The sequence below is a fragment of the Pelophylax lessonae genome (assembly GCF_965119305.1).
Source record: "Pelophylax lessonae genome assembly, chromosome: 8".
Taxonomy (NCBI): domain Eukaryota; kingdom Metazoa; phylum Chordata; class Amphibia; order Anura; family Ranidae; genus Pelophylax; species Pelophylax lessonae.
This window is the reverse complement of record NC_138775.1, coordinates 47,421,172-47,493,260: the sequence shown is the minus strand read 5'-3', so window position 1 is coordinate 47,493,260 and position 72,089 is coordinate 47,421,172.

Below are 72,089 nucleotides of genomic sequence, written 5' to 3'. Positions count from 1 at the left end.
CGTGGGTCCTGGGATCCTGAAGTCACTCCTGGCGGTGATGCGGGATGCTATGGCGACGCGTTATCGGAGCATGCACTCCTTCCTCAGGCTCACGCGCATGCTCCGATAACGCGTCGCCGTAGCATCTCCCTTCTCCCCCCTCCCCCGGGTCCCCAGGACCAGACTTTTTTTTTTTTTTTTTGAGACCTCTTCTTGCGCCAATTCACCGCCAAACCTATGTTAATATCACCTGTCCTGTGTAGTTGTTTTTGCACAGAGCAGTCCAGAGCCTCCTCTTCTCAGGTCCCTCTTCGGTGCTCCTGGCCCCTTCCTCCTGTTGGTGCCCCCACAGCATGCAGCTTGCTATGGGGGCACCCGAGCCGAGCCACAGATTTGTGTGTCCATTCAGACACGGAGCTGTGGAGCCGCCCCACCACCTTTCTCTTCTCATTTGCTGACTGACTTTGATTGACAGCAGTGGGAGCCAATGGCGCTGCACTGCTGTCCCAGCCAATGAGGAGGGGAGTCCCAGACAGCATCTGCAATATCGCTGGATCTAGATGGGTATAAGGTTTACCCATAATCCCATGTTTTTCTCACACAGTTAGGAGGGGGAATCTGCTGCTGCTGCTGAAAAGGTAATTTTTTAATCAAGCAAAATAATATATTATTATGCGATATGTTATAACATAATAATTTATTATTTATCTATTTACTGGGAAATTACTGGTTTGGAGTTATAACTTCAAAACGTTAGTAATTTGTCCGTTAAGCCACCTGTTCGAGTACAGTTTTTGAAAATATAGTAAATTACCTTAAAAACAATATATAATTAATTTGTAATAAAACAATAATTATGTGTGTCCTAATATTAAAAGTCAGCAGCTACAGTATGTGTAGCTGCTGACTTTTAATGTTTGGAGGGGAGGGCCGGAACACCGCTTTAAAGTTATCATAATTGCCCTATACAGCCATAATGGCCTAGGAGTATGGTGTTAAATGTCCTTTTTTTGAGGACTCTTAATTTTATATGTTTTTATACATATGTGGACTTTTTATATATTGTGATGAATTGAACTTGTGTAAAATTTTCTTTATGGTGATTAAATTACTGTTTGGGGTGACTTCAAAATATCCGTTACTTTTGGTAACATCCATCCTATTTCTGTGTATTTTAGGATGTGGCACCACCTTATGTGAACCCTTTTGGGTGATTTATTATCAATATTATCACTATCATTATTATTTATAATTAAGTTTTTTTTTTGGATGAGTAACGAATCTTTTTTCATTGGCCTTGTTTATGTGGCCTATACAATCCAGTACTGGGTAAACAAACAGATATCCATACACAAACTACACAATCCACAGTAGTTTCACCTCCTCATTATTGAAAAAGTTTATTTGCACCTTGATGGGAACTTTTTTCTTTGCCCTTGTTTTGTAGGCCTAACTTTTCAGTATTACAAGAATATATTGAAAACGGATGTTTAATAAAAAAAAAAAAAAATCTGCATCAGTTGTTGCTTGTTTGTTTAGTTCTAGTTTCCAACAAATGTCTGCGAAAGTATTTTCATGTTCACTAACCAAGCATTTCCCCATAAGCTTTGGAGTTGTCTAACAAACTAAGCCAATAGATTATTTTAATTTATCCAAAAAGGAGGGAAGTGTTTGGCGCTGCCAATATGTGTGTAATAAATAGAGTGGTTATTAAATTTTTATACCTGGTGTGTTGTTTATGTTGTAAAAGTGCAATAGTGTAACATAATATCACATAAAACTCATAATCATAAAAACAGCATTAAATAAATATAAATTATATATGATGCTATAACATGTATAAAACACTGTAAAATTAGTAAAACTTGGTGCCTCTCAAGTGCAGGTGAGAAAAGTGATATTGTGATACGTACAGTGTGAGTGGTAAGCTCCACCCAAACTTAAAAGGAGAAAGAAAATGTGCCCACAATGATTGAAGTATACAAATGTATATAAAGTGAGCAAGAATAAATAAATAAATAAATATGGTGTAGAAAATCACTATACCATGAAGCAAGAAGAAAATATAATAAATCCTCCAAGAGTATAATCAATATAATAAATGTGACAAAAGATATTGGAACCCGGCTTTGTGAATAAAGTGAACAGTGCCAGGAAGTGATCAACAAAAAGTATCAGCCTTGAAAGGTTCCGAAAGAACGTAATAAAAGTGATCAAAAAATGTAGTGAACCAATAAAAAGATGGTGGAAAAAATACAAATTCAAAGTGTATATATATATAAATATAAATGCCTTCAAAGGAGTATATTGCCAATAAAAGTATAATTCCTCAAAGCCAAATATAGTAAAAACAGTCCAAAATAGTAGTAATAAGTGCCATAAAATTCTGGTGCCGCGGGGTGGATAGTAGTGGTGTAAATTAGTCAGGTGCTCCCCTATGCCGTGGGTCCGGTGCTCCCCTTTCTAGTAAATACCGAGCTTACCAGAAAGATTTCCCCACACAGGGGTAGAATGCAGGTCAATATTTTTAGGGATCGCTCCCAAGGAAGGGGGGTCCGGTCGCCTGGTTCGCTTAACACCTGGTCCACTTTGCTCAATTCCGTCACCCGTGTCCAGAATGAGTAGTATATATGTTATGGATGTCCCAAACTTATTGCTCCATAATGGCCATCCCAGGACATATGCAAAGAAAATGCATCCAATAGTGAAGTAACGTTTTAACAATCTTTATTCTATCCAAGTAAAAACAGGTACTCACATAAGTGGCAGCAGAAATATGCAATCATATGCTATAGGAGCCGCAAGGTCCTCTTTAGCGGTGTAGCGATGATCGGCGTTTGCTCCACCGATCGGATCTGCGTCCCAAGCCGGTACAATGAACAAAAAGCGGAAGTGATGCGGTGTGCACTCTACATGTTTTGGGTGGAGCTTACCACTCACACTGTACGTATCACAATATCACTTTTCTCACCTGCACTTGAGAGGCACCAAGTTTTCTAATTTTACAGTGTTTTATACATGTTATAGCATCATATATAATTTATATTTATTTAATGCTGTTTTTATGATTATGAGTTTTATGTGATATTATGTTACACTATTGCACTTTTACAACATAAACAGCACACCAGGTATAACAATTTAATAACCACTCTGGTTATTACACACATATTGGCAGCACCAAACACTTCCCTCCTTTTGTGCATATTCAGTGTATAATCCTTTGGGATTATATTCCGAAGTGTGCTGCAGCAGATTGACCTTTTTTAGTGCCCTTACCCTACTACCCTCCTCTATCCTAAGCGCGGATCTTTCCATAATACTTCATATTTTAATTTATCGTACAACCTCTACTAAAAATTGTTAGTTCAGCTTTAAAAGCAGTTAAAATAACTTTGTATAGCAGAATTGGTCTCTCTTGGACATGCATCTCAGCGAATGCAACATACAGGGAAATACTACAACTTACAAACAGTACATACTCATGGCACCCATTAATCTATTTACCCATTTACAGTAAATGGGTAAATAGATTAATGGGTGTCATGAGTATGTACTGTTTGTAAGTTGTAGCATAATTGAAAAAATGATGCAAGCTTCACTCTGAAGAAGTCCGATTATGAATTTAACACATCAGTTGGAGCTATAATAGTGTCACACTTAGTGACGGAGTGTACCATTGTTTGCTTGGGCTGAGATTTTTTAGGTTTCATTTTTATATCTTTATGTTTGAAGCCTGAAATGGGGCAAAAGGTCAAAAAGTTCAAGGGGGCCGAATACTTTCACAATGCACTCTATCTATCTATCTATCTATCTATCTATCTATCTATCTATCTATCTATCTATCTATCTATCTATCTATCTATCTATCTATCTATCTATCTATCTATCTATCTATCTATCTATCTATCTATCTGTCTATCTGTCTATCTGTCTATCTGTCTATCTGTCTATCTGTCTATCTGTCTATCTGTCTATCTGTCTATCTGTCTATCTGTCTATCTGTCTATCTGTCTATCTATCTATCTATCTATCTATCTATCTATCTATCTATCTATCTATCTATCTATCTATCTATCTATCTATCTATCTATCTATCTATCTATCTATCTATCTATCTATCTATCTATCTATCTATCTATCTATCAAGTTTATATAATTATAATTACATTTTTATTTCTTATTATGAACCATTTTTAGCTTCTAAACTGATAAACTGATCCTATATGAGGATGAATTGGTAAAAAGGAGTCACAAAGCACTTCGGAGAATAAAACCCTTTGTGTAGAAGCCTCTTTGAACCTGGGCATTAAGAAGCTCTGCAGACAAATTGTTAGCTCCTAAAGTATTCACTATAAAATCTGAGGAAGAATCATGTATAGTAGAAATTGAATCTAATGTTTATGTATTTTCCACTTAACAGCGATTGTAATTAAATTACACATAATAAATAATTTTTTACAGTTATTGTTAGGTAATTGCTCTTCAGATCTAGGTACGGTATCTTGAAAAGCAGTGCATGTTAGCCTGCCTCGTGATCTACATATTTGATAAACTGTGATGCGCAGGAACTTCAACCTATAATACCAGAAAAAAAAACTATTTTTTGGAGTCAAGGAGCACTTTTACAGCAACAACTAAGTGAGGTAGTGCTAAACTTCAAATGATAGTTTGTATATGGAATATTACTTAAATAGTTGTTTAGGAAAAAAAATGACTTAGGGTATGCACTGAATACATGCTATAGCAGCAATTTCATTGCTGGGCCAATTAGTCTCCTGCACATCTAAGCACTGATAAGGGCTGAGTTTGTCACCCCTTTGTTTGGTGCTGCTTTTCTTCTTAACCTCAAAATGTACCCAGGGACTCCTTGTGAGTAAAGGGATCTTTTGTTTTGGGGTTGTCTAAGTGCTATACTGACACAGCTTATTCTGCAGCTTTTCACATTTTCCGCACCTAAGAAGTTTTACAGATCCAGCTTCATTCTAATCAAGTCCTTCTATTAATACAATGCTAGCATTTTAGTCCGTTATCTTGACAAGCTCAGCATGTACTTTCACCTAAGAAAGCCACTCTTCTATGTCCCAGATGTTCACTTACCTGCATTCCATGGCAACAACCTTCCACAGTCTTTACACTCTAAAATCTACTTTCTACCCACCACCCCTATGCAGTCATTCCCTGTAGAATTCTAAGTAAGGGTTGTAAATGTGCACAAATCTTTTCATTTGGTTATGATTTCACCTTCACAATTGTCTTAACTACAGAGTAAGCTCTTTACAACCATAACATAGAACAGTGATGGCGAACGTTGGCACCCCAGATGTTTTGGAACTACATTTCCCATGATGCTCATGCACTCTGCAGTGTAGTTGAGCATCATGGAAAATGTAGTTCCAAAACATCTGGGGTGCCAAGGTTCGCCATCACTGACATAGAAACTTTACCGATATATGAGATAAGTCTTGAGATCGAACTTTCCTAAAAACCTTATATGTTAAAAAAAGGGAAGTGCATACCACCCTAAATCTTTTCCTTTGCAGCATTTCACTTTCAGGATTTTACTTCACAAAGTGGACCCATGGGCAATAAAAAGGGCAGTCTGTCAAAATTTCCTGTAACATAGTTTTATTACTAATTTATTCTGCTGGTAAGTCTGTTATTTTCCAACCTTCTTTAACAGGTCAATCTGTTGAGCAAAAGCAGCAATTAGAAGGCTGGGTCAAACCACTGACCACCTTTTGGGGAGCTTAGAATGGTTGGCTTTTATACATTTAGTTAAAACCTTTATCCCAAAAGGATAAAAAAAAACTGGCTACCTAAAAAAGTGTTAGGAGCTAGGCTTTAATTTCTTAGTCAATGATGTTCTTTTAAAGTTACTAGTCCATCTAACATCACCCTCTCCAAAAGTGGACAATGCTGCTGTCCAAGAGGGGCTTAAGAGAGACGGAGGACATATCACTCTGCTGGGGATTGACTGAAGTGCTAACAGCAGGAACTTTACGCTGAGTTTCAGAAAACACTATTGCTGGATTACTCCGCAGACCAACCGCAGGTCAAGTCCCTGACTTCCCATCTGCCATTGCTGCTAATTTCTTTTTGCTACGACTTGAGAAAAAATATTAATGCAGACTGACATGGTGACGATAAAGTTATTTGTGGATGAAAAGTATTTGTTGAATTCAGCTATCTGATGAAGATTAAACATGAGCAATTCATTTCAGTCCGAATATAAATTAGGAGGAATTTTTGGTTATTCGGAGATTCGGATGAATCCAAATCTCTGAATAAAATAGTAGCTCACTTAATTGAAATTTGTTAAAATTCATTTTGTATATTATTTTCCAAACTTTTGGAACAGTTTGATTTCAGATCAGTTGAAAAATGGTCCACTGATTCTAATTCTGTGTGAAGAATAGCTGGTTGTTAAGGAGTGGGCTTGAGAAGCCGGCTGCCACGCCTTTAACAACTGATGACCCATCAGTAGGGTTGAGCGGACACCTAGATGTCCGTGTTCGACGGGTTCGGCCGAACTTTAAAAAAAAGTCCGGGTCCGTGTCCCAGACTTTTACCGAACTTTTCCCGGACACCGAACCCCATTGAAGTCAATGGGGACCCGAACTTTAAGGCACTAAAATGGCTCTAAAACACCAAAGGAAAGGGCTAGAGTGCTGCAAATGGCAGCAAAACGTAATTAAGAGCATGGCAAGTGCTCTGCAAACAAATGTGGATAGGGAAATAACTTAAAACAACAAAAAAAAACAGAAAAATAAAACAATGTTCTTCTTCATCTCTGAAGGACGAGGCCCATATGGAGTAGGAGGGAGGTTGAGGTGGTTGTGGATGTGGCGGTGACATAGGCATGCGCACAGGGTGTGCCGGGTGTGCCTGGGCACACCCTAATCACCTAGGGCACATAGCATTGCCAGTGAGGAGATTGGAAAGATCTCCCTCGGACCTGCTCTGCTCTATTTCTCTTTGCCTACAGGTACATGGCCCCGATACATTACTCTCCCTGCTGGCAAACACATGCATGTGTATTTCAACTTTGGGGTACACACCTTAATGCAATAGGCTGCGCACACCTATGGGCGGTGTAGGTGGAAGTGGCGGTGGAGGAGGACCAGGGCCGGATTAAGAGCATCATGGGCTTGGTGCTGAGGATTTTGAAGGGCCTTAAGGGCCGTGCCTTGCCATGCACCCAGAGGAGGAAGGGTGCAGCCATGCATGCCTAATTCAACATGGGATGCTGTCTCTGAAGCCCATAAACACATCCATGCATCGGCAACTGTCCCTCCTTGTCCGGCCTTCGCGCTGTGTGGGGAGGTTCTGAGGGTGCTGCCTGGGGAAGCGAGCATAGAAGCCAGACTTCTGTGTTTACAAGTGACAGAAGAGCGGTAACAGTGAATATGGCCAACCCGGGGCCTATATAAAAGGTAGGGGCCTGGAGCTGCAGCTCCAATAGCCCCTACGTTAATCTGGCCCTGAGGAGGAGGACGAGGTAGCCAACACTGCTTCTTTTCACAAATTTTAAATGAGGGTACACCCCAAAAGAGTGAGAAAGAGCAAAAATGGAACAATGGCTGGGTAAGGTCGGTATCCATTGCTATTCTGCATAAGGTACGGAAAAGTCCAGTGGGATCCATGCCTGGTTCATTTTAATGAACGTGAGCTTGTCCACATTGTCTCTGGACAGGCGGCTGCGCTTGTCTGTTATAACGCCCCCAGCCGTGCTAAATACCCGTTCAGATAATACACTGGCTGCAGGGCACGCCAGCACCTCCAAGGCGTAAAGGGCAAGCTCAGGCCATGTGCCCAATTTGGAGACCCAGAAGTTGAAGGGGGCAGACCCCTCATTCACTACATGTAGACGTGTGCACACATACTGCTCCACCATGTTGGTAAAATGCTGCCTCCTGCTAAGACGTTCCATCTGAGCTGCTGGTGCTGCTGTTTGTTGTGGCGTGCTGACAAAGCTTTTCCACATTTCGGCCATGCTAACCCTGCCTTCTGAGGTGCTGGCGGTGCCCTGGTTGCGTTGGCGACCTCCTCCTCCTCCTCCTCCTCCTCTGCCTTGTGCTTCCACTGCGGCCCCGCTGTCAGATGGGAATGCCAGCAGCATGGCGTCTACCAGCGTGCGCTTGTACTCGCCCATCTTGCGATCGCGCTCCAGTGAGTGAATTAAGGACGGTACGTTGTCCTTGTAACGGGGATCCAGCAGCGTGGCCACCCAGTAATCAGCACAAGTTAGAATGTGGGCAACTCGGCGGTCATTGTGGAGACACTGCAGCATGTAATCGCTCATGTGTGCCAGGCTGCCCAGAGGCAACGAAAGGCTGTCCTCTGTGGGAGGTGTATCGTCCGTGTCCTCTGTATCCCCCCAGCCACGCACCAGTGATGGCCATGAGCTGGCCTGGGTGCCACCCTGCTGTGAACATGGTTCCATCTCCTCCTCCAGCTCCTCCTCCTCCTCATCCTCCTCATCCTCCAGAACTGTGCCCCTGCTGGACAATTGTGTCCCTGGCGTTTGTGTGTGCAGGAACCCACCCTCGGAGCCCCTTGCGAATGACTGCCCTGAAAGCCTTGGAAATGTTACCTCTTCATCCTCCTCCTCATCCTGTGCCACATCCTCTTCCATCATCGCCCGAATAGTTTTTTCAAGGAGGCATAGAAGTGGGATAGTTAAGCTGAGAACGGCGTCATTGCCACTGGCCATGTTAGTGGAGTACTCAAAACAGCGCAACAAGGCACACAGGTCTCGCATGGAGGCCCAGTTATTGGTGGTGAAGTGGTGCTGTTCCGCAGAACGACTCACGCGTGCGTGCTGCAGCTGAAACTCCACTATGGCCTGCTGCTGCTCGCACAGTCTTTCCAGCATGTGCAAGGTGGAGTTCCACCTTGTGGGCACGTCACATATGAGGCGGTGAGCGGGAAGGCCGAAGTTACACTGCAGCGCTGCCAGGCGAGCAGCAGCAGGGTGAGAACGCCGAAAGTGCGCACAAACGGCCCGCACTTTCTGCAGCAGCTCTGACATATCGGGGTAGTTTTTAAGGAACCTCTGCACCACCAAATTCAGCACATGCGCCAGGCAAGGGATGTGCGTCAAACCGGCTAGGCCCAGAGCTGCTATGAGATTTCGCCCAGGCCGGGCTTGAGGCTCGCTGGCAGCAACCACTCATTTGTCTGCTGTTCCATGCTCCTCCACAACTCCTGCGCGGTGTGTGGTTTGTCCCCCAAACAGGCAAGTTGTAAAACTGCCTGCTGTCGTTTACCCCTGGCCGTGCTGAAGTTGGTGGTGAAGGTGTTACGCTGTCCGGATGAGGAGGTGGTAGAGGATGAGGAAGCGGAGTAGGAGGAGTTAGGAACAGGAGGCAAACTGAAGCGCCCTGCAATCCTCGGTGGTGGAAGGACATGCGCCAAATTGCTATCCGCCTCAGGCCCATCCGCCACTGCATTTACCCAGTGTGCCGTTAGGGAGATATAACGCCCCTGACCGTGCTTACTGGTCCACGTATCGGTAGTTAGGTGGACCTTGGCACAGATGGCGTTGCGCAGTGCACACCTGATTTTTTCCCCCACTTGGTTGTGCAGGGAAGGGATGGCTTGCCTGGAAAAGTAGTGGCGGCTGGGCACGACGTACTGTGGGACAGCCACCGACATAAGGTTTTTAAAACTGTGCGTCTCCACCAGACGGAATGACAGCATTTCAAAGGCCAATAATTTTGAAATGCTGGCATTCAGGGCCAGGGATCGCGGGTGGGTAGGGGGGTACTTCCTCTTCCTCTCAAGTGTTTGGGAGATGGAAAGCTGAACGCTTCCACGGGACATTGTGGAGATGGTTGTTGGTGACCCAGGTGGTGGTGTTGCTGACAGATCGTCTGTTTGCGGGGTGGCAGGTGCCGGTATCACTACAGATGTTGCTGGAGCGGCCGAGACTGCAGCAGAAGAGGAAGCAGGATGAGCTAGAGACGTTTCTTGGTTTTGAAGGTGTGTACTCCACTGCAGCTCGTGCTTTGCACTTAGATGCCTGATGCCTGAAGGTTTATGCCTCGCTTCAAGCTCTGATTGCACAGGGTGCAAACCACTCGTGTCCTGTCATCAGCACATTTTCTAAAGAACTTCCACGCTAGAGAACTCCTTTGAGCTGACTTTGGTGCGCTCGTTCCCTTGCTGCGTTGGGCAGTAGCGGGCGTAGTGTCTAGGGCACGGCCGCTCCTCTTCTGCACCCTGCTCCCTCTTCTGCTGTGCTGGTGGCTCTGTGCGACCACCGCCTCTTCCTCCAAACTACTCAGGTCACCTGCATGACGTTCATTCCATGTGGGGTCGAGGACCTCATTGTCCTCCACATCATCTTCCACCCAGTCTTCACCCCTGCCCTCCTTGTCGGTCTCCACAATGCTGAACGCCGCAGCAGTTGGCACCTGCGTTTCGTCATCATCGGAGATGTGCTGCGATGATCCTTGCATGTACTCATCTTGAGAAATAAGTGGTTGGGCATCGCTGCACTCAATCTCTTCCACTTCTGGGGCAGGGCTAGGTGGATGGCCCTGGGAAACCCTGCTGACAGAGTCATCAAAAAGAAGAAGAGACTGCTGTATGGCTTGGGGCTCAGACTGCTTGCCTGATTTGCAAGGGGGGGAGGTGAAAGACGGTTGGACATCGGCTGCAGGTGCCAACTGTGACCTTTCTGCAGTAGACTGGGTGGGAGACAATGTGAAGGAACTGGAGGCACTGTCAGCAGCAAACCAATCTACTATCGCCTCCACTTGTTCTGGCCTCATCACTTCTAGGGGCGTATGATGCCCTACCAAATACTGATGCAGGTTCTGTCGCCTACTCACACTTGAGGAAGGTGTTTCACTTGTGCGTGTAGCTGGCACAGATCGACCACGTCCTCTCCTTGCAACAGGAGCTCTACCAGCAGCACCACGACCCAGGCCACGGCCCCTATTTGACGGTCTCCTCATATTTCTGTAATTTAAGATCTTGCCCTAGAAAGGTTTTAATTGAATAGCGGAAAAGGAAATATGATCCAAAAAATGTATGTATCTCGCACGTACAAAACCACACTAGGCCCCAATTACTATTGTTTCTACCCCTAAAAGGATGGATGAGGAGTAGGAGGAGTATGGAACAGACAGCACCCTCAAATCTTCAGAAGTATGAGATGAACCTCAAAAACTTGGAAAGGTGGATCTCACACGTACCGACACAGACTATCCCGCAATTCAATTGATCCTCAAAGGTTTTTATTGAATAGCGGAATAGAAAATATGATCAAAAAGAAAGTGTATGTATCTCACACGTACACCACCACACTAGGCCCCAATTACTATTGTTTGTACCCCTAAAAGGATGGTTGAGCAGTAGGAGGAGGAGTATGGAACAGGCAGCACCCTCAAATCTTCAGAAGTATGAGATGAACCCCAAAAACTTGGAAAGGTGGATCTCACACGTACCGACACAGACTATCACGCAATTTAATTGATCCCCAAAGGTTTTAATTGAATAGCGGAATAGAAAATATGATCAAAAAGAAAGTGTATGTATCTCACACGTACACCACCACACTAGGCCCCAATTACTATTGTTTGTACCCCTAAAAGGATGGTTGAGCAGTAGGAGGAGGAGTATGGAACAGGCAGCACCCTCAAATCTTCAGAAGTATGAGATGAACCCCAAAAACTTGGAAAGGTGGATCTCACACGTACCGACACAGACTATCACGCAATTTAATTGATCCCCAAAGGTTTTAATTGAATAGCGGAATAGAAAATATGATCAAAAAGAAAGTGTATGTATCTCACACGTACACCATCACACTAGGCCCCAATTACTATTGTTTGTACCCCTAAAAGGATGGTTGAGCAGTAGGAGGAGGAGTATGGAACAGGCAGCACCCTCAAATCTTCAGAAGTATGAGATGAACCCCAAAAACTTGGAAAGGTGGATCTCACACGTACCGACACAGACTATCACGCAATTAAATTGATCCCCAAAGGTTTTAATTGAATAGCGGAATAGAAAATATGATCAAAAAGAAAGTGTATGTATCTCACACGTACACCACCACACTAGGCCCCAATTACTATTGTTTGTACCCCTAAAAGGATGGTTGAGGAGTAGGAGGAGGAGTATGGAACAGGCAGCACCCTCAAATCTTCAGAAGTATGAGATGAACCCCAAAAACTTGGAAAGGTGGATCTCACACGTACCGACACAGACTATCACGCAATTTAATTAATCCCCAAAGGTTTTAATTGAATAGCGGAATAGAAAATATGATCAAAAAGAAAGTGTATGTATCTCACATGTACACCACCACACTAGGCCCCAATTACTATTGTTTGTACCCCTAAAAGGATGGTTGAGCAGTAGGAGGAGGAGTATGGAACAGGCAGCACCCTCAAATCTTCAGAAGTATGAGATGAACCCCAAAAACTTGGAAAGGTGGATCTCACACGTACCGACACAGACTATCACGCAATTTAATTGATCCCCAAAGGTTTTAATTGAATAGCGGAATAGAAAATATGATCAAAAAGAAAGTGTATGTATCTCACACGTACACCACCACACTAGGCCCCAATTACTATTGTTTGTACCCCTAAAAGGATGGTTGAGCAGTAGGAGGAGGAGTATGGAACAGGCAGCACCCTCAAATCTTCAGAAGTATGAGATGAACCCCAAAAACTTGGAAAGGTGGATCTCACACGTACTGACACAGACTATCACGCAATTTAATTGATCCCCAAAGGTTTTAATTGAATAGCGGAATAGAAAATATGATCAAAAAGAAAGTGTATGTATCTCACACGTACACCACCACACTAGGCCCCAATTATTATTGTTTGTACCCCTAAAAGGATGGTTGAGCAGTAGGAGGAGGAGTATGGAACAGGCAGCACCCTCAAATCTTCAGAAGTATGAGATGAACCCCAAAAACTTGGAAAGGTGGATCTCACACGTACCGACACAGACTATCACGCAATTAAATTGATCCCCAAAGGTTTTAATTGAATAGCGGAATAGAAAATATGATCAAAAAGAAAGTGTATGTATCTCACACGTACACCACCACACTAGGCCCCAATTACTATTGTTTGTACCCCTAAAAGGATGGTTGAGCAGTAGGAGGAGGAGTATGGAACAGGCAGCACCCTCAAATCTTCAGAAGTATGAGATGAACCCCAAAAACTTGGAAAGGTGGATCTCACACGTACCGACACAGACTATCACGCAATTTAATTGATCCCCAAAGGTTTTAATTGAATAGCGGAATAGAAAATATGATCAAAAAGAAAGTGTATGTATCTCACACGTACACCACCACACTAGGCCCCAATTACTATTGTTTGTACCCCTAAAAGGATGGTTGAGCAGTAGGAGGAGGAGTATGGAACAGGCAGCACCCTCAAATCTTCAGAAGTATGAGATGAACCCCAAAAACTTGGAAAGGTGGATCTCACACGTACCGACACAGACTATCACGCAATTTAATTGATCCCCAAAGGTTTTAATTGAATAGCGGAATAGAAAATATGATCAAAAAGAAAGTGTATGTATCTCACACGTACACCACCACACTAGGCCCCAATTACTATTGTTTGTACCCCTAAAAGGATGGTTGAGGAGTAGGAGGAGGAGTATGGAACAGGCAGCACCCTCAAATCTTCAGAAGTATGAGATGAACCCCAAAAACTTGGAAAGGTGGATCTCACACGTACCGACACAGACTATCACGCAATTTAATTGATCCCCAAAGGTTTTAATTTAATAGCGGAATAGAAAATATGATCAAAAAGAAAGTGTATGTATCTCACATGTACACCACCACACTAGGCCCCAATTACTATTGTTTGTACCCCTAAAAGGATGGTTGAGCAGTAGGAGGAGGAGTATGGAACAGGCAGCACCCTCAAATCTTCAGAAGTATGAGATGAACCCCAAAAACTTGGAAAGGTGGATCTCACACGTACCGACACAGACTATCACGCAATTTAATTGATCCCCAAAGGATTTAATTGAATAGCGGAATAGAAAATATGATCAAAAAGAAAGTGTATGTATCTCACACGTACACCACCACACTAGGCCCCAATTACTATTGTTTGTACCCCTAAAAGGATGGTTGAGCAGTAGGAGGAGGAGTATGGAACAGGCAGCACCCTCAAATCTTCAGAAGTATGAGATGAACCCCAAAAACTTGGAAAGGTGGATCTCACACGTACCGACACAGACTATCACGCAATTTAATTGATCCCCAAAGGTTTTAATTGAATAGCGGAATAGAAAATATGATCAAAAAGAAAGTGTATGTATCTCACACGTACACCACCACACTAGGCCCCAATTACTATTGTTTGTACCCCTAAAAGGATGGTTGAGCAGTAGGAGGAGGAGTATGGAACAGGCAGCACCCTCAAATCTTCAGAAGTATGAGATTGTGTTCACTGTACCCCACAAAGATTGTGTTCACTGCACCCCACAAAGATTGTGTTCACTGCACCCCACAAAGGATTTTGTTCACTGCACCCCAAAAAGATTGTGTTCACTGCACCCCACAAAGATTGTGTTCACTGCACCCCACAAAGGATTTTGTTCACTGCACCCCAAAAAGATTGTGTTCACTGTACCCCCCAAAGATTGTGTTCACTGCACCCCACAAAGATTCTGTTCACTGTACCCCACAAAGATTGTGTTCACTGCACCCTAAAAGGATTTTGTTCACTGCACCCCAAAAAGGATGTTGTTCACTGCACCCCAAAAAGGATTTTGTTCACTGCACCCCAAAAAGGATGTTGTTCACTGCACCCCAAAAAGGATTTTGTTCACTGCACCCCAAAAAGATTGTGTTCACTGCACCCCACAAAGATTGTGTTCACTGCACCCCACAAAGGATTTTGTTCACTGCACCCCAAAAAGATTGTGTTCACTGCACCCCAAAAAGGATTTTGTTCACTGCACCCCAAAAAGGATGTTGTTCACTGCACCCCAAAAAGATTGTGTTCACTGCACCCCACAAAGATTGTGTTCACTGCACCCCACAAAGGATTTTGTTCACTGCACCCCAAAAATATTGTGTTCACTGCACCCCAAAAAGGATGTTGTTCACTGCACCCCAAAAAGGATTTTGTTCACTGCACCCCAAAAAGATTTTGTTCACTGCACCCCAAAAAGGACGTTGTTCACTGCACCCCAAAAAGATTGTGTTCACTGCAGCCCAAAAAGATTGAGTTCACTGCAGCTCACACACAGAAAAATGGATGTGGATCACTGACACCTGCCTATCTCCTATCCCACACCACACAGCAATATCGATTGTAGTTTGTAGAACACAGTTTCCCTAAAATTCAGCAGCAGCAGCCTCTCCCTAACAGGATTGAGAAGAGATCGTAGATCAGGATTGAGTGCAGAGTCACCCCACCCCCCACACAGCAATATCGATTGTACTTTGTAGAAGACACTGACCCTATAATTCAGCAGACTCTATCCCTAAAATGCCTACAACTCGCCCTGCCTAAACACTCCGACCTGTCCCTCAATTCTATCCGGACACAAATGGTTTTTTTCCTGCCTGTCTTTCCCTAATCAGCAGCCAGCACGTTGATGTGTGCTCTGTCCCTGATCTAAGCAGCAGAATGAAGATGCTGCGGCTGCCTGGAACTTATAAAGACTTGGTTACATGATTCAGACGGCCAATCACAGCTACTGAGACATTTGCAGGCATGGCTGGGATGGCTTAAGGCACACCAGTTAAACGATTGTTGATTGGCTGTTGAAAGCCCGCCATGAAAAGAGCGCCAAAGCATGCAAAACCCGGAAATAAAATGACCAAACACGGATTTTTACCCGAACATACAGTAAAGTGTCCGTGTCCGTGTTCGGGTACAAAAAATCCAATTATTCGGTACGAACACGAATAATACAGTCCGTGTTCGCTCAACACTACCCATCAGCTGTCAACAGGCTTTCCTACTGAAGAGAGCTGAAATGTAAACAAAATAATGCAACAGAACATTCAGAAAACAGATCCAACATTTAAAAAAAATAAAAAATACGGCGTGGGGTTCCCCCAAAATCCATACCAGACCCTTTTCCAAGCATGCAGCCTAGCAGGCCAGGAAATCCCCCCATCTTCTTGTGACATCATCGACCTAGGTATGCTGGGTAGTTGACGTCACAAGGGGGTGAGGTCACCAGATGATAATTCCAAAAATTTGGAATTCGCTGGAAAATTTATAAACTAAATGAAATTTGACAAAACGAGTCGAAGCTAAACAAATTCCAAAATGAATCAACGAAAAAAAATTAGTAGCATAACGAATCTATCCGAAACAAAACACATTTTTCAGTTCTGCACGTCTAATGAAGATTGTCTGCAGTGATTGTCTATATCTGGTCTTGGCATAGAGGTCTCAGAAAGGGATAAGTCACTATTGCAACAGTTGGAATCAGGATATTATTTGCATTACTGTTTATCAAATCTATATTTTCAGTAAGGAAACGTGTTTTGACAGTGTCGCTTTCTGTGTAGAGGCTATATGTATGTAGCCACTTGATCATTAACCACCACCTAAATATGATATAGAAAGTGCTGCGCAGTATGTGAAAAAATATTAATGATCTATGTTGTTAAATATATAAATTGATTAAATAAATTCATACATAATTAGTGTTCATAAAACGAGGAAAAAATATATAAATGTAAATAAACAGACGATATACAATTTCAATACAGTGATAAGTCACTGAAAAAAAATGTAAAAACTGGAAAAAAGCAAAATGAAAAAAAAAAAAATTCCCAAAATATGGTACTCAAACAGTCCCAATCACCAGTGATTAAAATGGGAAATATATATTATATAACGGCTTGTCAGGTGCGTCACCTCCACTCTCGTGACACCCCCAATGGGTGGTTGCTCACCTCATTGTATGTGACCTTGAAGTTAAGCTTGGTCTGTATATGCAGGGAAACCCTCACAGGGTTATGAAGTGTGGTCTCCCTTTTCCTTATTCGAACCGGGCTCCCAATATTGGATGTATACCATCGGCCGTTCTTTCATATGAGAAAAAAGCAAATATCCATAGTGCAGGTATCGTGTGATAAAATCAGCTTTTTTTAAAAAAAATAGTAAATTCCACTCACATGCTGTGGGTGCTAAAGTGCACCACTCTTTCCAAGCAGGATAAATATATTCCTAATGCATAAGATGATGGCTGGCCGAGCATACACCTAATGCAGTGTGAACCGATGCAGCATAACCTCCCCGCGCAGATTTGCTGCGGCAGGGCGGCTCGGCTGCGCATAATCGCGTGGATCTACATGATTATGTGCACGTGGCCTCGGCGGCACGCGCGCCCTGCCGGAGCCATGCTCTCACTGTGATTAGACACACCGGGAACCAGACCGTGGGAGGAGTGGGCTCGATCACTGCCGGCCTCCCCCGATCTTCAGAGAAACTGACAGGACAGCCGCCTGCCTATGTAAACAAAGCAGGCAGCTCTTCTGTCACACAGGCACAGTGAGATCGTGTGTTTCTGCTAAGCTGAAACGCCGATCTCTATGTGCCTGTCATAGAGCCCTCCCCCCGCACAGTTAGTAAGCACATTTAGGCATACATTTAACCCTTTGATCACCTCCAGTAATAACCCCTTCCCTGCCTGTGTCATTTATACATTAACAGTGCATATTATTTAGCACTGATTACTGTATTAATGTCACTGGTCCCCAAAAAGTGTCAAAAATGTCAGTTAGGGGTCCCATCTGTCCGCCGCATTGATGCAGTCCCGCTTAAAATCGCTGATCGCCGCCATTACTAATAAAAACAACAAAACTAATTTTTTTTTTAAAAAAGTCCAAAAATGTATCCCATAAATTGTAAACGATATAACCTCTGCGCAAACCAATTAAAATACACTTTTTTGATTTTCTTTTACCAAAAATATGTAGCAGAATACAAATTGGCCTAAACTGATAAAAAATGTTGAATTTAAAAAAAAAAATTATTGGGAATTTTTTTATAGCAGAAAGTTAAAAAAAATATTTTTATTTTTTTAAAAAATTGTTGCTCTTTTTTTGTTTATAGAGAAAAATGTAAAAACCGCAGATGTGATCAAATACCATCAAAAGAAAGCTCTATTTGTGGGAAAAAAAAGGACTTCAATTGTATTTTGGTACAGTGGCAAAAAATAGCCTGGTCATTAAGAGGGTAAAACCTCCTGGAGCTGAAGTGTTTAAAGAGGTTGTAAACCCTTTTTTTTTTTTTCTTTTTCACCCTGCAAGAGAAACACATAATGAGCTAGTATGCATCGCATACTAGCTCATTATGAAATACTTACCTTAGAACGAGCCCCCGCCGTGCTGCCTGCTTAGCTGGATGACGGGCGACATGTCCAGTCGCCCGTCTTCCGGGATCGCGGCATTCGGCCATCTGATTGGCCGGAGCCGCGGTGACGTCACTCCCGCGCACGCGCACGGGAGCCGACAGTCACGGCACGGGACTCTGAAGGAATGGCACCAGCGGCCGTTCCTTCAGAGCGCATGTGCCAGTGAAGTCACTGGATGCATCTAAGGTAAATATCTCCTAAACGGTACATGTTTAGGAGATATTTACAGTACCTATAGGTAAGTCTTATTATAGGCTTACCTATAGGTACAAGTGTCAGAGGAGGGTTTACTTCCTCTTTAACAGATAAAAGTATCAAAAATGAGCTACGAAGTGTGACTCTTCATCTTCTTATATCTTCATAAAGCATATGTTATTATATTAGCATTATTCGTGTGAATGGCAAATATTATTGTTACACTTGTCAGTGCCATTTCTATCTGTCACCACTAACATGAAACCATGAGCCTTTTTTTTTTTTTTGCTTTGCTTTTTGTTTACTTGTTAGTAAGAAGTAAATGAAATACCATTACCCTTTCTGTCTGACCTGTTGTTAGTTGCCCATTAAAGATATCTAAGCCAAATTCCACTTGTAAAGTACTGGGTGATAATGTGTTAGAAAAATAGGATAATTAGCGCGTACGGTCTAAGCTGTTATTGTGTCTGTGCCTCCGGAGACAGATAAAAGCTCATCGTGTCCTTAAAATAGGACAGTTTCATAATGCAACCCCCCCCCACCCTTAATATTTTATTTTTTACATTTGACAGCTTGTACTTTACTCTGTCTCGACTTTGTAAAAAATATTCCCAAAGGAAATGTTAAACAATAATGCACAGATTATGGAAATGACTCATTAAATATAGAGAAAAGACTTGTGTAAATCCAGGCAGACACTTCACAAAGGCAGCCTGGGTGGAAGCTCTATTGCCATGTTTATTCATTGCGCTGTAAATGTTTATTCTGTGTTTTATTGAAACATAAATTAAAGAATTGTAATTATGCGCAGAGCTAACGTAAAAAGTGCGGCTCGTTTATCAGGACACAACGCCTAGATTAAAGCCATTTGCATTCTGAAGTAATATTGGCCTTATACTCAACCCTGCATAAAAAAAAAGGTATCTCACAAAAGAAACTCTACCTACAGTGTTAGAAAAGAATTGTCAGATATACACAGGTTAGGACTGGTATCCTGCAATCAAGGCTTTTGCCAGAAAAGACCAAACTGAGACTATCTGTGGGCTAACTTTTAGGGACGAATTTGTACTTGCTACCCCACTAGGCCAACAGCCTTGGGTCCCCATCCCCCAGCTCCTTCGCCAAAACTGAGCTTACAGCAGTAGAATTTTCATTTAAAAAATACATTTTTGGAAGATTGGTTCTATTTTCTTTGCAATATGACATTACATAGTTACATACTTACATACCCTGTTTCCCCAAATGTAAGACATCTCCCGAAAATAAGACCTACTTACAGTTTTGCCTCTCGCTGAAATATAAGGCATCTCCCCAAAAATAAGACCTCCCCAATAATAAGGCCTCCCCCGAACATAAGGTCTCCCCAATAATAAGGCCCCCCAAAGGTACTGTAACTCTGGACTCTGGACCGTAGCGGCGGGCGTCGCCGTGCAGCTCACTGATGGCCGCAGCGTAGCCGGAGCAGACAGAGAGCCCACGCCGCCGCTAGGACAAGCTGCTGCCTGCTGCTCGCTCTGCCCTGACAGAGTCTGGCTGACTCACAATTAGATGGTGCGAGGCAGGAGTCGGGCACATTGTGTGGACACAGGGGTGACTGAGGTAGGGGGGAAATGTCTTATAGAGGGGTGGGGTGGAAGTCTGGTGAAGGTGTCCACTGGCACAGGGGTGGGGTGGGGGGAGTGGGATCATTTAAAATGACACAGGAGGATCAGAGGGGGCAATCAAAATGACACAGGAGGATCAGAGGGGGCAATCAAAATGACACAGGAGGATTAGAAGGGAGGGGAAATCAAAATGACACCGGAGGATCAGAAGGGGGGGGGGATCAAAATGACACAGGAGGATGTAATTTGCTGGCTTGTGATGACATCTACTACCGTACCGTATACAGGTAATACCTTTCCTTTTTTTTTGTTCAACAATAAATGTGTACCGTATTCTTCTTCATGGAAAAATAAGACATCCCCTGAAAATAAGACCTAGCGCATCTGTGGGAGCAAAAATTAATATAAGACACTGTCTTATTTTCGGGGAAACGGGGTAGTAGTTGATGTTGAATAAAGACAACAGTCCATCCAGTACAACCTGTGTAGGTGTTTGTGGAAGTATTTATTTTCCATACCCCTGAATGTTTTGATCCTTGAGATGTATGTCCAAAAGTCTTTTAAAATTAGCCATACTCCCCGCAGTTACTACCATTTGTGGAAGAGAATTCCACAATCTTATTGACCTTACTGTAGAAAAACCCTTGCTTAGCCTGATGTTAAATCGCTTCTTCTCTAGTCGCATTGTATGGCCTTGTGTCCTCTTACACTCCTTGCAACTGAATAGTTTTTTTTATGCTGAGATCACCATTGAGGTATTTGTAAATCGCTATCATGTCCCCTGTCAGGCGTCTCTTCTCTAGGGAGAATAAATCAAGCGCTTGTAAACGCTCCTCATAATTTTGGTCCTCCAATCCCCTAACCTGCTTAGTTGCCCTTCTTTGGACTCTTTCCAGTTCCAGTATGGCATTGCGATCCAACATGTAAAACATCATCCAAACAGAATATATAATACAGTAATCAGAGAGTTGCATATATCGAAAGACAAAATAACCAAAAAGGTTAATGAGTAATGGTGTGAAAAGATTGTATCTTTCCAATTGTTTCATCCATAACAAATAAAACCTACATTATAAGGTAGAACCTCTGTTGGAGCCTTCAATACAGACCACACTGATAAAACAAAAGATAAAGAAAATGGGCACTAACCACTGGGTACAAGACCTTAAGAGGGTATAGAGCAAGCCCAAGGGACAACAATGTGAGGAACATACGTCTGTTCCGCACACCAGTTGTGCCCAACTTTCATAGCATACCAAGCAACATTTTTTATTTTTTATAGGTTAAAGTAGGAGAGAGTAGATTCGACAGGGTTAAGAGAAGAAGGGAAAGGAAGGGAGAAAGGAGAAGAGAGAAGAAAAAAAAAATGAATTTAAATAAAGAGAGAGGGAAGGGGTGCCCCGGCGGAGTTGACGGTTTTATTTTCGAATGGTTAGTGGGGTCAGAGTGAAGATTGGTTTCAACTGAAGCGACGAGACAACTTGAAGAAGCTTGGGGAAAAACTTTTCTCAAGCAAATGAAATTCTGAATATATATATATTTTTGTTCCAGAAAAATCATACATATTGCAATGCACTTATGCTGGGCACAAAAGAAACCTGTTTAAACAGTTATGGGCCGCCCCACGCAGATATACTGTGGCAGGATGACCCTCCTGCGTGAAATCACCTGTACCAGATTTTGTGCTAAGGGTCTTTATGCCCACTGTGAGTGGACACAGCGGGAGTCAATCAGTGGGTCCCGCAGGGCTGATGTCCTCCAGGACCCACCGATCGTTCACAGGAGAGGCAGAACGGTGGTCTGCCTATGCTAAGCAGAAACACGAATCTCTGTCTTCACCCAGCTAAGCCACCCCCACACAGTTAGAAAGTACACCCTAAGAGCACACTTAACCCTTTTACCGCCCCTGATGCTATCCCCTTCCCTGCCAGTGTCATTAATACAGTGAGAGTGCATTTTTTTAGCACTGATCGCTGTCTTGGTGTCACTGGTCCCCAAAAAAGTGTCAAAAGTGTCAAGTAGATGTCCAATATGTCCACCACAATGTAGCAAAAAAATAAATAAATAAAAATTCCATAAATATATCCCATAGTTTGTAGACGCTATAACTTTTGTGCAAACCAACCAATATACGCTTATTGGGATTTTTTTTTACCAAAAATATGTAGCAGAATACATATTGGCCTAAACTGATGAATAAATTAATTTTATTTTTTAATTTTTATTGGGTATGTTTTATACTAGCATAAAGTAAAAAATATAGGTTTTTTTTTAAACTGTTGGTATTTTTTGGTTTATGCGCAAAAAATAAAAACCACAGAGGTGATCAAATATCACCAAAAGAAATCTCTATTTGTGGGGAAAAAAAGGACATCAATTTTAATTGGGGTACAGCATCACACGTCCACGCAATTTTCAGCTAAAGTAATGCAGTGCCGTATCACAAAAAAATGGCCTGGTCATGAAGGGGGGAAAACTTTTGGTTGCCTAAGTGGTCAATATGGATTGAATGGATCCAAGTAGGTCTGGATAAAATTTTAAAGGCTTTCAGATGAAATGAGTCAACTCAGTGATGGTAAGTAGGGATGATCGAACGGTTCGGGTCGACCATCGGTTCGACCCGAACATTGGATGTTCGATATTCGGCCGAATACCGAACTTTTTGCGGCAAAAGTTCGGTATTCGGCCACCAGAACCGCCCAAAATGCACTGGGACAGGAACTGGGCTTTAAAAGCCCGTGATTGGCCCAGAAACGTCTGCAAAAGCCAATGAGGGGGCAGGAGTCTCCTAGGAACGTGATTGGAGTGACTACGGGGACCAGAGGCCAATCAGGAGTGAATACGCCCCACACTATATAAGATGGCCCCGCCTAACCCCTAGCACAGTTATCCAGAGCCTGTTGAAGAGAGTTGAAGCAGTTCTGTCTGACTCCTGCTTGCTACACTACATTTCCTACATATCGAGTGGTTCTAAAGCTCCATATAGCAGAATTGTATTTAGCTTACAGCCAGTGTAGTTAGATACAGCGATTGTGCTGGTTCTTAGAGTTAAAAAAAAAAAAAATAAAAAAAAAACTTAAGGGACAGTGTCAGTCTTCTGCTGTATGGAGCTTTCTATTTAGTGGAAAGGGATATCTAGTGTAGTTAGGGAACTTTGTACTACATTAGTTAGATTTGAAAATTTAGTTTCTGTAGGGAAAGTGTGAGGGTTCTGTTTAGTGAGCACGTGGCACAGTGCTGCTGTATCACAGCAGGTATACGTGCTTGCTAGGCAGCAAAATACAGTGACAACTTAACGCCTGTTGTTCAAAGCGTTAGGTGCACTGTACAAAAGCCTTTGCAACTGTGCGTGACACGCAACTGCTGTGCTGTATCCAGCGACAACTGTGGGTCGCATAGCAGTGTGCGTTTTTCACCGCACACAGTTGCCAACGCATCAGTGACAACCTAACGCCTGTTGTTCAAAGCGTTAGGTCCACTGTGCAAAAGGCTTTGCTACTGTGCGTGAACCGCAACTGCTGTGCTGTATCCAGCGACAACTGTGGGTCGCATAGCAGTGTGCGTTTTTCACCGCACACAGTTGCCAACGCATCAGTGACAACTTAACGCCTGTTGTTCAAAGCGTTAGGTGCACTGTACAAAAGCCTTTGCAACTGTGCGTGACACGCAACTGCTGTGCTGTATCCAGCGACAACTGTGGGTCGCATAGCAGTGTGCGTTTTTCACCGCACACAGTTGCCAACGCATCAGTGACAACCTAACGCCTGTTGTTCAAAGCGTTAGGTCCACTGTGCAAAAGGCTTTGCTACTGTGCGTGAACCGCAACTGCTGTGCTTTATCCAGCGACAACTGTGGGTCGCATAGCAGTGTGCGTTTTTCACCGCACACAGTTGCCAACGCATCATTGAGAAATATGCCTGGTAGACCAAGAAAAGGCATACGTGGCCCTGCTGCGGAAAGGGGCACAGCTTCTAGGGTGTCTAGAGGCAGGGGTGGACGTGGTGGTCAGTCCTCAGCCAGGCCACCATTTGGATTGTTCTCCGGCAGTGGCCAAGCTATACGTCCACAGTATGTACAGGAGGTGGTGGACTATATGAACAAACCCTCATCATCGGCATCATCTGCAACTACAGTGACCCAGGCAGAGAAAAGTGGTCAGTCTTCTGCAGTTGTCAGAACAAATACAGATGAGTCCATGTCCACCTCATGTCCTCCCTTAGACCCAATTTCAGACATGGCAGAGGAGTCAGCTGAGCTGTTTGACCACAGTGTCGGCCATCTACTCCAGCCTGATGCTCAGTCCTTTATGGAGTCTGATGTTGGGTCTGAGTTTGAGGAGGAGGCAGAGCAAACAAGAGGGGAGAGCAGACGGCCCGCTCCATCTAAGGCCGCACCTGTTGTCTCCCAGGCCAGGCCTGATGCTCAGTCTTTGATAGAATCAGATGTTGGGTCTGAGGTTGAGGAGGAGGCAGAGCAAACAAGAGGGGAGAGCAGACGGCCCGCTCCATCTAAGGCCGCACCTGTTGTCTCCCAGGCCAGGCCTGATGCTCAGTCTTTGATGGAGTCAGATGTTGGGTCTGAGGTTGAGGAGGAGGCAGAGCAAGCAAGAGGGGAGAGCAGACGGCCTACTCCATCTAAGGCCGCACCTGTTGTCTCCCGGGCCACTATACACACCTCATCTTGCTGGGCCTTTTTTGAGACATCCCATGCAGATAAAACAGTTGCGATCTGCAAGATTTGTAAGAAGGGTATAAAACGTGGCAAAAATGTCAACCACCTGGGTACAAGCTGCCTAAACAGGCATTTGACAACCCACCACTCGGCCCGTTGGCAGGAGCATTTAAAGAACCCACAAAAGGGCCAAAGATTGGTCAGTCGGCCTCCTAGTTCTCCTCGCGCTCCTCCTCATGCTCCATCTGCTCCACCTGCTCCACCTGCACATCAGTCTGTTCCTGGCCCTGCTATAGTCACTCGTCACCTGTTGGCAGCCTCCACTGGCAGGGATGATGATATAGCAGGCAGTGTCGCATCTACCTCCAGCACACCACCAGCTGTATCATCTAGACGCCAAATTTCGATTCCACACATGCTGGAACGAAAAAAAATGTATACTCCCCGCCACCCACATGCCCAGCGTCTAAACAGTAGTTTGGCTAAACTACTGGCTCTGCAACTATTACCATTTAACCTGGTAGAGTCTGCTCCCTTCCGTGACTTCGCAAAATGTGCAGTTCCACAGTGGCAGGTGCCAAGTCGGCATTACTTTTCCCGTAAGGCCCTGCCATCCCTATACCAACATGTGGAAGGCAATGTAGTGTCATCCCTGGCCAAGTCAGTCAGCCGTAAGATACACTTGACGGCTGACACTTGGTCAAGCAAACATGGGCAGGGACGGTACATTTCTGTCACTGCTCACTGGGTGACACTGCTTGCCAGTGGAAGGGATTGTAGCCAGGGCTCGGTGCTGCAGCCAGTGTTGCCCCCACGTCTGCAAACAGCTGGTGGTGTCGCTGATCCGGGTAGATCGATCACTTCTACCCCCTCCTGCTCCTCCTCCTCTACCTCCTCCATGCCCTCCTCTGCAGAATGGTCCTTTGAATATGATGAGATACCACGTAAACGTTCAAAGGGCTATTCTATGTCTCAGGCCAAAAGGTGTCACGCAGTGCTGCAGCTTGTGTGTCTAGGGGACAGGCAGCACACTGCCCCTCAGATTCTTGGGGCTCTGCAGGCACAGGCCCAGAGGTGGTTGACACCACGCCAGCTGCAGCCAGGGATGGTGGTTACTGATAATGGGTCAAACCTCCTGGCCGCCCTTCGTCAGGGAAAGTTAACCCATGTGCCATGCCTGGCGCATGTCCTGAATCTCGTGGTACAGCGGTTTTTGAACTCGTACCCGGGAATGCAGGATGTGCTAAGGATGGCAAGAAGGGTGTGCAGTCACTTCAGGCGGTCGTACAGTGCCACTGCACGTTTGGCCGAAGTGCAGCGCGAGTTTCACCTGCCGGTACACCGCCTCATCTGTGACATGCCCACCCGCTGGAACTCCACCTTGGCTATGCTGCAGCGCCTGTACACGCAGCAGAGGGCCCTCAATGAATACCTATGCGAGTACGGCACCAGCACTGGCTCTGCGCGCCTGGGCTTCTTTTCACCACGGCAGTGGCTTTTGATTAAGGATGCATGCGCTGTCCTCTCGCCATTTGAGGAGGCCACAAGGATGGTCAGCCGGGACAGCGCATGCATCAGTGACACCCTACCGGTACTGTTTTTGTTGGAGCACACTCTGCGTGGCATTATGGACAGGGCACTGGAGGAAGAGCAGCAGGAGGAAGAGGAGGACTTCCTTGCCTCTCAAGGCCCCCTTTATCCTGAGAATCCTGACCCCATTATGCCTAGCTCCCAGAGGCCCGAGCAGGATCCAGGGGTGGAAGAGGAGGAGGAGGACGATTCTGCGGGAACTTTTGCAGGGTTTGAGGAGGAGGAGGAGGAAGACATGCGGCAATCTGCAAGGCCTAGTTTGACTCCCTCGGGACACTTTGGAGTAGTACGTGGCTGGGAGGAGGAGGAGCCCGTTGAAGATAATGTCGTTATGAGTGACCCCGAGGAGTCAGCTTCTCAGGCCTTCGCTAATTTGCGACGCATGGGAAACATCATGCTCCAGAGCCTGCGAAAGGACCCCAGAATCAAGGCCATTAAAGAGACTAACCACTATTGGTTGGCCACCCTACTTGACCCCCGGTACAAGTGTAAAGTCTCGGAGCTTTTCCCATCCACCCATAGAGTCCACAGGATCAAATCCCTTGAGGACAGTCTCAAGAGGAATCTGGTGAACATGTTCCCCGACTCCCGTAGGGTGCAGGGGCGGGGACAACCTACCATGGATTCTACTGGTGGTCACGAGAGGAGCGTTGGAGAAGGCGTGCGGTTGACGGATGCCTTTCGGTCTTTTTTTAGTCCTCACCGCCCAGGCCTCTCAGCTGCCACATCGCATCGACAGCGTCTGCATCACATGGTGGACGATTACGTGAGGGCACAAAGTGACACAGAGGGCTTTTCATGTGACGAATCCGATCCACTGGCATACTGGGTCTTAAGATTAGACCACTGGCCAGAACTGGCCCAGTATGCCATGGAGTTGTTGGCCTGCCCTGCTTCCAGTGTCCTATCGGAACGGGCATTCAGCGCAGCAGGAGGATTCGTCACAGACCATCGAACTAGACTCTCCACCGACTCAGTCGACCGTTTGACATTCATTAAGATGAATCAGTCGTGGATATCAAGCTTTGATGCACCTGATGCAGACCTTGTAGACTAGGCTATCGTTGTGATGTGGCAGTTGAGCCTCAGTTTAAGCCTGGACCATGGTGCCACCCTCAAACCCTCCTCTCATTCTCTTTACGTTCACAGAACCTCATTTTGGTTATGACAAAAACGACAATGTTTGCGCACCTGTTCCACAGGTGCACACCTTTACAATTTTTGGGCCTCCTTCAACGCCAGCTCTTTGGGGTTAAGGTGGGGAGGCTATGCTAAAACAAAAACGACAATGTTTGCGCACCTGTTCCACAGGTGCACACCTTTACAATTTTTGGGCCTCCTTCAACACCAGCTCTTTGGGGTTAAGGTGGGGAGGCTATGCTAAAACAAAAACGACAATGTTTGCGCACCTGTTCCACAGGTGCACACCTTTACAATTTTTGGGCCTCCTTCAACACCAGCTCTTTGGGGTTAAGGTGGGGAGGCTATGCTAAAACAAAAACGACAATGTTTGCGCACCTGTTCCACAGGTGCACACCTTTACAATTTTTGGGCCTCCTTCAACACCAGCTCTTTGGGGTTAAGGTGGGGAGGCTATGCTAAAACAAAAACGACAATGTTTGCGCACCTGTTCCACAGGTGCACACCTTTACAATTTTTGGGCCTCCTTCAACACCAGCTCTTTGGGGTTAAGGTGGGGAGGCTATGCTAAAACAAAAACTACAATGTTTGCGCACCTGTTCCACAGGTGCACACCTTTACAATTTTTGGGCCTCCTTCAACGCCAGCTCTTTGGGGTTAAGGTGGGGAGGCTATGCTAAAACAAAAACGACAATGTTTGCGCACCTGTTCCACAGGTGCACACCTTTACAATTTTTGGGCCTCCTTCAACACCAGCTCTTTGGGGTTAAGGTGGGGAGGCTATGCTAAACAAAAACTACCATGTTTGCGAACCTGTTCCACAGGTGCACACCTTTACAATTTTTGGGCCTCCTTCAACACCAGCTCTTTGGGGTTAAGGTGGGGAGGCTATGCTAAAACAAAAACGACAATGTTTGCGCACCTGTTCCACAGGTGCACACCTTTACAATTTTTGGGCCTCCTTCAACACCAGCTCTTTGGGGTTAAGGTGGGGAGGCTATGCTAAACAAAAACTACCATGTTTGCGAACCTGTTCCACAGGTGCACACCTTTACAATTTTTGGGCCTCCTTCAACACCAGCTCTTTGGGGTTAAGGTGGGGAGGCTATGCTAAAACAAAAACGACAATGTTTGCGCACCTGTTCCACAGGTGCACACCTTTACAATTTTTGGGCCTCCTTCAACACCAGCTCTTTGGGGTTAAGGTGGGGAGGCTATGCTAAACAAAAACTACCATGTTTGCGAACCTGTTCCACAGGTGCACACCTTTACAATTTTTGGGCCTCCTTCAACACCAGCTCTTTGGGGTTAAGGTGGGGAGGCTATGCTAAAACAAAAACGACAATGTTTGCGCACCTGTTCCACAGGTGCACACCTTTACAATTTTTGGGCCTCCTTCAACACCAGCTCTTTGGGGTTAAGGTGGGGAGGCTATGCTAAACAAAAACTACCATGTTTGCGAACCTGTTCCACAGGTGCACACCTTTACAATTTTTGGGCCTCCTTCAAAGCCAGCTCTTTGGGGTTATGGTGGGGAGGCTCCGCCAACACCAAAACTACCATGTTTGCGCACCTGTTCCACAGGTGCACACCTTCATAATTTTTACGCCTTCTTCAACACCAGCTCTTTGGGCTTACAGTGGTATGGCTCCGCCAACACCCAAACAACAATTTTTGCGCACCTGTCACACAGATGCATATCATTGTAATTTTTTTCCTTACAAAGGCAATTATTGCTTTCATTACCAGCACTTTCATAGGGATATGGTGTCAAGGCATCGTCCGCACCACCAAATGCCCAATTTTTAAGCATCCTTTACTTCTATTCAAAGTCAAGAGACAACAGTATTCATCCAAAACATCTCTAATCTTGTTCACTCTGCACTACATTGTGGCCCCTACCCCTAACCCTCAATGTATCCGTGCATATATGTCTGTTTCTTGTGAGATTTCAAGTTAAAGTGCACCAAACACCATTTTACATGAAATAAAGTGCAATTACATACATCTTTGGACTTCTTGAAACATTTGGTAATAAAAGCCCCATTGTGGAAATACACCCGTTAATTATATGCACATTTAAAGAGACAGCACCTTTTTCCAAAAAAAACTCTAATCTTGTTCCCAGTGCACTGCATTATGTCCCCATCATACACATTGGCTGAGCCGTTGATTAGGAGCAAAAGAAAGGTGCGGTTAAGCAAAAAAGTCATTTTTGAAGGTTTGGTATGCTGTAATTCTGGTTCTGGACATGCTACAGAGCTGAAACTTCACAGGTACAACTTTTAGACCCCCCAGACACTAAATCCAAAGAAATCTCTTTTTTTTTTTTTTTTTTTTTTTAATTTTTTCAATAATTGGCTATCTATCAAAAACGACAATTTTTAAGAACTTTTTTTTGTGTGATTAATAGTCCCTGGGGCATGACCCAGAACCCTAGGCACTTTTTAGGGGCATTTATTGGGTTTTAGGGCTTAAAAATGGTGTTTTTTGATTACAGAAGTTCGGGTCCCATTGATTTCAATGGGGTTCTGAAATCCGAACTGAACTTTCGTGAAGTTCGGGTGTTCTGGTCGAACCGAACTTTTCAAAAGTTCGATCATCCCTAATGGTAAGAATAAATGCTAAATTTCAGCATAAATGTTCATACAGAATTGAACTGGTGTATGGGCAGCTTCCTGTTAAGCCAACTGTCTCACTATAGTATCAAACTACTAGCTGTTATAGCTACACAAGACACACCAAGACTAGGAGGTGGAGAAACTGATAGAGTCAGTCCGTCTACTCTGTGTCAGTACACATAAAGCCTCGTACACACTACCAGTTTTTCTTCATTCAACCCAGCAGGGCTGAACAAAAAAAAAAAAATCTGACAGCCCGGGAGGAGCCTCTGTACTACTTATGCAATATTAGTACAGCAATCTCCCCTGCTGTGCTATTGTATTCTGACAAGGGGATGCCCCTCCCTCTTTTCCCTCCAGAACACTCTATTTACAGATGAGAGCGCTAATGGGAAGCTGATCGCCAGACCTTTTTTGGTCATACCCCTTCGACAGAAGTCGGCCGAACTGCCATCCTCTATCGGACCGACTGCAGCAAACACGGGCCGAATTTCAGACAGTTTCTATTGAACCGGACGATGCCCCCCGACATTGGGCTTGTGTGTACTAGGTTTAAAGTGACATTAAAGTCTTGTTTTTTTTTAAATGTAAAAATAAGAAACATTTAACAATTACCTCCTCTGTGTAGTGGTTTTGCACAGAGCAGCCCGGATCCTTCTCTTCTCGGGTCCCTCACAGGTGCTCCAGGCCCCTTTCTTCTCCTGAGTGCCCACACAGCAAGCAGCTTGCTAAGGGGAACAAAAGCCACTGCCCTGTGTGTCCATTCAGACACAGAGCCGAGGATCAGCCATGCCCCCCCCTCTCTCCTCATTGGCTCACTGACTTTGATGGACAGCAGTGGGAGCCAATGGTGCCCGTTGCTGGTCTCAGCCAATCAGGAGGGCAGCCAAGGTTCTCGTGCAACATGGCTGGATCAAGATGGGGCTCAGGTAAGTATTAGGGGGTCTGCTGCACATTGAAGGGTTTTTATCTTAATGCGTAGAACGCATTAGGATAAACAACTTTTTGCCTTTAGAACCACTTTAAGACCACAACTAGCAGAGTAGGTCATTCTGTAATTATACTATGCTTTGTATGGTTCCTTGTGCCTGTGCCAAGAATGAGCCAGCTGTAAGTACACCATATATTTTCCTTTTTTTGCAACCTAATTCCTCTGTTACTTTTTCTCCTCAGTTGTCCCGGTTTTTGGGATAATGCGCAAACCTGCATAAAATTGTAGTATTTAATTATAAAAAGAGTTATATTGCAGTAAATCCTTATTCAGGCTTTGAAAAGCCTGTACTATGGCAAAAATAGCATTTCTGTAATTATAATTATTTTTGCATATTTATTCTCCATTGTCAGGGGCATGGCAGTGGTATTTTCTTTGCATATATACTTTGTGCTAAAGGCTTTTTTTTTTTTATTTTCATCCTTAAAGATTGAGAGGTATACACTTTGCTCTACCACACCACCAGCCTGTCCTGGTAACAATAAGACAGGTAGGGGGTGTATGTAAAAGACAACTTTTTTAGGTCTGGATAGAGATGTGAATGATTAGATCCTCTAGCATGTTTTTTTTTTTTCAGTCTGTCTTCCTGCTGGGAAGATTTACTCTGTGTATTTGTCCTGATAACCAATGTCACTGAGACAGAAAGGGAGACGTTTACAATTTAGAGCTGTCATGAGAATATGAAGTGAGGGGATCTTCCAAGGATGACAAATATCCCAGTAACAATTGTCTGAAATAGGAATTATTCTCACTATTGGGAGGTTTTGTTTTCAAAAGACAAAGCAGAAAAAAAATCTCTTTGGCAGGAAACAGACAAAAAACAACTGACACGGGCCTGAACACTTCCCTTCTCTATCAAAATGTAAAAAAAAAAAAAAATGTATATATCGTGATGTGTCATGGACTGAACAGCATGTACCATGCCTGGCAGATGTAACACCCTAGACCAGCGATGGTGAACCTTTTTGAGCCTAAATGGCCAAACTTCAACACAAAACCAACTTAACTTTTTCAAAGTGCCAACACTGCACTTAAAGTGCAGACACCTAGCGAATCAGGTGATGATCGCACACTCCAAGAGGGATGCAGTCAATTCATTGCTCACCCGGCTCCGGCGTCCAGTGTCGGTGTGCCTGCTAGATTCTTCTTTTATTGGTTCCTTTGATCACCCTCCTCACTCTGTATCATGTCCTCTCAGCACTGTCCTCTTGCTCCTCTCTGGCTGGTTCAACTCCAGGGGCTGTTGTGGCTTGGGCTCTCTCTCCCTCCTGAACCACCTCAGCTTCCTCTTACTCTTGTCTCCACACTCCTCTCACCCTTGCTCTCCCTTCTCCCCCAGCCCTTTTTTTTTCTGGGCTCCAGGCTGTCCCTCCTCTTATTTTCTCAGGGCATGCTGGGACTTTAGTTTTCCTTTAATTGATTAAAATGGAGCCATAGTCTTCCGGGACTACATGTCCCATGGTGCACTTGTCCTGGCTCTTCATTGGTCCCTGGCTGCAGCCAATACAGGAGGAATCAGAGTGGGCGGCAATCCCTGCAAGCGCTGCTCTGTCCCTGTCTCATGCTGCTTAACAAAAGAAAGGGGGCGAGCAGGGTAAATACATTGACAGCCCACACTCGCTTCTCCCCTTGTCACAGAGCGGGCGGTTGTGGCGACTCTTGGGTGCCCACAGAGAGGGCTTTGCGTGCCATCTGTGGAACCCTAGGCTAAATTTTGTTTTTGGCTTCACTGCAGTCATTGGAGCGGTAATCTATTGTTTTGGCTGGTCAGAGTTTTCCAGCAAGGTGTTTGATTTCTCTCTCCTGTATATTGGAGAAGCTTTCAGAATATAGGGCAGAGCGAGTCAAATGTCCAGTATGAATATTTATCATTCCCCAACCAATCCCTGGAAGGAGACATTCAGAAGGTGGCTGGGGAAGTGATACTTACTTTAAAGGCCTTTCGAGAGTGTTCTTTGCTCTTCAGGGAAGGTTCCATGTCTCCTGGGGCTGCTGCCCCTGGAAGGCAGCTATACTGAGAAAAGAATTGAGCCGGGGTCCTGGAAGAGATTGCTAATGGATTTTTGCCGGAGGGCACTGTTCTGAAGTCCTGGTCTGGAGGAGGATTTTTAAAGCTCCCTTACTGAGGATCTACCTATGGAGGCTGGGTGGCAGTCAGCTCTAGGGACACTACTAGTAAGACCTAGTGGGGACTTTAATGTGTGCCTGCTGCTATAATAATTTCTGCTGAGAAACTTGTTCTCCTATTGATTGTGATTATCATGTTGGAGTATCCTGAAACCCCTAAACCTCTTTCCTGTTTCAAGTTATTCCGCAAAATATTTCAAAAAGACACCCCCTAGACGAGGGCTATTCAACCTGGGGCCCGTGGGCTACATGTAGCCCTCAGAGCCCCTTGATGTGGCCCTCGACCTCCAACCAGGGAAGCGCACTACTATTTTATTCTGCGAGTGTGGTGCACTTTCTAAAACTTGTAAATGTAGGATTTTTAGAGCGCTTTTAGAAAGTGCACTACACCTGCAAGATATAATAGAAGTCTATGGCAAAGTGCCGGTAACTCGCAAGAAAGCCACAGGTGTTCTGTACCCGCGGTACAGTTAAACCGCAGCGCATAAGTGTGAAAGCAGATTTATAGGGGACTCAAGACAGTAAAGGCTCCTTTACATTGGAACTTTAGAGGGTGGTAAAACCCCAGAGTTGAGGCGTGTTTTTACCACACACCCCCAACCACTGGTGTTGTGTCAGGGGTCGCAATGGTGACCCCGCCCCATGATTCAGGGGACCTGTACAGCCTCCCTGTCACATTCTGCTTTACACTTGGACAGGAGGGGCTGTGGGGGGGGGGGGGCAGCAGTTACAAGAACTGATCCTCTCCATTTTCCTCTTGCAATCGCTGAAAGCCGGCCTATCCTCCTCTCCATCTGCCGGCATTAAGCAGCTGCAGAAGAAAAATGTTCATTATGCTATTCAAAATAAAAAATTCTATATTCTGAACCATTTCATTTTATTGTGGCCCATGACTGGTTACCAAATCACTTAAGTGGTCCTCGCTCTTCAAAAGGTTGAAGACCCCTGCCCTAGACTAAGCCTGTATTTGTCAGTGCATTGAGCTGTGCTTGTGACTGCTAGCCTCAGTACTAGAGAGGGAGACTTGGGTTATGTTCAGCAAAAGGTTTTATGAGTAACATATTTTTACCAGTACAATAGAAAAACCATACAAAGGACAAGCAGCAATAATAAAATGTAAACCATAAAGTGAAATGTCTGGTCTCCTTGATGTTCTTTTTCCATTAAATAAATATATGTAATAATAAATTAGCTTCCGAGAACATATCATGTCATTAATGGACTAGATCATTTTGCATATATATTGTTTTAAAAGTCGTTATACAAATTAGAAAAATGAGAGATTGGCTTGGAGGCATTATAAAGATAAATATGTGGTGGTAGGTGTGGATTGCAGGAGGAAAACTTTGTGTGAGTTAAATTATTAAGAACCAGGAACATATTCCTGAAGTCAAATTACAAAGCCATTTTGCATTGATTTTCAGCCACATGAGACCTGAAAGTAGAGATCAGCTGAGAGCTGTAGTGAAATCCATAGTTTGGTGCTTCAGTTAAAGCGGAGAGGTAGGGGAACTTCCGCTCATTTGCTTCCTCTCCCCCTCCGGTGCCACATTTGGTACCTTTCCGGAGGGAGGGGGGAACGGGTACCTGTTTTTGAAAGGTACCCTTCCCCACTTCCGGAAGACGGTGCCGCGGCACTGTCCCTCGGAAGCTTGGCCCCCTCCTCCTTTCCCTGCTGCTGAGCCAATCCGAATGCGCAGCACGCTTCGCGCATGCGCAGTAGGGACCCGCCCGTGAAGCCGCAAGGCTTCACTGCCGGGTTTCCTTTACCGGCAATGATGGCGGCAGCACTCGATAGCCAATGGAAACATCGGCTGTGGTGCCAACATTGCTTGACTCCAGGACAGGTAAGTGTCCTAATATTAAGTCAGCAGCTACAGTATGTGTAGCTGCTGACTTTTAATTTTTTGAGGGGGAGGCTGGAACACCGCTTGAATGCCATAGTGCAGTGATGATGAACCTTGGCACCCCAGATGTTTTGGAACTACATTTCCCATGATGCTCAACTACTCTGCAGAGTGCATGAGCAGCATGGGAAATGTAGTGCCAAAACATCTGGAGTGCCAAGGTTCGCCATCACTGACATAGTGTCATCACTTGTGATCACTATAATTCTACGGGTAATTCTTATTATGAAACACACATGTCTAAAGCTGAAGTCTAGGAAAACAGATACATATTCAGATCAGATTAAATACAATGGGAGTTGTTGCACCTGCCGAAGGATTTGCATTTCTGTCCATCCAATCCCAGGATTTACACAGCTCTAGCCACACAGTGCAGCCCTGCCTGGCAGGGCAGGAGACCTGATATTTCTGTGCTGCAATCATAGGTGTGTGCAGCCATGTTGCATTAGGGTGTGCACCCCAAACTGTGTGTGTGTGTATATGCTATATATATATATATATATATATATATATATATATATATATATACACAGTATATACATACACACAGAGAGGCACAAACATACTCATATATAAATGTAAACAAACATTTTAAAATGTATTAAAACATGGAGGGTGGCAGTAGAATAGTTCATGTGTCAGTAGGACAGAGGATGATGTCAGTCAGTAGAGCAGAGGTTGGTATCAGTAAGACAGTGGATGGGGTCACTCAATAGAGCAGAGGAAGGTGTCAGTAGGGCATCGATTGATGACAGTAGGGCAATGGCCATTGTCATTAGTTTTGTTATTTTATTTATCTATTTATTTTATTTTTAATTTTTTTTTAAATATTTTTTACAATATTATTCTTTATTTTTTCTACAATTTTTTGGGGAGCTTCATTGGGGGGGGGGGCTTTGGTGAAATATATATGCACCAGACAGTAGGGTAACGATTCACAGCACAGGGTGATAAGTATGTGCCCAGGCACACCTAGCACCCCCCCCCCCCCTTGCACACACTTATGGCTGCAATTAGGTAATACTTACAGGTTTGTCCCTTCCCCAGGCTGTGATTGAACAGTGAAGAAGAAGCACACTGGTGTGCTTATCAGCTATCAGCATGTTCTGTGCAGGACAACTGACTGGTTTATTGTGCTGCTTCTCCCTTTCCCAGTCTGAGCTCTGGTGTAAAGGGGATTGCAACTGGCTGATGCCAAGTCAAATCTAGACAATTATTCTGCTTGGATTTACAAAAAAATACATTCAACTGTCACAACACATCACAGCTACAAATTAACTGAAATTAAAAATCTGTTTTATAGTCTGGGCTCTAAAGAGAACTGTTGAAGGAGAGAAAGAGACTATAGACACACATAAGCAAAAAATTTGGGGGAGCATACCCATGTATTTCTAAAGCTGGTGCAGCTATGAACCAAAAGACATGTATATTAAAAAAGAATAGCGCGCACATGCATGTGTGCGCTATTCTTTTTTAATATATAGACACACATAGTTTGGAGACGTAGTAAGTATTTAAAGCTGAGTTTTTGGAACTTCCGCTTTGAGGCCTCTTGACCCCCTGACATGCCACATTTGGCACATCATTTTTTTTGGGGGGGGGGGGGCGTGTTCCTAGTGTTTGACAGGTAACTGCTCCCACTTCAGCTCAGGCCGCGTAGGCGGCTCGAGCGGAAGTTCTCCTCTCCCCCTCCCTCCCTGCAATCTTCTGGGACACATTAAAGGTCCCAGAAGATTGCCCGTCCACTCAGGACGCTCAGTGCAACTCGCGCATGTGCAGTGCGCACCCGGCTGTGAAGAGCCAGAAAACCAAGGCTCCCACCGGCCGCATCGCTGGACCATGGGACAGGTGATTGATTGTTTATTAAAAGTCAGCAGCTACACTTTTTGTATCTCGAACAGGGGAAATGTTCTAGCGAACATATGAACACGAAAAATCACAAGTCCTCATTTTAAGGCTTAAATTTAAGTGATTATTAATCACCTACTGGTCCAAGGATTCAAGCTCACAGCCTCCCACTTTCTAGTCTGTTATTCTAACAGCTATGCCACCAAGGCAGCTGAACAGCTTAAGACTCTCTCTGCCTAACAATTCTCTGAGATTGACAGCTCTTTTATAGGGCTCTGACATAATCCATTTCTCAGGTGCAGTGAATAAATTACTGACGTCACTTCAGAAGGGCTGGGACAATTAATAGGTTTTAATTAAAATCCATAATTAATATCAATCACCTGCTGGCCTGGGGATTCAAAATCACAACCTTTTGTTTTCAAGTGTGTGTGTGTGCACTTGAGCAGTGCATTGTGGGACTGCTTGTGACGTCAGGTCACTATAAAAGAGCTGTCAAAATCAAAACAGCTCATTCAGAGGGAAGCCTCTGGGGAAGCAGGAGCTACCAGCTACGCCACCATCAAGTACAGCTAGGTTGAATACACTTTCCCTGCCTAACTAACTAACTAACTAACTAACTAACTCCTATCTCACACTACACACAGTGGATGAGATACAAGTTGGGGAGAATATGTTTAGCAGGCTTGGTGGTGTAGGTGGTAGAATACCAGACTTGTAATGATAAGAGCTGTGAGTTCTAGTCCCCTGCCAGCCAGTGATTTATTTATTGGAAGTCAGAGAGTCCATGATAATGCAGGAACTTGAAGTTCCTGCGAAGAAGCCCATTTGTTCGTCATTCAACGAACAAGCGAACAGCCAATGTTCGAGTCGAACTCGAAGCTAATCCCTAATTAGGATATAAAAAACTTTTGGGTGCAGCAGCCTCCCCAGCACCCCCTAATACTTACCTGAGCCCCATCTCTGTCCAGCGATGCCCATGAGTCCCTTGGCTGTCCAGGACTCTCTCTCTTGATTGGCTGAGACACAGCCATGCCAATGGCTCCCACGGCTGTCAATCAAAGTCAGTTAGCCAATCAGGGGAGAGAGGGGGCGAGCCCAATGGCAGATCCGTGTCTGAATGGACACACAGAGCTGCAGCTTGGCTCAGGTGCCCCATAGCAAGCTACTTGCTGTGGGAGCACTCGACAGGAGGGAGGGGTTGGGAGCAGGAAAGAGGGGCCCAAAAATAGGAGGATCCCAGCTGCTCTGTGCAAAATCAACTGCACAGAGGAGGTAAGTGTGGCCTGTTTGGTATTCGAAAATTTGAATAAAAAAAAATGAGACTTTACAATCACTTTAAGTGCACTTCAAACATTGCAATCATTTTTTCTAGGGAACACATATAAAAAAAACCATATCGATCAACAAAAGATTATTCCCTTAATGTATCATAAAGGATTAACACAATAATTATAACAAAGAGCTGCTGAAACTAATACATAAATATGTGTTACATAGATTAATCCACAAGAACATACATAGTGTACTGTATATAACCAAGCACTTACAGCAGAGTTAAGCCAAATGTCAAGCAATCAAGCTTTAGAAATGTAGTTTTTTTCAAATGCGTCAAGGTTTCCTCTTAAACAAGCCAAGCCAGGCAAATCCAAGGTCAGGAGTTTGTATCTATGATATGCAAGTTTCCTTTATGACATATATAAGTCATCATTTATCAACAATGGCTTACACAATCAGGCGTGCTCTTTTCTAGCACAATCATATGTTTTATAAAAAAGTTTCATCCAGCCGGAGCAGGGGGGGGGGGTAGCGTTTCTTCATCCAGCTTGGGTGTAACATTTAACGAAAGAGGAGGTTATTCTTGGTAGGACAGTTCTCAAAGGGTAGACCCTTAGGAAATTAACAAGCTGATGATGATGATCAAGCTTATGATGATCAAGTGTCATCATAAGAGTTGTTGGTAATACTACATTCTCATCCCAATGGGATCAAATTCCAACTATGAGACGTAGTTGCCCAAGATCCATAATAATGCCCCCACCTTTGTTACTTACCTCACCCATTAGAATGGGTCAGATTCCTGCGCACAGTATGGCACCTGCTATTTTAACCTGACTGAACAAAATTATAGATCTACAATTTTTGCCAATTTCCTCCTGAAGACATGAACATTCTTCATGAAACGCGTTGAGGAAAATCCAAAGTTTATAGATCATGTGATTTATCACAAAATGCTGAAGACAATGTTTATACCACGTCATATTAGACTATAAGAGTGATTATACAGCATGTGTTCCTGTAAAAATCTTATATTGGTAAAAATGGTGGATAAGGAATCTAGTTACTAGTAAAACATTCTGTTCTTTATGGTTTTAAAATGTTCTGAATTTATGGTTTTAAGTTTTGTAAATAAAGTATACAAGATTTGCTTTTAAAGTTACATACATATACCTGTTCTTATTTTTTTTGCACCTGATATTCATTTTGATTGTGAATAACAGTGAAAGTCCTAACAATATTGTATGTTTGGAACCTAATGAATCTAGGGATGACTGTACCTGAGGACTGGTAACTCATGAAGTTCATGATCAATTTTGAGGAATTATTCCTGCATATAACCTTACATTTTATGTAAAACAAGGCTGCTAACCATAATATTATTGTATATTATTGGTTTTTGGTAGTAGTTTACAAAATAGCTTGGTGTGATTGCTAATTTATTTGTTTTATTTAAATTATAACTAAAGGCAAAACTTTTTTTTTAAGCGTTGGATAGAGCGGAGAAGGATTACAACCCCTGTCAGTTTTTTTGCTTTCAATAGTTTTTATTGAGTTTCCAGATATAAAGAAATACAGTAACAAAAAGACATCTGTAACAGTGCAAAAGTACAGTCTGGTAAAACAGGAGCAGATAACATTTAAACAACATAAACTGCCATGAAAATCATGAGCGAAAAAGAACAGGATCTGTCCTTGCGAGTACCAACATACGCCAAATAGGGAGTAAAGGGGACGGGGAACTCTAGAAGCGGCAGCTCGCCGCAAACAGTGAGGATGCAAGCCCAGTTGAGGGGAAGGGGAAGTAGATCCGTCCAGACAGAACCCCCCCCCCCCCCAGCCGACCGCCCGCAACCGAGGACAAGCCCCTAAGAGGTGGCGACCCCTGTCAGTTTTTATTGCTGCCTGTTTCCCGTGTTAAGGAGATTCACCCTCTCGTGTTTTCCTGTTTACCAATATCAGCAAAAGTAAAGAAAATCCCAAATTTTGGGTTGTCCACAGAAACCCAGTAGAGGGGAAATCTCCCAATTAAGACACTAGTTCTAGTGACTCCCAAGGGATTCCCTTAATTTACAGGGATTTCCTCTTAATTCCTGTTTGGGTATGGGACTTCATGTGAAGGGAAATCTCTGAAATAATAAAAAAAAAAAAAAAAAAATGACAGGGTTTATAACCATTCCTTGCTCTATACAAAATAAAAATAAAAATAAAAAAATGAAAAAAGTTAGCCTATAGTTCCTTTTTTTTTTTGGGAGCTCACGCTACATTTCTGCTCATCAGCTGCTTAGTTATTTCGGTAAATGCCATACCTTCTAAATACACAAAATCCTACAATCTTTATTGGCCACAAAGTGACTTCTGTAGATTATTGGCCTTTTTTTTAAGCCACAACCAGAAACAATGATGACGCTCAAATTAAAATAATACACAGTACTGTAATGTATTTGATTAAAAAAACAAAAAGCGGGAAAAAAAACTGACTGGACGATAACCATCCTTTGTTTGATCCAAAATGAAAAAAAAAAAAAAAAAGGTTTGCCTATAGTTCTATTTTAAGGGGAGTTCAAGCTACATAACTGCTCACCATCTTCTTGGTTATTTCAGTAAATGGCCTACCTACTAATTACACAAATTCCTACCATTATTATTGGCCACAAAGGGACTTCTGTAGATTATCGGCCTTTTTTAAGCCACTGCTAAAAACAAGGATTGATGACACTCAAATTAAAATAATACACAGTAATGTATTTGATTTGAAAAAAAAAAAAAAAACTGACAGGCAAAAAAAAAAAAAACTGACAGGCAAAAAAATAAATAAAAACGGACTGGGCTATAACCATCCTTTGTTCTATTCAAAATGAAAAAAAAAAAAAAAGAAAAAAGGTTTGCCTATAGTTCTATTTTAAGGGGAGCTCAAGCTACATTACTGCTCACCAGCTGCTTGGCTATTTTGGTAAATGCCATACCTACTAATTACATAAAATCCTAGCATTATTATTGGCCACAATGTGTTTTCTGTAGATATTGAGATTTTTATTAAGTCATGACTCGAAGCAATGATTACACTCAAATTAAAGTAATACACAGTACTGTATTTGATTTCACACTTTATTGGCTTAAAACATTAAACTTTATTACAGGTATTTCCGCTATATAGAAATAACAATTTACACAGCACTTTACGTATTCACATAGGTCCTTGCTCTCAAAGGAACTGACAATCTATAGTCCCTACCTCACATGCATACTGGGACCTATTAACCTACCGACATGTCTTTAGAGTTGAGAGGAAATCAGTGTACTCGGGGAGGAACCCATGCAGCGAGAACATGAAAACTCTAGCATGTAGTGGCCTGGTTGGGATTCAAACCAAGGACCCTAGGACTGCAAGGCAGAGAAATAAACTGGTTAGGAGATGACGGCTCATTGGTTGCTGAAGGTTACTGACTATTACATATTTTTCTTTGTCCTAAAAGTACATACACATTTTGAAATGTTTTATTCATCAATCCAAGTTATTACATATTCTAATTTTTCTGTCTTTGCCAAAAATGCCATTTTTGATTGAAATGTTTGACCAGACTCTTAACTACAAGTCAGACTTTTAATGTTCATTTTATGTGAGTCAAGCAAACTGTTTCTGTAAATAACTGCTATTGACAAAAAAAGCCTAAATAAAAATGTTATATTCCGAAAGCCAAAGGTCCTGAACTATTTCAATATTTTCTTGTTAGTATATAAAGTGCATACAACGTATTCTCACCAAGGCTACACCAAATCAATTTACAACTTTGTTATTCTTAACTTTCCATCGTATTATTGGCTTAAAAAAAGCAAATATTAACTTCAGGACTGAGACTTTTATATTCTAAATTACCCAATAAGTCAATGATTATTGTTTTTTGAATGCCCTACTTATCTATTTACTAAATAATTCAGCAAATAATTAGCTGAAGGAACCTAAACATCACACTGAATGTAAGGCAACATACTGCTTTTTTATTAACACTAATTAATTTTCTAAATGTGCACCTCGGAATAAATGGTTTGCTAGAATTGTGTTTTTGTCTGAGCTAATTTATTACTGGAGATTCGTATTGCTGCAGGCAATGACACTTAGCAAGACAATAGATACATTCATTAATGACTTAATCTTATACCGTCATTTAAAAAGGTAACTTTCTTGATCATGTCTACTCAGTTTTGGTTACGGGTAGTTACATAGTCAGGTTAAAAAAAGACACAAGTCCCTCAGGTTTCTACCAAAAAAAAAAAAAGTATTTAGACGCTTTGGACTTTGAAGGAGCAAAGTTGTTACCAAATGTCACAACCCATAGCAGGAAACTGGAATTGAGTCTATCGACAAAATATTATTTCCTATTGGTTGTTATAGGTTACTTCATTTTGTGATTTGTTCTTTACCTTTTTTTTTTTTTTTTAACCTTTTTAAAGGTTCCATCCTACCAAGATGCATGTTTAGTTTTTTGGTAGATAAAATTTGAAGCAGAACTGAAATCTCTTTTTTCATGCAAACTCACGCTCATGAAATTGCACGCTAAAACTGTGCATACATACAAATTACCGTTTGTATTATCCATATTTCATATTTCATTGTCCAAATGTCATCTTGTATAATCTGTTGATCAGCATTATTAGAAGTGCGTTGTAGTGTTGCAATCTGTGCTACCACAGGTTGAACTTGATGGACTGGTGTCTTTATCCAACCTTATCATGTATGTAACTATGTATTTATCCCCTTACAGGAAGTTCTCTGTAGGAACCACAGGGACTAGCCATTTCTATCCCTCTCGAATGCTTCCTCTTATCAGCTCTTTTACAAGCCACTTCTTTAATAAATGCAATAGTCAACAAATGAGAAGAGAGAAGCAGGGCAGGACCGAGAGGTATCTTACCATTGTATGCACTCAGGTCCTTATGCAAAAATAGTGGCATAATAATATTATTAGGAGCAAGGTGTGGAAAGCCTATGAACTTCAGGCTATGAAACCAAGGGAAGATAGGGAATCTAAGGTTGCCCTGAAGTACACAAAAAAGGGCAAATAAACTATGCACTTTGCAAGTGCTGTTGTACTCTGCAAGTGTGGTTGATCCAGAGCTTAAGGCCCGTACACACGATAAGAAAATCTGTAGGGAAAATTCGTCCGACGACTGATCTGCCGATTTTCGGTTTGTTAGTATGGTGCTTTCGACAGCCAACTCCGACTTTTCGGCTGACAAAATCCTGATGTGCAGGCTATAAAATTTTTGTCCTCCGTAATACAACGTCCGATTTTCGTCTCATTAATACAGATTTCGACAGAAAAAAATCTTAAGAGCAAGACTAGGCATGCTCAGAGACGAAAGAACACAAAGAAAGCAATCCAACACATGACATCACATCTGAAGTAGAATTCTGTCGTATTCGTATGAAAATAACCTCTTCACTTTCCACATCAGACTAGCATGCCACAAAAAACGGACGACAGATCGTTCGATAATCTGATCGTGTGTACGGGGCTTTAGTAAATGATGGACAGCTCTGCTAACTTTCATCCTCCCATCATGTGCAACTGAAAATGCTGCTGCTGAGTCATTTTAAATGGGATTTTACTTTTTTTCTTTTCTTTAGAAATATCATTTTTGCTGTAACATGTTTTATGCATGCTACAGATGGGCCACTTTACAGGCACATTAAGGGGACCCCCTATGCACTATATTTATAGGATTTTTTAATTTTTCATTTTTATTGTTGCACTTTAGGGATACAGTAATTAGAATAATCACTGCTCCTGAATAAATTATCTTTTTTTTTTTATTATTGATACAAGTCACCCAGGACAGTACCCCGGACCCCCATATCCCTTTTATGGCCCATTTCTTGCTGATAAGCCTTCAAAATGGGCACTTTAGATTTTTCCTGTTCGGCTCCAATAGCCTTCAATAGGATATGCCATTCCAGTTAGAACATGTGCCCTGTTCCCCTTTTCCCCTGGAGTTCTGCTGCGAACCGAACAGTGGGAATTTGGGACCATCCCTAGTTGCTAAGTATCTGGCTACTATCCTATTACCATTAGTTGGCAACACAGTACACCATATTCAGAACTTCAGAATTTGTCAATAAGTTAAGGGGACTGACAGAATGGACAGAAACGAAAGGATTTTTTGTTTTTTTTTTCCCCATAAAAGATTTTAATGAAAATAAATGAATACAATGTAAAACAGGAAACATCAACATGTTGCAGGAAAATTACAAAATGCACTTTAAAGTAACACTCTTAAACCCAAATATATATTTATAAAGAGCATATTATCCTAAATTCCAGAAAGAAAGCTGTGTAAAGCATGTGTGGGGGTAAGGGTAGGGAAGGGCATATAAAGATATTGGAGTATATACCAGGTAAGTAAGCAGGATCTGAAATGGTTGCTAAAGTGTGAAAGCGTGGGCAGAAGGGTATGTAAAGTTACTGCATACCGTGTCTGTGGATAAGAGTAAATATTTAATGTTAGAGACAAGAAGGGTTGGAATATCCCCACACAACCCTGGGTTAGGGGGGGATAGTTCCATCTCTCACTCTATATAGCGTGTTGTCTTGTTGACCGACATGTATAATGTCCGGATAAGCTAACAAAGGGTGATATTCTCTTGTCTGTGTTTCGGCTAATGTTGGGTTGCATCGTGGTGGAGAACAGGTTTGAAGAACGAAAATGTGTCCAACGGGCCCAGGTGTCATAAAATTTTGATGGCGTGTCGTGTGCAATATGAATAAGTTCCTCCATTTCAGCTATTTTTTTTTTATTTTCTTAAACCATTCCTCTAGCGAGGGAGCATGGCAGGAGGATTTATTGTTTTTTATGATGTCACCTCCCTTTTCATCTGTAAACTAACTTTAGAGGCTATTGAGACTGTAAGGAAACATCTAAAATAAGATAAGACTCTTGACTGCCCAATAGAACTCAAGCCAGACCGAGTATGTACTTTACTACATCTTTGTTCTTTGCTGGACCAATTTCATACACAGTACACCCCTCACATTTTTGTAAATATTTTATTATATCCTTTCATGTGACAACTCTTAAGAAATGACACTTTGCTACAATGTAAAGTAATGAGTGTACAGCTTGTATAACAGTGTAAATTTGCTGTCCTCTCAAAATAGTTCAACACACAGCCATTAATGTCTGAACCGCTGGCAACAAAAGTGAGTACACCCCTAAGTGGAAATGTATTACAAAGAGGTGTTCGCATTAGGATAAAAAAAAACTTCTGTCTTTAGAAGCATTTTAAGGAAAAGGGACATTCTCTTGAGGACATGTGTTTGCAGGTGCAGGCAGCTAGTCTGACACTAGGTGTCTTTGTTCCCAATTAGGTGTTATACCCCTTTAAGCGGTAACCTTCCATTAGTGATGTAGCAGGTGGAGTTAGTGTCCATATAAGTGCCAGGATGGAAGGAGCTTTGTAAAATGGGACATGGGAGCCAACACCCTAGAGCTAGTTGGATGTAGTTAGCTACTGCCAAGAGCCCTCGATGGGGCTCCAACTCCAGGTGAGGTAGTTCAACACCCAAAAGCACCAACTGTAGACTGTGGGCTGTGAGTGAAAGGCAAAAGGCCTTTTAGACAAGGCTAATAGTCCTCTGAAATGAATACTAGTACACCTTGGAATGAGTGTATCATCGGGGGGGGGGGGGGGAATGCCCTGCAGGGCAGAGCTATATTATGGGACAGTGGGAGATGCTGATGTACTAATGAGGACACCTTGATTGCACTTGGTGATGAAAGCTGAATGCTGTGGACTTGGTGTACATGGGGAAATGGTGCTCCCAAGGAGAGGGGAAATACAAGAGACAAGATGGCTCAAAAATTGTGTGCTAGCATTCTGTGCCCAAATGACAGCTACAGAATTCTTGCTCATGTGGCAGATCACTCAGATGAAGTTGTAAGGAGTGAACGAAACGTTAGGGGCTTGGCTTAACGGCCGGAATTGGGTAACGTCAGACTGTTCAATCGGGAAGAAGTGTGAGGGTGTGGCCTGGCGGGGGTCCAGGCTGAGACTGCTACTTGTATACACACAGCAGGTCTTGTTCTGATGTGCCATTCACTGGATCTTTTGCTCTTATGTGTTGGAGCGTGGGCGGGTGGGAGTCCTTTCCAGCCGGAACTCAAGTGGCAAGCACAGGACTACACTTCCTAGCTGCCAGATATACATTCCATGGGTTTGCAGTGATTAACTGGCATTTATACAAGGCAAAAGTGATTAAGTACTGTTTGTTTGTGAGTAAAATTTAATGACGATTTTTTAGTAATAAATGTGTGAAACAGGATCATGCTACGTGTGCTGCCTTGTTTTTTTGATGTTGAACTTTGGAGCACAATTGGTATGGAAATGAGGAGGTCTGAGGAACCCACCTGAAGGGTTGGGTTTCCACCTCATTCCTTTAAACCGGAACACATATGCATTACACAGGTTCTGAGGCTAATTTAATGCAGATAAGGCACCAAATGAGTTTAATTACCACCGTTATCAGCCACAGAACATGTGTAATTAACCGCTTAAGGACCAGAAAGGTTTTAACCCCCTTAATGACAAGGCCATTTTTTTGCGATTCGGTGCTGCATTAATTTAACTGACAATTGTACAGTCGCGCGATGCTGTACCCAAATAAAATGTATGTCCTTTTCTTCCCACAAATAGAGCTTTCTTTTGGTGGTATTTTATCACCTCTGCGATTTTTATTTTTTGCGCTATAAACAAAAAAAGAGCGACAATTTTGAAAAAAAATAGAATTTCTTACTTTCTGCTATAAAACACAGCCAATAAAAAAAAATTAGAAAATCAAAATGTTTTCATCATTTTAGGCCAATTTGTATTCTACCACATATTTCTGGTAAAAAAAAAAAAAAATCCCAATAAGTGTATATTGATTGGTTTGTGCAAACGTTATTGCATCTACAAATTAGGGAAAAGATTTGTCATTTTTATTTTTATTTTTTACTAGTAATGGCGGCGATCAGCGATTTTTAGCATGACTGTGACATTACTGCGGACAGATCGGACACCTAACTGACATTTGTGACAGTTTTGGGGGGACCAGTGACATTACTACAGTAATCAGTGCTAATATGCACTGTTACTGTATTAATGACACTGGCAGGAAAGGGGTTAACCCCAGGGATGATCAAAGGGTTAAATGTATGCCTAGGGGGTGTTTTCTAACTGTGAGGGGGATGGGCTTATGGAATCATCACAGGGACCTGTGTTCCTAAATAGGAGGAACACAGGAGCCCTGCGTTGATTGCCGACAGAATAAAAGGTCTGCTGTGTTTATAACACTCCCTGTCTCCCCAGGGAGCGATCGCGAGTGCCCGGTGGCAATCCCCGCTGCCGGCCCCGCAGATCAGCTTCCCCTCTCGTTTATCGCCCGAGGAGCGACGTATTGGTACGTGTGGCGATTCGCGCAGCCGTGCCACCTTGCTGCAGTATATCTGTGGCGGGTTGTCAGCAAGAGGCTAATGTATGTTCTGTTTTAAAATTCTGCATATTCGTTCATTCGGGAGCATCCGAATGAACAAAAGACTTTTGACAAATGCGTATGAAAACGAATTATCAGAAAGAATGAAAATCCCAAGTTACCAAAAACCTGAAAGAACAAAAATACAAAAATCCGAAAGAAAAAAAATCCAAAAGAACGAAAATCCGAAAAGACAAAAATCCGAAAGAACGAAAAACGATTCAACCTTCAAGTTTGATGAATCAATTACATTTGGATAATTTTGTTTTTCACATTTTTGTTCTTTCTGACTATTCGTTATTGCTAAATATAAAGAAATTATTGATGAATGCATTCATACTCATATTTCTTTTGGATATATTCGGATTCATTCGATTCTTGGAGCTTTATGCCCTTGTGTGTTTTTCTGTGTCAGACTAGATTCTATCCAGAGTCCAGACAAGGTGTGGTGGGCCGGTGGCACTGTTTTGTTGGATTTGTGACACAGAGCGTGGGAGATAAATTATTACGAATGCATCCAAAGTTTTGAGATTATCCGAAGTAACGAATGCCGCATCCAAACGAATGGAACGGAACGAATACGAATGCATCCAAAGTTACGAATTATCTGAAGTAATGAATTCTGCATCTAAACAAATGGAACAGAACAAAAACAAATACATCCGAAGTTACAAATGATCCAAGGTAATGAATGCTGATCATACCTCATATGATAAACGAAAAAAATAAAAAATAAAAAAAGGAATGAAATAAAAACGCAACAAAATTAATTTTCCTGCACTGCACATGTCTAATCATTGCAATGACAGGCTATCGTTTGTGGTGAGTGTGTTATCCTGAGGGGTTGTAACTAGGAATGATCGAACTTTTGAAAAGTTCGGTTCGGCCAGAACATCCGAACTACCCGAAAGTTCGACCCGGATTTCAGAACCCCATTGAAATCAATGGACCCGAACTTCGGTAATAAAAAAACACAATTTTAAACCCCTAAAACCCAATAAATGCCCCTAAAAAGTGCCTAGGGTTCTGGGTCATGCCCCAGGGACTATTAATCACACACAAAAAGTTCTTAAAAATTGTCATTTTTGATAAAAAAGCCAATTATTGAAAAAATTAAAAAAAAAATTAAAAAAAAAATTAAAAAAATGTCTTTGGATTTAGTATTTGGGGGGTCGAAAAAGTGTACCTGTGAAGTTTCAGCTCTGTAGCATGTCCAGAATCATAAAAAATTTCAGTAGAGCGGGGATGGTGGGACCCCACTTTTACACTTATATGATTTTTTTGGGGGGTTCTGGACATGCTACAGAGCTGAAACTTCACAGGTACACCTTTTAGACCCCCAGACACGGGGGGCCGGATTTAAAGAAACTGCAGCTTCAAACATCTATGACGTGTTTCAGTTTCGCCGCGTTCAAATCAATTAACTGGCGCTGCGGCGAATTGGCGAGTAAAACAGCAATAATGAATTCCGCCGTCAGCGGGATTCACTTACGATCGCGGCTTCGCCAATTCGCAAACTTATGTCTTCCTGCTTATAGCAGTTTCACATAGCGATGTGGGCTAGTGGATTAGTGCACACATCACATGTCTGTAATTCATCTCCCTCTGCTGTAGGTTCGAGGCTTACCATCTCCACCTACTTTTTTTATTTTCTTTTTTTGTTTATATTGCTAAAATGGAACGGATTACATCATATATATTGCTAAATAATGTTACACTCAGAAGCGCTTGCAAGCTTACACCATTTTAAGTGTTTTTTTGATCTTGTCTGTGTGTCGAATCGATCTTATGAAGGAAAGTACCAAAGGCAAGTGACCAAACCCCTACCCTACTTCAGGGCAAGATGAAACCTCACAATTTTACCATGGTCTTCTTCCCACATTCCATACAATGTTTAGTTCTTTAGCTATATGTGCTTTTTAGCCTTAACACACTCCATTTTTTCCACCATACAGCTTTATTCTGCACAATAGCTAAGTGCTTTGCAACTTCACTGCAGTTCACAACGTCATGGGTTCAAATCACATCACTACACTTGGGATCTCTTTTCACTCTCATTTTTTTAAACAGTTTTTTTAAACTATCTTGAATTTGGGGGGGGAGGGGGGTGTCCTACCCAAATTTCAAGCACATCAATGGAAACAACACAATTTTGATTTTATGAGTGTGGTCCTAGTTTTATCGAGATGCAATTCTTTACATATTTACCATGGTTCTTACAATTTCTTGACCAATAAACATAGGTGTCTGATATTGGACTCTCTCCATATTTCAACAACACAGGCCCTCATAGTCCAACACTACATTTGCCTCACACCTCAACACAACACTGATACATCCCTACTCTACATTACAACCCCTCACATCACCAGTACAAGCAGCATGCAAAGTGCAAAACTCCGGCCTTGGCAGCTTAATGGGCCATACACTAACAATTTGTCTAGACTTTTTCCTGTAGACTTAACCAAACCATATAATAGAAGCTCAAACCTCAACACTTTCAATTTGGATGCAATCAGGCAGGCCCTTGCACTACATAGAAAATGTCAATCGGAAGGATAAAGTCTTCTCTAAATCTTACAGTGTGGATGGCCCTTTTGTCTGTAGGCACCCACACAAAACAAAAAAACACATGTTCAATTCTAATGTATTTATTTATTTGAGAATGACAGCAGAAGGAGGGATGCAGCAAAAGAATATTGTCACTCTCCAGTCCGTGTGCCTTTACAGCGCCAGACCACGATCTTTGCTCCATGGCTACGGGATTCTGATGTCTTCCACAACTTCCGGCAGAGTTCAGAATCCATTCTGCACCTCTACCAGCTCATAGGGGACAGGCATGGCAAGGTTGCTGGGCAGCTTCCAAGCCACTTTCGAAGTTCCAGGGTGTTCATGTTGGTCATTGGCCATGTGCCTTACCAAATATCCACTGACCACAAAAGAAAATGAGTGGAGTCCATCAAGGTGGGTTTCTACCACCTACACCCGCAAGCAGTACCACTCCTGGAAAAATAAAACAAAGGATAAGACATTTCATTATGAAAATCACATCTTAATGCCTGTTTGCTTCATTCTGAACTTCATTTAATTTCGACATCACGAGTGAAATAACACATTTTATGCCAACTTACACAAACCAGAAATCATTAATGTAAACATTTGAATACACACCTGTGACGCCAGACAGCCCATCACCACAGGCTTCCCATGGTACGTGCCATGATTCCAAGATGTTGATGTTCTGGAAAATTACAACACCATAAGATACCAAGCAGCCGTTCATGTTATCAATAACTACACAGGTGGCATAGACACAAATAAACACCTGCCAGCTCTTCTCAGCCCTTTACACTATTCACAATACCAACATGTTTATGGTTAGAGGTGCATGTTTTTGCTCAAGTAACACAATTTTACCAATGTTGACTACACTTTATCTACAATGGCAAGTGTCATTGGCAGATGATAATCACCCTCTGTCTCCCTGTGAGTGGCACCTCTGCTAACTAGCTAATTAATACACATGCCCTATCTTGACCGGTTACAGTACTTACATGTAAAGTGGCTAGCAACCAGGGTATTCCGGGTGGCCATACCGGCAGCGGTGCTCCGCCGCCTGGGGGCCGCCGGCTGACGGACCTCTGGCTCCCTCTCCTCCGTCAGCTCCCAAGAATCATCCCGGGCAACGCACATGTTGTGCAACACGCAGCACGCCAGGATGATCTTGGAAGCCTTTGTAGGAGAGTACAGGAGTTCACCCCCAGGCCGGGCCAAGCAGAGAAACCGGGACTTGAGAAGACCTATGGTCAACTCAATGATACTCCGGCTTCTCCGCAAGGCCCTGTTGTAATTCCTCTCTGCTGGGCCCTGGGGGTACCTGATTGGAGCCATCAGCCACGTCAGCTGCGGGTAACCAGCATCCCCTGAAAAATAAGAAAAATATACATTAGTTCTTCCTATCATGTGACTTTAGATGACTCCTCAAAATGGGAGACAATTAGGCATTTTACTAAACAACCTGCTCGTCTGTTTGCAAAAAATCATATGAAACATCTCAACTCTGTCTAACTGCCTAAATCACTAATACAAATGGGAAAAAGGACACACAAAGTGGTGGGTTTCTCTTGCAAGTTACAACTTGGCCCCTATTCTGTTCCTATTACATTAGCCTAGGTCTTACTTCTGGAATATATCTGCAACTAGAGTGAGGAAACCAATATTGACTCACTTATGCAAAGTACTTTGGGGATATGGCAATACCATTGGAATCATTTGTAGGTTTTCTTTGGGTGGCTAGAGGACACCATTTACACATTGGTTAACCACCTTCATTGGACTCAAAGACAACTTTGCAAATCTTTCTTTTGTGAGCTGCTAAGCTGCTGATCTGGTTGTGTGTGAACAGCCTGACAACTAATAACACATCCATTTTAGGTAGGCTTTGCTTAAATCAGATTGTACACCGATGTAGCTTATTCCTATGTCTATGTAATCTTACAGTTTATGTTGTTAAGACAAAATACTTTACCAATAAGCCACCCTTCGGGCATTTGTCCACTTTCAAACACCTCGTACAGAGTACTTGTTCTTAACATACTGGAATCATGGCACGACCCTGGGTGACCAGTGTTGACACTCATGATGCGCTGTTTGGCGTCACACACTAATTGGACGTTCACAGAGTGGTACTGCTTGCGGTTCCGGTATTCACTTTCGTGGCTCCTTGGGGGCCTAATGGCTATGTGGGTGCCATCGATTGCCCCTAGGATTTGCGGCATGTGTGCCCGCCGGTAGAAACCCAACTTGACTTCATTCCACTCATTTTCATTCTGTGGCCAGTGGATAAAATTGGGCACTATATCCACTATGGCATTAATGACCAACATGAACACCCTTGAAACTGTGGGCTGGCTAATGCCCATGATACTTCCCGAAGTGGCTTGGAAGCTGCCACGCCCTAAAATATACAAAGTGGCCAGCAATCTGGCCATGCCGGGCACCGCATGGCCGCGCTGTGTGTCCGGGTCAATTTTCTCTGCTATGAGCTGGTAGAGGTGTAGAATAGTTCCTCGCTCGAGCCGGAACTTCCTCCTGACATCAGAATCCCGCAGCTTGTCCAAATAGATCCTTGGAGCAAAAATGCGTGGCTGGCGAGGTAAGGGCACACGGACTGGAGGTGCTGCTGCTGGAGGTGCTGCTGCTGCTGCTGCTGCAGCTTCCCCACCTTCTGCTGCCTCCTGTGCCAGGGCCTCCTCAAACAAGGCACCAATAAATGCCAGCATTGCACCATCTAATGCGTCTGGGATATCGTCCTCCATTTTGAACGCGCAAATTCGCGAATGCGCAGATATATATAGAAACGGCCGCTAATTATCACACCTGTGAGCCAGCTATAAAAGGAGCACATGGCCAATATGGCTGCTGGATGTTATAGATCGATGTTTCTTATGTGCTAGCAAGACCCTGTGACCCACAACCTACATTATCTGGAGGTAAGACAATTGTATCTCTCTCTCCCAAAAAAAAGGAAGGAGACAATTTGTACTTATCTTGGGTGTGCTTAAGTTGTCTATGGTGAATCCCCTCCAACCCACAATAGCTTGGGAACCCCTCAAGTGTCTTTTAATCATTGGCAGTTGGCCCCATGTGCATGTGGTTTGGACATGTGTTTTCTCATGTTTGTTAAAGGTGTGCAGTCTAGATTTGGCATCTAAACCTGCCCCCTTACCTTCCCAGCTTCCAAAGACACCATTTTTGCTTTCCTGATAACTGTAATTTATTATGTGCACGTATGTAGGTCATGCGATTTCTCATGTATGTTTAATGTTTGCAGCCTCCTTTTGCCTATAAAGGATTACACCACCACCACCACCACCACTGTGTTTGTGACATTAGGTAAGTGTTTGGAGGGCCTCGTGTGATTTGTACCCCTATGCGTTTTCTTATGTGTTTTTTTTTTACATTTCTTTGCAGCCTCTTCTGCTCTTTAACACCACCACCACCACCACCACCACCACCACCACTGTGTTTGTGCCATTAGGTAAGTGTTTGGAGGGCCTCGTGTGATTTGTACCCCTATGAGTTTTCTTATGTGTATTTTTTGTACATTTCTTTGCAGCCTCTTCTGCTCTTTGCCACCACCACCACCACCACCACCACCACTGTGTTTGTGCCATTAGGTAAGTGTTTGGAGGGCCTCGTGTGATTTGTACCCCTATGAGTTTTCTTATGTGTTTTTTTTTTACATTTCTTTGCAGCCTCTTCTGCTCTTTGCCACCACCACCACCACCACCACCACCACCACCACCACCACCACCACCACTGTGTTTGTGCCATTAGGTAAGTGTTTGGAGGGCCTCGTGTGATTTGTACCCCTATGAGTTTTCTTATGTGTTTTTTTTTTACATTTCTTTGCAGCCTCTTCTGCTCTTTGCCACCACCACCACCACCACCACTGTGTTTGTGCCATTAGGTAAGTGTTTGGAGGGCCTCGTGTGATTTGTACCCCTATGCGTTTTCTTATGTGTTTTTTTTTTACATTTCTTTGCAGCCTCTTCTGCTCTTTGCCACCACCACCACCACCACCACCACCACTACTGTGTTTGTGCCATTAGGTAAGTGTTTGGAGGGCCTCGTGTGATTTGTACCCCTATGCGTTTTCTTATGTGTTTTTTTTTTTACATTTCTTTGCAGCCTCTTCTGCTCTTTAACACCACCACCACCACCACCACCACCACCACCACCACTGTGTTTGTGCCATTAGGTAAGTGTTTGGAGGGCCTCGTGTGATTTGTACCCCTATGCGTTTTCTTATGTGTTTTTTTTTTTACATTTCTTTGCAGCCTCTTCTGCTCTTTAACACCACCACCACCACCACCACCACCACCACTGTGTTTGTGCCATTAGGTAAGTGTTTGGAGGGCCTCGTGTGATTTGTACCCCTATGCGTTTTCTTATGTGTTTTTTTTTTACATTTCTTTGCAGCCTCTTCTGCTCTTTGCCACCACCACCACCACCACCACCACCACTACTGTGTTTGTGCCATTAGGTAAGTGTTTGGAGGGCCTCGTGTGATTTGTACCCCTATGCGTTTTCTTATGTGTTTTTTTTGTACATTTCTTTGCAACCTCTTCTGCTTTTTTTGCCACCACCACCACCACCACCGTGTTTGTGCCATTAGGTAAGTGTTTGGAGGGCCTCGTGTGATTTGTACCCATATGCGTTTTCTTATGTGTTTTTTTTTTTTCCTTTTCTTTGCAGCCTCTTCTGCTCTTTGCCCACTACTACCACCACCACCACGACCAAGTCTGTTTGTGCCATTAGGTAAGTGTGTTCTGTAACTGTTCACTAATTATACTGTATATGAAGAGCAATCTGCAAATCCTGTTTTTTCTGTTTTCTCTTTTGTCATTTCAGATTTAGGAGTTTGGGGCTCTTTGCTGCTGCTGGACAGCCAGATTCTCTGCCCACCTCGTGCTCCCATGGCCCCACCCACTGGAAGGATGAGAAGGGCCAGGGGGGCCAGGGGGGCCAGGGGGGCCAGGGGGGCCAGGGGGGGCAGGGGGGGCAGGGTGGGCAGATCGTCTGGCTCTGGTGTGAGGGAGGCTCCAGCTGTATCCATGAGGGAGTCCACCATCCCCATCCCGGAGGAGGAAGCCGGGGGAGGTGTTAACACACCAAGTGGACAAGCTGGCTCTTCTGACAGTAGTCCTGGAGCGGGTCCGTCCACCAGAGTCAGCTTGTCCACATTACCCCGGCTTCCCCGTTTCACCCACAATCAGTGCTGTGCCCTGGTCCACGCCTATATGGCCAGATATCAGGCGATACATGGGACCAGGGCCGCGTCTTACTCAGTAACAGAGAAGAACAGATTGTGGGATGAAATCCGGGATGCTGTAAATGCACTGGGTGAAGCACCTCGCCACCGTGACAGTGTGCGGAAGAAGGTCAACGACATCTGTGGGTCCGTTCGGAAGAAGCTAATTGCATGGGCTGCGGAGGGTCTTTATGACCGTCAAGGTCGGCTGGATGAACGTGCACGAAGTTCTCTCTGGGATTATCAATTACCTTTCTTGAACATCATAGGACCCGATACCATCTTTCCCAGAGAGGACTTAGATTCGGATGCTTTGCACCGAGGTAGGATATTATCTTGGATGTCAATTGTGTGAGTTGTTTGGAAAAGATTAACTACTATCCTATGTGTGACATTAAGAGAATGTGATACTTGCCCTTCCAATTGTCCTTTTTTTGTTTTCCCCAACCTGCAATTTGTTCATCTGTAGCACGGATCTCAGCCCCTCCACAGCCCATGCAGCTTGGCGAACCAGACGGACTCACAGGTGTTGACATCAGTGCTGACCCTCCTCCTGGTAGGTCCAATATCATACTGTGCCAAACAATGTAGATGTTTTTTTTTGGCCAAGATAGCTCATATTGCTATGTCCTTTACAGAAGATCCGCAGCAGGGAACACACCCAGTGCAGCTAGGCCTGGAGGAAGGTGTTGGTATGTCTAGTCAAATAATGTTTTTTTGAATCTTATTAACCCCATTAACACACATGTTTTTTCTTAGGAAAGAGTGTTGCCTTTTAGATGTTTACCCTGCAAAACACAGTTGACAGCATTAATGGGTGCCGTCATTAGTAGGCAGACCAAGCCTTCTTAACCTTTGGGAGGGTTTAGCAAGTGTCCTATGAGCCCAGGAAAGCACTTTTGAATGTTTGGCCTCAATGCTTCATTCATGAAGCTAGGAGGGCAATCTGGCCATAATCATTACTGACTAAGGTTATGTACTAAACATGTTTTTTTTTTTTGTTTTTAAAAGAACATCAGGCCCCTCTTGACGTTGCAGCTGGAGTTGGATCAGGAGCTGGCGACGATTCTGCATCCAGTGCTGTGGTATGTGATATAAGGGAACAAGGTGCACATGTAACATTTCAATGGTAGCATTGATTTTGGACTAGATGTGGCTTACATTGTGTGTGTTAAATTAGTGCTATGACATTCTGACGATGCACCAGCACAACAAGAGTTCTATCTTGAACATCAGGGAATTATGTTATAATTTGGTGTGCCACTAATGTTCCAAAAACATCCAGGATCTTTAAAGTCCGGCCCGTCTTTGATTTTCCAGGTCCAAATTCATGGGTATCGTTTGGTTGGGTTGTCCTCTAGCCGATTGATGGCAAGATTTTAGACAACATACGTAGATGTATAAAGTCATTGGTGTAGTAACAGATTTACCAAAAGCATAAACAACCTACCACACCAGGGTTAATTGGGAACACCTTCATGTTGAATCTTTTTTGCCTTTGTCATATTAGTCCTACCAATATAATATGTACCCATTATCAGAAGTGTTGCTAGCTTGGATAATCTTACAATGAACAAGTACTCATTAGAAGCACATCAAACTTTTCAACGTTCTGCTTGGGGTGTTAAGTTGTCAAACTAATCTGAAATATTTAGTCATGATGTTTGATAATGATTTGGTCTATTTCTTCTGCTTTCAGGTAGCCTTAGATGCAGAGGGATTGTCACCTACCCAACTTCGTCCATCTATGCTGGATGTAGCCGAGAGGCTGCTTGATGAGTATCAGGTCCAAAATGAGTTAAGGAGGCGTACTCAGCAATCTACTGAGGCAGTACGTCTGCTCGGGCTCATACAGGAATCTGTAGCAACAATGGTACAGGTTCACCAGGATATGTTACAGGTTCAACAGGATATGCGTAACAGCTTGGTAAGTTTAGCAGACCAGCATCAACGGGATCGGCAAAGTGTTGACACTCAGGTGCTGGCCACACGCCAATGCCTGTTTGGATCTGAAGATGCCCCATTGGCAGAGCCCTCCCAAACATCTCACTCACCTGCCACTGCAGGTTGTGGTAGTGGGAGGGTAATGCCAGTGTTGGCCACTTGTCAGGCAGCTGGGGATGGGACAATTCCTCCTGTAGCCACTCCTAGCACTTCACACTCCGTTCGGACTCCCACACCCCTCAATGAGCAATCCTCCTGCACAACCTCAATGCGCACTGGTTCCACAGTACCCCTTCCACCTGACTACATTCCCTCCACACCTTTATCACTTCACTCCTCCCCAGGCCGTTCTTCTTTTTTGTCACCAATGCGACATGTCGTTTGCCCCCGCACCGTGGACCACAACAACCAATCAACCACCACTCCCCACACATCTTCACAACCCTTGCACCACCAGCAGCATCAAATAGCCTTGGAGCAGCAACGATCCCATCTCATGGTAATGGCACACGTTACCCAAATTCTTAGGCTGAGCACAGAGCAGATGGGACTATTGGCACAAGATCTTCAGTCTGGGACATTTCCAGGGTTCAACACCCTGCATCAGCAGCAGCCTCAGACACAAGATCTGATCCTAATGGGCCACTTTACCAGAACTCTAAGGCTAACCCCAGAGCAGATGGGACTATTGGCCCACCATTTGATGGCAGGAACCTTTCCATTGCTCACCACACTGCTTCAGTCACCACCACCACCACCAACTTAATTTCTTTTTTTTTTTTTTTTTTGGTTTTGTTAATGATTGTTACATTGGCCAATTTGTGGGGCCATTTTTTTTTTAAATTTGAGGGTGGCACAATATGATTTATTATAGTGCTTTTTTTGGGGATGAAATAAAATTTTATGCAAAATGATTAGTTTGTGTTTGCTCTTTGGTTTTTTAGGAGTGTTGGTGGCCAAGTAATGGCCCTGGTTAATGTAGGCATTTATACACACGTGCTTCTCGATCTCCAAACATATGATTTCATGTAAATTTAGATAACTCAATGTTCACATAACGACCCAAGAAAAGGTCTCCCTTCAAATGTAGCTTCAAAACAAGTCTCAAGGCTAACATAAACCAAAGCCAACATACTAACAATTACAGACCACACCACTCAAGTAAACAAATACAACACAAAAGACATTCGATGTGTACACCAAAAAGAAAACTTGGGTAATAAAATAAATGTTTTAATAACACATGTGGGTGTCTACCAACTGTAGCGTACAAAAAATATATTACAATATATAATAGAATGAACTAAATTGCCAATGTAACATTTGTGTTGCAAAGAGCAACATACTTAAATTTAATTTAGATAAACATTTTAAACATTTTTTATGTTTTGACATCATTTTTTGGAAGGTTTTCACAAAAACAATTCTTTTTTGTAAACATTTGTGGTTTTTTCCGTTGCCATAAAAACAACAAGGCTTATTTGTAAACATTTTTGGTTTTGTCGGTTGCCATAAAAACAACAAGGCTTATTTGTAAACATTTGTGGTTTAGTTTGTTACCAAAAACAACAAGGCTTTTTTGTAAACATTTGTGGTTTTGTCCGTTGCCATAAAAACAACAAGGCTTTTTTGTAAACATTTGTGGTTTTGTCCGTTGCCATAAAAACAACAAGGCTTTTTTGTAAACATTTGTGGTTTTGTCCGTTGCCATAAAAACAACAAGGCTTATTTGTAAACATTTTTGGTTTTGTCGGTTGCCATAAAAACAACAAGGCTTATTTGTAAACATTTGTGGTTTAGTTTGTTACCAAAAACAACAAGGCTTTTTTGTAAACATTTTTGGTTTTGTCGGTTGCCATAAAAACAACAAGGCTTTTTTGTAAACATTTGTGGTTTTGTCCGTTGCCATAAAAACAACAAGGCTTTTTTGTAAACATTTGTGGTTTTGTCCGTTGCCATAAAAACAACAAGGCTTATTTGTAAACATTTTTGGTTTTGTCGGTTGCCATAAAAACAACAAGGCTTATTTGTAAACATTTGTGGTTTAGTTTGTTACCAAAAACAACAAGGCTTTTTTGTAAACATTTGTGGTTTTGTCCGTTGCCATAAAAACAACAAGGCTTATTTGTAAACATTTTTGGTTTTGTCCGTTGCCATAAAAACAACAAGGCTTATTTGTAAACATTTGTGGTTTAGTTTGTTACCAAAAACAACAAGGCTTTTTTGTAAACATTTGTGGTTTTGTCCGTTGCCATAAAAACAACAAGGCTTTTTTGTAAACATTTGTGGTTTTGTCCGTTGCCATAAAAACAACAAGGCTTTTTTGTAAACATTTGTGGTTTTGTCCGTTGCCATAAAAACAACAAGGCTTTTTTGTAAACATTTGTGGTTTTGTCCGTTGCCATAAAAACAACAAGGCTTATTTGTAAACATTTTTGGTTTTGTCCGTTGCCATAAAAACAACAAGGCTTATTTGTAAACATTTGTGGTTTAGTTTGTTACCAAAAACAACAAGGCTTTTTTGTAAACATTTGTGGTTTTGTCCGTTGCCATAAAAACAACAAGGCTTTTTTGTAAACATTTGTGGTTTTGTCCGTTGCCATAAAAACAACAAGGCTTTTTTGTAAACATTTGTGGTTTTGTCCGTTGCCATAAAAACAACAAGGCTTATTTGTAAACATTTGTGGTTTTGTCCGTTGCCATAAAAACAACAAGGCTTTTTTGTAAACATTTGTGGTTTTGTCCGTTGCCATAAAAACAACAAGGCTTATTTGTAAACATTTTTGGTTTTGTCCGTTGCCATAAAAACAACAAGGCTTTTTTGTAAACATTTTTTTTTTGGTTGCCAAAAACAAGGCTTTTTTTTTTTTTTTTTGGTTTTTTTGGTTCCCAAAAAAAGGGTTTTTTCTAAATTTTTATATTTTTTTTGGTTGCCAAAAACAAGGCTTTTTTTTTTTTTTTTTTTTTTTGGGTCCCAAAAAAAGGGTTTTTTTTAAATTTTTATATTTTTTTTGGTTGCCAAAAACAAGGCTTTTTTTTTTTTTTTTTGGGTCCCCAAAAAAAGGGTTTTTTCTAAATTTTTATATTTTTTTTGGTTGCCAAAAACAAGGCTTTTTTTGTTTTTTTTTTTTTTTGGGTCCCAAAAAAAGGGTTTTTTTTAAATTTTTATATTTTTTTTGGTTGCCAAAAACAAGGCTTTTTTTTTTTTTTTTTTTTTTTTTGGGTCCCCAAAAAAAGGGTTTTTTCTAAATTTTTATATTTTTTTTGGTTGCCAAAAACAAGGCTTTTTTTGTTTTTTTTTTTTTTTGGGTCCCAAAAAAAGGGTTTTTTTTAAATTTTTATATTTTTTTTGGTTGCCAAAAACAAGGCTTTTTTTTTTTTTTTTTTTTTTTTTGGGTCCCCAAAAAAAGGGTTTTTTCTAAATTTTTATATTTTTTTTGGTTGCCAAAAACAAGGCTTTTTTTGTTTTTTTTTTTTTTTGGGTCCCAAAAAAAGGGTTTTTTTTTAAACTGTTTTTGATTTTTTTGTTAGATTTTTGTTTATAATGGGCAACAATTACAAATGTGACATTTCTTTGTGTTGCAACGTGCAACATAAGTAAACAAACCACAAAAAAAAAATACTAGGATCTTTTTAAAGGTGTGACATTCCTAACGAATGGCTCCTTAGGGTCTGGATCCACGCCACAAAGGTGTTCCAAATATAGAATTCGGTCTCCGCACCACCTCATATAATCCAGGAGGACCTCGTAGGTGAGGTGGGTGTGCCCTGGGTAGAAAAAAACATGACAATTAGTTTTAGGCAAAATGATCCAAACAAGGATTGTAATTAATGTGCCTCAACAAATATGCTTAGGAGTCTATTGGTTGGCTTTTATCAACACTCTGAAGCAAATATGCTAAATTGCTGTTGTAAACCTTAAACTCAAACTTTCACAGCAAATTGTTCAAAAGGTTACATAAGATGGCTTGGAATGTTAGTAGCAGTTCCACCAAAGCTAAGTAAAATGCTTTTCTGCATGTAAACACAAGCAATCATTTTGAAGAATGTAAGGTGTTTTGGGTTCAATTGGTCAACACGATACATGTGCACACATTTATCTCTATCACCATTGGAATCTGTGGAGCGTTCTCTCTCACTCTTACTGTCTATAGATTGAACCTGACACATAGTAGAGACTCACCCTTAGGAATTTTGAGGGCCAGTTCTGGACGGAGCAGATGTGTCTGCTCCCCTGATCTCCTTTCCGCCATCCCAGCTGTGTTAAGAGAGAAGAAAAAGTTTATCAACAAATGGACTCACGCTAACTGTAGGTTACGCAGTCATGAAAACGCTCTAACACCCACTCATTACCCCTCCACATTTCCCTGAAAGTTTTATTTAGACATTGATATGGTGGTGATGCAGATTTGTACAGTGCAAGCGTCATTCTTCTGGGTGAAGCTTGTAGCGTTAAGGATACGTACTCCCTGCTTTTGTGCTGATTGTGTTTTTCTGATGTTTTTGGTGCCTCAGCCCTGCCTGTTCTAAGTGTTGGAAACATATCATTTTGGGAGGGCTGCGGAAAACTAATCAGGTTAGACTTACACTCTCTAGGTTTTTGGGGACAAGAGAAATAACAATCCTCCTTTTTACATGGCCCCTGTACACACCTCTAGGCACCTCCCTCCTGTTGTTTGACCCCACAGCAGGCAGCTTGCTATGGAGGCACATGAGATGAAGCCAAGCACCCTGTGCCTGTTCAGGCACTAGGCTGTGAGCCAGCCTTGCCCCCCTCCCTTCCAATGGTCTCAATGATTAGGAGTGACAGCATCAGGAGGCAATATTGGCATGCTGTCACCTCAGTTAAGGAGGAGGGGGAGTCTGTTCCAGACAAGTATTAGTGCAAAAATTTGGACCGTAAAAAATGGTCCCAGTAAGTCTTAGGGGGAATATGCACACCTATCACTTGGAATACTAATGCATAGAATGCATTCACATAAAGAACCCGCTGCCTTTAGAACAACTTGAAGCCTGAGCGGGGACATACACAGTTAGCATTTCTCCACTTACTAAGTAGACACATTACTGGAAAAGCACACAACTTACCATCATCAGGTTTTTTTGGGGCCCCTGAAGTGGATGGCGTGGCTGGCTCTGGAGAAACTGCACAAAAAGAACACAAATTGTGAACTGGAATGTGGTACATTACCGAGGAAGAGTATTTATGAAAGATTGACAAACACACATTTTCAGTGTTGACTAAATCAGGACATGATTAAATTACAATGTCCCCTAAAAATTTACAAGTACAAAGCACACCATTTCCAATGTAGAGAAACTAACACCAATTTAGAATAGGGTGGCTTGAGATAACTTACAAAAGATAACATGTCCTGTAAAGCTCCCCAAAACCACCTTTCAAACATGAAGGTTAAGCAAGAGTGTTTCATGACCAACCTTCCTGTCACATATAGCAAAACTACACTTGCTTTGACTCCAACTTAGATTATCCTAGATACACATCATCCTAGCACACACAATTCATGTGAGAATCTAATTTTAGGTACTTACAGACTAGTTCAGGGGAGCCTGGAGTGGGGGAGGATGGGGGAGACCCTACATGGGGGGATGGTGTCCCTTCATGGGGGGATGGCGTTGTATCTCCTAGAAACACAAAGACACAAATACAATCCTTGAACAAAAGCTATTTGATAAAGGCACACAGAAAGTAGTCTGGAAACATTGAAGGTAGTAGTTACAGTGGACTGGGTAAGCAGTGGCCCCTCTTCCCCAGTCCTCCACAACAAACATCCTCAATGTCAGCTGCTACAAAACCCCAATGTCAAAATATATATATTACAGCCCTTATATTTACCAGGACACATTGAACACACAAACACATGTAGAATACTTACTTCCCCTTTGAGGAGAGCCCAGGTCCTCATCCGAGTCGGACCAATTGGCCTCTTCTTGGCCAACAGTTTGTTCCTGGCCCGGATCCAGGCGACTTGGCCCTGCCTGAGGCTCCTCTCTTGCTGAAGTTACATCAACCACAAAAGAAAACAAAACAAACAATCATTCCTCCAAGTTCGACCTAATACACAACACACCAGCACATCCACATTACTTACAGGGGGCCTGAGAAGGCTGAGCCTCCACATCCTGATCACTGGTTTCTAAAATAAAAGAAAAACATTATATATTATTTATGGACACAAATAGGCAGTAACCTCTCATCATGCTAGCACCATACTCAATGCCCCTACAATTCAGAACATAGAAGTGCACTTACACCAATGAGATGCATTGACCATGTTTTAAAACAGGAGGGCACCATGCAAATTAAGCGGGCGCCTAAGGCCTCGCACCTACAGGGGCCTTGCGGCCAGTGGCGGAGCACCAACATTTCGAAGGGCGCAGTCAGGGAAATCTCCCAAGTAAAAGATTGCTTTCAATCCTCGGATCAAAAAGTTGCAGCAGTGTGCTGCAGTCCCTTCACTGCGTCTGCCAGGTGTCTGTTGTCCGCTGACACTTACTCCTCCTTCTCTGCCTGGGGATTGGCCGTCTGATCATGTTATCCTAAGATGTGGAGGAATCGGTAGGTGTGTACCTGCACCAGTAGGAAGTGACTGGCCGGTCAACTCACTCTGCTATCATCAGTTGTTGCTCTGGGAGGAGAGCTCCGCCCTGGACCCGGAACATACAGGTAACCAGGCCCAGACTTGATATTTTGCAGGCTGGTCATAGATTTGTTGTGTCCACTATGCAAAGTGGTTGAGTAGCCCCAGGGAAGTTGGAAGAGTCTGAAAATGGTTGGTGGAGGAGGAGGAGAAGAAGGCCCTGGGTGGCTGGGGGACAAGGAGAGGGCCCCTGGGGGTTTTCTAGAGGAGGAAAGATCCACAATGACGCCAGAGTCAATTGCCAAGGAAGAGAGTGGAGCTGAGCAAGTCCTGCCTATCTGACATGAAAGCCAAACATGGTGTAGATGGAGCCCTTTGCCCTACACAATGACAGCACCAGAGGTGGAAGGTGAGTGGTAGCGGGTCTTTGACATTATAGAGCATATGGACTCTGTCCATTATTGGTAGTTTTGTTTGGAGTTGTCCTTTAGATGTTTAACTGTGTTGTTTTTGACCCGAGCTGTGAGGGACTGAGGTATGACAGCCCACTATGCTGAGACTTATAGTGCCCTAGAATGTTGAGGACTGAGGAATCCTTAGTCCCTAACAGAGGGCACTACAAGTCTTAGCATAGCAGGCAGTATTTCCTCATTCCCCTACAGAGAGGATTACAAGTCCAAGCAGGTAGCCTTCTGCAGTGGGACTTGTTGTGCCCTTGACTGTGGTGGACTGAGGAAGGGAAGTGTAAGAGGGTCTCTGTAAGCTCAGATGTATGGGGGAGCTTTGGGGAACACAGAGTTCCCTTTTACACCAGAGTCCCCAGCTTCCCCCCTCAAATAATGGTTCCCAAACTCTCCTTATATCAGAGTCTTCACACTTCCCTCTTACAGTGTAGTAAGTCTGGAGACTCCGATGTAAAGGGGGCTCTGTAAAATGTGATTAGAGATTAGAAATTTCTAACATTTTTATTTTCTACTTACGATCCACAATTTTCAGCTGCTCAAATGGCTCGCTGCCTCTGACTGCATATTGGAGTGTGGCCGTCCTCCTCCTCCCCTTCTTCACCAAAAGCACAAGAGGGTGCCGTCCGTCCGCTTTGGCTAGAAGCAGAAGAAAAAAAAAAAACATAAAAAATACGAATGTACATAGTAGTATTAAAGGTTGTGAAGAGACACTTGATGGAGGTAGGAAAGGTAGGAGCGAGAGGGAGGGGGGGGGGGGGGGGTGTTGGTATTAGTGTTGTTGCATAGCTAAACACATGTCCACCTACCCAAAAAATTGTAACCTATCTGGTCACATGTAATGTATATTTTTACTTACCGGAGATTTGCTCCACAGCCTTTAGCAGGAGCTTGGGTGAGCGCCTTTTGGCATCACTCCAGGCCCGCTGCAGATCCACTATCTCAGGCAGAAACTGAAATCTCCGCTGCAGCCTCATCCGGAGACGACACATCATCTTGTGCTTTTGGTGAAGATGCGTATAAACTTTATCATACCCCCAGAGGAGGAGGAGCTGTGGAAAGAGCAGTGTATGTTTGAGTCCAAGTATGTCCAAAATAGTACAGTCTTCAAATAACATGCTAGGTCGTCTTTGAGATATTGTAGAACAAAGAATTCCATTTCTGGTGATACATATACATCGATGTCCAAATCTACCTCCATGACATAGGTTGCCCCACACTGGTGATTTCCTCTACATGATATAGCCATTTTCTCAATTGGCCTTTCATGACACACCCAGGGCCGCCATCAGGGGGGGACAGGCAGTCACTGTATTTACAACCTTATTGCTGTCCATTTAGCAGGGTGCAAGTAACTTTACACACATGTAGCATAGGTATCAACTTTTGTCACCATGTTAAAAGGACAGCAGTATGGGTAGCATTACAGTGACTGTTATTAGTCCAGGCTCACTAAACTAGCCAATGCTTGGAAAAGCAAGCCATGCAGATTGCTTTTCAGGTCCCTTTTAACACGAGCTGTCTGATTGGGTGTGGCTGTTAATTTTTGACGCAGACCTGATAAGCCCCTCAATTCTCCTTTATGGAGTGTTATATGTAAATGGGATTGCTTCATTTGAGATGCAGATTTAAACTGTGTATGGCCAGGCTGAAGGTACCCAAGTTGATTGGTCGATCACCTGGAGGACAACGTACAACCAGTCTGTCAGATTTTACACACACTTATCGCTAGCATCTCTTGTAGCCACTAGCAATAATCACTGTGTTTTCCTGGCAGGGGCAGCACCAGGAGAACACAATGGCTCCGCAGGAGGGTTTCCCCTGTCTGTGTTGATGGTGGAATCAAGGCAAAATGTTTTTCCTGCAAGCCACGGGACAAACAAAGATATTTTTTTAATGAATCCATGATTTTGCCAAAATGGAAAAAAAAAGATGTTTGCTTTGTATATTCTTAAGTTTGCTACATAACTAGAACATGTAACAGTGTTATATCATTGCAGGAGATTTCCCTTCACTTCCTGTCTTGGTGTCACCAGGACAGGAAGTGAGGGAATCTCCCGTGGGGATACAGCCAGCAATTCTTTCCTTTTATATATACTATGGACATTATAAGGCAACAATTGCAAGCTATTTCCCCACAGTGATATTCCCCTCACTTCCTGTCTTGGTGACACTAAGACAGGAAGTGAGGGAAAATCTCATGCAATGATATCACCCTACTAGAAATTGTAGTTCCGTCTAAAAAGTATACATAAAGTAAGCACTTGGTTTCCAAAGTGGCAAAATTATGGAGGAGTTAAAACCCCATAGTGTGATCGGGTAATCTGACGGTGTGTTCCTACACTCCTCAATGTGTCTGTTCATTAAGCTGTGCTGAATTATCCTTGATTCACAATTCCTGCAAGAGTTGCACATGGTATGTGGGAGATGCAAATTTAAGGTGGCATAATTATCCACACAATCACACATAATCCTTTTTAAAGGTCACCAGCAGAATTTGATGGCATAGTGGTTCACAGCAGTGCCATCATATTCCAGTTAGATCTGTCAATTAACAAAGCAATGGGATCTGGGGGTGTATTTAACTTGCAATGGACACCCCCATTCATTATCATATGGCAGTGTGAGATGGGTCTGTTGGGAATGTGATCCATTGAGACAAGTGATTATACACTCATGTGTTTCTTTTAGAGGTGATTTGTTCAAGGCAATCCTTTGAAGACATGACCATTCCAGATTTTTGTCATCACTGATTCCATCTCAGGTGAACCAATTAGCTGCTGTGTGCAGATCCAGCTTATGATGGTAAGAGTGTCAGACAAGACAAACGGGGCCGAGCTTGCAGTGTGTATGGATGTATGTAAGGCAATAATTTTTTGCATTATGCATTTAGGGAATATAATGTTTCTAATCTTGCATATATGAAAAGGGTCAATACATTTGTCTTTATCTAGATAGATTCCAAAGCGTCAGAGCAATCTGTCACAGATAATTGGGTTTCATTTTGTGTAAAAGTTGAAACGAATCAAATCTATCTATATACAGGCATAGCCCACTTTAAGTACACAATGGGACCAGGGCATGTATGGAAACTGAAAATGTACTTAAAGTGAAGCAATCCCTTTTTTCTTTTCTCGATGCATGAAAATACACCAGCTCCATTGTAAATTTTGGCCACATTGACATAGCCTTACTCCCAAACCATGTGGGAGCATGTTAAGGGGATCCAGGACTATGACATGATAGATTACCTAGGCAAGCTGGCCAGCCACAAAATGGATATGGTGTAGTCCTGGGTACCTGGGTACCCTGTCGTTGCTCCCTAAGTTTGTTATCCCTGTCACTTATGGTTTGTGAGCAGTGTCATGGCAAGCTGAACAAGCTGTGTCCTTACTCACGATTGTATATAAAGTGAGTGTACTTAAAGCAGGGTATGCCTATCTATATCTATATAGAAAGTTCAGAGATGTGAACCTATTCCCTATTATATACACTAATATATGGTATATAACATATTCTATAATGTATCTAATGTATATATTGTATATAATATATACATAGTATATATATTGTCTAATATATATATTTTTTAGATACACATACATACATCTATATATATACACATATAATATATATATATACATACATATAATATAATATATATATATACATATAATATATATACATATATATACATATAATATATATATATATATATATATATATACATATATATACATATAATATATATATATATATATATACATATATATATATATAATATAATATATATATATATATATATATATATACATATAATATATATATATATATAATATAATATATATATATATATACATATAATATATATATATATATATATATATATATATACATATAATATATATATATATATATATATATATATATATATATATATATATATATATATATATATACACATATATATATATACACACATACATATATATATATATATATAGGGAACAGGTTCACATCTAGGAAGTTTCTATAACAGGAAGCTTCTAGATCACGTCTAATAGGCAGAAAGTGCATGCGCAGATCAGCAGACCAAAAGTTTCTTGCACACCCGCTAGATAAGCGACCCACCCTGCCACCATCCCCCATCCCCCATCCCGCACCCTGCACACTCACACCCCCTCCTTACCTTACACACAAATGCCACGATTTCGGCTGTAAACAGTGCAGGAGCCATGATGCACACTTACGACAGGGCCTGGACAATTTCCGGAAACGTGTGCACGCAGCAAAAGTTTCGTTTCCGGTTTCATGTATAAATGTGAGAACGCGGTTTTGTATATTCGCGAATTCGCGAATAGTGAACATACACAACCATTAAGCAGATTTAACTTAGAAAAAGAAATACAAATACATACATTTGTGGACACCAGAAAACTTTATTTAGACACATGAAGACATTTTAAAAAAAAAATTGGAAACATGCTGTTTATTACATTTGTATTTTTCAAACCAAAACAACCTTTGTACAACATTTAGACCATATACATCGACAAAGAGCCCATAATCAACAGATGCATGTGCAGATTGACAGAATTATGTTAACAGCAATAAATACTTACAGAGAGTCAACACACAACACAGCCAAATCTCACCTCCATAAATAACAAAGGGCCAAAAATGTTACCCATAAAACATGTGACACACAAATATATTGGACCTCTTCGTAGGTCAAATCTTTCCTGATGTCTGAGTGAGCTATATATAATCCAAGCAAACACACCCAGAATGGTAACGCCCAGTCCAAAAATTAACTGTGTGTATCCTGTGTGTTTTGGAGCATGCTCAGTTGCCAAAACAAGGGAAATAGAAATGAGGAATAGAAATGTATGTAGGTGTGTATAGTATATGTGAATTGAAAAAATTCTCTCTTGAAGTTTGCTAGTCATTATTTAGAATGTTTAGATACAGGAATACATACATATATATACAATTACGTGAGAGAGAGAGAAATATATATTTAGGGAAACAATTGAAACACACCTTTTGGGATTTGAGAAGTGAGATTGTGACGATTGACCAGATATGTAAGCCAACAATCTGACTCATCACTCATGAACATCCCTAAATTTGGCGTGGCAATTATATCAGGCGTTCTTATGTGCATTTTGGCTGGCGTTTTCACAGGCGTTTTGACATGCATTTTTTGGGCAGGCATTGTTATATGAAATCACCTACAAAAGCCCCAAAAACAGACCACAAACACGTACATGTGAACGTAGCCCGTTTGGGGGCGTTTGAGGGGGATTTGTCCAGCTCAAGGATCAGCTCCCAAAACAGGCAAAAAATCCAATCCTATTCAGTTCAATGGCCCCTGTTCCCATGTGAGCATTTTGACGGCATGAGGAAAACACCCAACGCTCACTGAGAAATAGCACAATGATTAGGGAGTCTGCCTTCCTGCTGTAGGTTTGTAAGTTCGAATCCGGAAGGTGCCCTCTGTATGGGCAACACTTGGATATCTCCAATCCTCCAAATGTTGACATCATTAATTTTGTTCATGTTTGAAAAAGGCATGTGTATCAGCAAACTTTTAATCCAAAGACATGAACAAAATACAAAAGATGCCCCATAAAGTCAATATGTAGCAATATTGTGAGCTAAAGCTCTATTTGTTTGTTGGGCATACTTTGCTAATTAGCCAAGTATAAGGGATATATATATATATACCTTCAGTTAAATGTGTAGTAAAATGGTAACACTTGGCCATACCCATATGGAAGAAAAGGTAGTATTTGCAATATATTTCTAAAAACATTCTTTGGAAACACATAAAATATTGTCAAAATTGTGACATTTCCTTGATATGTGTGAAATGCTAATAATCTTTCTTTGAAATATGTTTTACATCTATTTTTTTTCTATCTGACGACCAATTCCCCAATGTAATATTTTGTGGGTTTTTTCAGAGAATGTGGAGGTTCTATATAAACACTGTAGATTTGACTGCTATGATTTCGGAGTTAGCAGGAAAGGTGTATGGAATGTGATGGTGTTTACTAAAGGATCCCTTGTTGGAAGTGTGCATGTTTTTCCAATTCCGCCGGTTTTTGCCATTTTCTATGGGCGAGACAGCGGATTTGCAAGCGGTATTCAAAAAAAAATTGACCCAAAATCGCGCTGGCAAAATTTTTTGAGCCAATTTGACGTTGCGCATGCGCACATTCGCGAGTTCGCAGCTCGCGGCTGGAGGAGCTGTTTAACCTTTCCACACTTTCGCAGATATCTCTCTTTCTAAGTCAGTTTTTGAGATTTTTTAAACGCAAGTCATCTCCAAATTGACTTCCACACCTTCCACAGTGATTTGGGATTTTTGGGGGTACAGGGGAAAATTTGGCTAAACTTTAGTCGAGCTTTTAGCTGGCGTGGTTTTAAGTCGCGCTCTGACCATATTGCATCTTAATGAATCTCACACTAGGCGCTATTTTCCGCCCGCCGTTCTTTGAATGCCAATTTCAGACTTAAATAATCGCCGCTTCGCAAAATCACGCCGAAACGCCAATTCGCCGTACTATGAATCAGGCCCAAAATCACAAAAAGTTCTTAAAAATTGTCATTTTTGATAGATTTTTGATAGAGAGCCAATTATTGAAAAAAAAAAATAAAAAATAAAAATTTCTTTGGATTTAGTATCTGGGGGGTCTAAAAAGTGTACCTGTGAAGTTTCAGCTCTGTAGCATGTCCAGAACCATAAAAAAAGATTGTTTGTATTAGTGCAATTATAGATCTGGAATATGGCTTCTCGCTTTTCACACCTTGCCGGTTTAATAGCAGGCGTTTTTTTTTGGGCATTTTTTTGGGTTCTTTGGAGTCAGGAAAAACATCTGAACTTGTGTATAATGGTACTGTATACACAAGTTCAGATGTTTTGCCTGCCTCCATAAACCCCCAAAAAATGCCTGCAACAACACACCTGGGCGTTTTTTTTTTTTTGGCGCTAGCGTTTTTTTTTGGGCAGTTTTTTGGGTTCTTTGGAGGCAGGCAAAACATCTGAACTTGTGTATAGTGGTATATATACCACTATACACAAGTTCAGATGTGTTTCCTGCCTCAAAAGAACCCCAAAAAATGCCCAAAAAAAACGCCTGCTATTAAACCGGCAAGGTGTGAAAAGCGAGAAGCCAACCTCCTGTGCTGAAAGTGTTCTGATACAAACAATCTTTTTTTTTTTTATGGTTCTGGACATGCTACAGAGCTGAAACTTCACAGGTACCCTTTTTAGACCCCCCAGATACTAAATCCAAAGATTTTTTTTTTTTTTTCAATAATTGGCTCTCTATCAAAAATCTATCAAAAATAAAAAATTTTAAGAACTTTTTTTGTGTGATTTTGTGTCTGGGGGGTCTAAAAGGACAC